Genomic DNA, 70,981 nt, shown 5'->3' with positions numbered 1-70,981 from the left:
AGCTTCTGAGCAGCTCTGTCCTTCCTGTTAGAATGATGTTCACCACTTTAAAAGTGAAAGGTTTGCTGTCACATGATAGAGTCAATGTGATAAAGAAAAAACATATCCTCTTCTTTGGAAGTAAGAGGCTGAAAAAGAGAAACAGTATTCATAAGATTATTCCAAATAAATTGCCATTACATGAGTATTGGAAATGGAAAACAATAGATATGCCTAGTGAACATGGTGAAATTATCTTTACATTAACACATGTCTTTTAGGAAAGCTATGTGGTCCTAATATGGGCAGCAGGGTAGCCTAGTGGTTAGAGAGTTGGACTAGTAACCGGAAGGTTGCAAGTTCAAACCCCGAGCTGACAAGGTACAAATCTGTCGTTCTGCCCCTGAACAGGCAGTTAACCCACTGTTCCTAGGCCGTCATTGAAAATAAGAATTTGTTCTTAACTGACTTGCCTGGTTAAATAAAGGTCAAATAAAAAATAAAATATTGATACATATAATATAACATAGATACATAGAGAGTAGACATACAGCTCTCTGCCATGGTCTTGATGGGTCCTGAGCTGAAGAGAGCTTCATCTGAAATCCCATCCTGGCCGATGGGGGTTTCTGCAGCCCTCCTCCGCCTCCTGTTGAATTGCTATGTGGTGGGAGAGAAAGAAAGAGTACAGAAAAGTGAGTATCGTGCTGGTATAGTGACCATGCTATTCCTCAATTGTTTATTCAGTGAAACATCAGGTGTACAGTTATCTATACCTAACATATAGCAACAAACTGTATGCTGCAACCTGGACTCAAGGGTAGACGTAACATAGTATAATACAATTTGGCACACTCAAATTAGTATGATATGTTACGTTTGACATGTATGTATTATTTTGTGGAAGTTCATCATCCATTTCATATGATATGTTACAAATGACTATTTTCATGATATGTTAGAAATAGCACACTTTGGTTGCTAGACATTTGCATTATACTCCTACCTATCCACCCCGACCAACCAACCTCCTTTTATTTTTGCCTTAAATAACCTTCTGTCTCATGTAACATCAAAATAATTTCAGTGTACCGGTTTTTCATTTACTATGTTCCTTCTAGTCTATGAGACCAGGCTGCAAATTTAGACAGCTCAAATGTGACTTCTGGAGGCAACCCACTAGTAAAGGGTCATTTTCTAACTTTCTTTGTAACCTTTTCTCTTGATTTTGAATTTGTAAAGCTGCCAACAACCAAAGCTGTGACATGTTATGGATGGATGGAGCATAACGTTGTGTGGTCAGATCAATGGTACTGTACCTTGAAGGTCCTGCAAGTGGTGCGATCATAGAGGCGTGTGATTCAGTGCAAGTAGTAGGTGGAGACGGTCTGGTTCTGCTGCCTGCTCAATGAAGCAGAAGGCAGGGAAGTAGAAAATGGCCCTATGGCTGTCTCCATTCTCCAGCATGGTGGTCATCTGATCTATGGAGCACCTTTACAAAAAAGGTGAACCTCACAATTGCCCACACACAGGCAGGACAACACACCGATGGATACAGAAAGAGTATTAATGATTGATCTAAAAATCGTATTAATGTTATTTATAAGGCACCTTGGTGCCTAGACAAAGTGGCTACTCCTCCATTTTGCATTGAGCTCACTAGATAAAGAACAGGGATGGAGATAGTTCAATTCTTTAGTGAGAAGGTACACTGTGTCTGAATGCAAAGGAGGAAAGACATTTAATCAAGCCCAGTCTTAAAATGATTAACCATTTGATATGAATTTGGCTACTAACACTTTCTCCAAATTTGATTGAAGAGGGTTCTTTTGTCTAACAATACAAAGAGATTAATGAATGTTAAGATGGACACGTAGCATCGGTCCAGAAGCACATGGTATCTGTAGAGAAAGTGTGAGGTCATCAGAACAGACTCAAACATTTCAGATCACAAGTAGAACCCTCTATACACATTTAACAGTTTGGACCAGAACTGACAGTATTTATTACTAAGGCTAAGAGGGAACACAACGAGAAGGTTCTTACTAGGAAGTCAGGTTGGCAGCTAAAACCTGAACGTAGACATTAGTCCTCAGCTCAATACCCAGAGGAGGGATAACCAGGGGTGTGGTATAGTTTGCATCCTGGTGAAGGAAGAAAGGAAGATGGCACCATTATAAAAGCACACTTACATAAGATCAGACAGGTTTACATGTTGGAATGGGATTGCAGTTATTTTATAAGGTGGCAGCACGTTGGAAAGTTGGCACTTTGCCATGTCTGTCACGATCGTCGTTGGAAGCATACTCGGACCAAAGCGCAGCGTGATCTGGGTTCCACATACTTATTGATGTGAAACTTTGAACAAGACAAAATAAAGAACCGTGATGTACATGAAGTGCTCAAAGGCAACAACACAAAAACAAGATCCCACAAAACACAGTGGGGAGATGGCTGCCTAAATATGATAAACAGCTGCCTCTAATTGGGAACCATACCAGGCCAACATAGAAATCAACAACCTAGATAGGAACACCCCCCTAGTCACACCCTGACACCCTTGCTGTCTGATTTTCAAATGTAATCTTTTCACTTACATGTCCACCTGGGTGTTGTTGACGAAGTATGTTGACTATGTGGCTTTGAAGGTTGCTGTGTACAAGCAAACCAGACAATGAGATCTCTTATTCTCTTGAAGTTTATTTTAGACTGAAAGCCATCACCTGATCAACTCAGCTACTTTAGTCTAAATGGACTTTCAAGTTAGTGTTACTTTCTAGCTCATGATAAGGTACGTTTCAAAAGTTTTAAAAGATTCACAGGGGTCAAAACCTCTCAGAGAAACATACATCCTTTGCTCCCCCATTCCCCTCAGTCAAGGTTAGTGGTGCAGCGAGTGTTCTCTCTAACACAGGGCTGCCCAACCCTCTTCCTAGAGATCTACTGTCCTGTAGGTTTTCAGTCCAACCCTAATTTAGCACATCCGATTCAGCTAGTTAAGGTCTTGTTGAGCAGCTAATTAGTAGAATCAGGTGTGTTAAATTAGGGTTGGACTGAAAACCCACAGGACAGTAGATCTCCAGGAAGAGGGTTGGGCAGGCCTGCCCTAGCCCATAAGGGCTATATAAATATATATATATATATTTTTTTAACACAACACTCCTCCAGGGCAGAAGGAGAGCATACTGAAACATTCTCCTATTAATAATCAAGAAGACACTCCCGCAGGCATCCCCTTGGCGAATGGGAAAGCTGAATCTCAGGACAGGAGGATTCACTCTGGTGTCCAGAGTTCCCTTCCAGACTGTGTTATCCATGATGTGATTCAGTATCAACAGACTCTCATTGTATTCAGTGTAGATGGCAGGGCAGATTTGAGTAGCAAGGTCAATGGAGGAGGTCCCACAAACCACAGAGATGGCTGTGTATTATGATAGATGCAGGAAGACACTGAATGAGATTGAAGACATTCAAATGAATTCTGAGCCAATACATACAGATAAACCACTGTAGTTTAAGTGTCCCTGCTCTGAAGCAATCTAGCTGTTTTAGACATGATTCAAATAACAACTTAACAAGACTCTAACCCTAACCGTCTCAAATCCTTTTATCATAAACACTGTCTTATATAAAGCTAAGATGGTGAGGCTTAGCTACAGTAAACAAGAGGTGAAATGGAGAGTCAATGTAGTTACTATGCCTGGTAGTTACAAAACCCACATTCAGCAGGGGTGAGGGCCTGATCATGTCCCACAATATCAGAATGAGGAAGCTGGATAAAGCCATCTCACCAATCCAGTTTCACTGAAGATCTGCAGCAAAACACACAGATTTCAATGTCAAGTATAACATTTAAAAATCTAAACCAAGGTGTAAAATACAATTTCAAGACTAGCATAAAATACTATGGGATGACTCCGTATTCCTAGATGTGTGCAATCTGTAGTACAACCCTCTTCCTGGAGATTGTCTTTTCTAATAGCTTAGACCTTACCTCTTTAGTCTCTTATCTGAATAATGATTGTCTACTGTCGACACAGTAAAGTGTTTTCATCCATTTTTAAGGGAGGGAGCTTCAGCACTATAGTATATGGCCATTAAAATGAGATAAATTAATAAACGAGGGATCGTCTGAAGGCTCTGCTTTCATCTGTGTTCTTATTTTTTTGTTATGGTGGATGGGTAATTTACATCACATTACAATACTCTGATTAAAAACTTCATATTAAATGCCCTATGCTAATCAAGTGAATCCCTTTGTTAATATGATCATTTCAAATACATTACATTGAGCAAGTACTGATTAAGTTATCAAAAACATTTTGAACAAATTCAATTCTTCCTGACAGTGTTGGGGAAAGTACAGAAATATGATTCACCATGGAATGACGCCACTGTGATTCACTCACGCGTGTGACAGAAGGGATACTATCATGTGACACCAATGCAAATAAAACCTAATATGATGTAAATGTCACCAAGAAATATCACCAAAAAATTGGCCCTGTGTGACTTTGAAGAGTGAGTGCACATACATATTATTCATCATGTCTACATCTAGGGGCCCTTCTACTTTGGTCTGGAATCAGAAGTGGGACTGAATGGAACTGCATGAAGGAAAGTAGTAACCTGGTCTTGTCAGGTGAGCCACCTGAGAAGGGAAAACATTTATTCTGATGAATAATAAACAATAATAATAAATACAATTTCTATAGCACATTTCATTACAGATGAAAAGTAATTTTTACTATTCTAATTATGTTGGTAACCAGTTTATAATAGCATTAAGGCACCTCTGGGTTTGTGATATATGGCCAATATACCATGGCTAATGGCTGTTTGCAGGCACTCCGTGTTGCGTCGTACATAAGAACAACCCTTAGCCGTGGTATATTGGCCATATACCACACCTACTCAGGCCTTATTGTTTAAACGCAGCCTGGGTTTGGACCTGGCAGTGACCTGAACTTGGGTTGAATATTGAACGTCCAAGGAAAAAAAAGCATAATAGCTTATCAAAGATAGTAAATCCAGAGGGTGATGACTGCCCTCATTTCTCTCCTCTCAGTAATCGGCGGCCATTGTGGACAGAGAATATAATGTATAATAGCTGCTGAAATATGGGATTAGCGCAATAAAGGGCCCAGATTACAGGATTGTTGTGTAGGTTACATTTCGACAATTAGCATGGAGTTAGACATGTGATAGCAGGCCACTGCGACCATATATGCCTGTAATATGGAGGAAAATAGATCACAATCATAGAATTGAATTGCAATTGCTGGAATACAATCAAAAATAGCAATATGTATGCTGTATCTTTGTTTACAGACTGCCTGTGCACTTATTCAGAAAACTGGAAACATCTAAGGGGGTCAACCTCTACTTTCTACAATAGCTAGAAACCTTCTGTGATTTTATTTGACCATGGGTAAAAGACACAATCAGGTTCGATTCAATTCTAGCTTGAAGTTTAAAACATGGCACAACATCAGTGTTAAAAATAATTCTGATACACTATAAATAAGGCCAGTAAATAATATCATTAGGCAGACTGATATGTAAAAGATTTATTTGAAAAATAACCCCCCACATGCAACTCCTTTCAACATGATTATAACTTTAAACACATAATACGAAGTTAGGCAATTACAGTAAATCTTTTGCTTTCTTTTTTAAACTTTCCACATCAGTGAAGGTCAAATAGCAAATTCCCTTAAAAGGGGAAAAAACACATCATTCTCAAATAAAAAATGCACATAGGCTGAAGTCCTGACTTGAGCAAGAAATGTTATTTTTTTAATTAAGCATTGATGTCACAAATGTTCAAGTTATGTGGAAGTCAATATTTCAGCCATAATTAATACCAATAAGTACATATGGTATATAAATATTCATCCTGATCATATATATAAAATTGATGACTTCTTCAATTCTCCTCACGTGTTAGTACTATACTTAAGACAGGTAGTATGTTATAGAAATCAAATAGCTACAACAAGTAACATTTTGGTGTTGGTCTCTGCAGAGGATAGTAGCAGTCATCACCGTGTGTCAGGGTTATTTGTATGACCCTTCATTTCTTTAATGTAACTGATCCTGTGCCAAGCAATTAAAAACATTTAAAAAAATTAACTATTTAACTAGGCAAGTAAGTTAAGAACAAATTCTTATTTTCAATGACGGCCTAGGAACAGTGGGTTAACTGCCTGTTCAGGGGCAGAATGACAGATTTGTACATTGTCAGCTGGGGGATTTGAACTTGCAACCTTTCAGTTACTAGTCCAACTCTCTAACCACTAGCTACCCTGCCGCCCCAATTGATGACAAAAAGACACTAAGGTATTGAATAGATGGGAAATGAGCCTTACATACTGACCTGGGTCAGTTTTATTACACACTACCTGTAAAAAACAATACACTGGTCTATCAATAGATCAAAATAAAGAACAGGAAAACAATTCATTAAATTGTTATTGAACATATACTGTACCCTTCTACACAAAGGAGGAATGAACTATTTACAGTATCAATATGCGCTTGACTATGTGTATGTACATGTGAGTGTGTGACTGAGAGTTTGGCATGACAGTGACTGTTACAGCTGCCGGATAAGAGTAAGTAAGAAACGGAGTGTAAGTACACGTTCAGGAAAGATAGAGTACCTAAGTATACATTTCAGGAAATACAGGTCCCGCTCTACAATAACTGCTCCTATTATGTATTGATCTATTTACTTGGTAGTTACAGAGTGAAACTATTGCTCGTGGCTAAAACTCCTCTTACTCTAGAATCATTATTTTAGATCACAGTTATCTTTACTGGGAGCTTATATGCACCTGCCTATTCTAACTGCCGTGCAAATACATACTGTAGGTATTAGTTATAGTTAGATGGACAAGAGAGAGAGAGAAAAAAGTGAGGGGGAGAATGAGAGCGATAATGAGAATGAGAAAGAAAGAGAGAGAGAGAGCACACGCACACCAGAGGTTTATTTGAAGCTAGGGTTCCATGCTTCTGATGGTGTGGCTGTAGGGAGGGGGGGTCTGCGGAGGAGGCGGAGCGAGAGCAGGAAGAAGCCCAGACTGAACAAGCCCAGAATGACCACACCCGACAGCAGAGCACTGGTCACTGGGTTCAACGTTAGGGAGGGGCCACTCGATGAAGCTGGATTACCACACACAAACACACAAAGAGTAAGTATGGGCCGACACAAATACTCACTGATATAGGCTAAAATTACCACAGTTAGTGGTAAAACTTGTATGAGTCACTTCCGCTGTAAATCCATGGATGTCAAAATGTTCTTTTGAAGCTAGAGAATGTATCAATAATGTAAAAATAATGTATAAAGGTCATAGAGTTTATAGATTAGAAAAATATATCACCTCTCAAGGCATTGCACAATCAGTGACAAAGCGAGAGAGCTTACCAAGTTGTGAGTTATTTGTTGGAGTTTCATCTGAAAATAAACTAAATCAATCATTGTTGCTTTCATAGTTTCAACATTATTGAGGAAAACAACCATTTATTTTTATATAAAATGTACTGAATAACCACTGATTATACTGTCAAATCCCACCTCACCCTCCGTCAATATATTTCAAGACTATACAGTATATAATCGAAAGGGATTATCGTGTATAGGCTACATCACATCATACAGTTTTAATACTTACTCTACAACTATATCATGGATATCAAAATAATCGAATTAAAGTCAGACAGAACTATAGTCTAAGTTGAAGTGGTTATGGATGAAGAGGTGTACTGCGTACCAATCCTGGTGATGATGGGTCCAGCGGTGATGATGGCATCCCCAGACGACGGCCGAGACTCCAGGCTATCCTCTATGTCCCTCCTACGCCGACGCCCACAGATCTGGCAATATTAGATCAATATAAAATGACAGACACATACCCCTTTATAAGATACTGTATTCAATAGGGAATAGTAAATTGTGCTCAGGTATTACTGGACTATGTGAAGCTTCATATTGATCAGAAGACAAGATAAGTGGTACATGTTTTCTGATATTTGCAGAGCATTGTAGTTCACCCTATTGACTGTGCTGATGTTGAACACATCATTTGGTAAGGTGTCAAATGTTCTTACCGGCATGAGCAGGACACAGTCATCTACCCGACACAGCTTGGTGACACAGTGCAGAAACACAGTGGACATCTTCTGGTGTCTGTGTTTGACGAAACGGAACACTTCGAAGGCGAAACGACCCATTTGACTCTTCCCATTCTCAAAAACAGTGGTCTGTGGGTCTTTATAGCAGCTGTTTGGAAAGAGCATCGCACGCAAGCATGCACGCACACACAAACACACACACACAAAATGCACTGAAACTACTGAAACATCTAGACCTGTTTTAACTGCTCAATGAGAAAAATGTCCTATCAGTCATCATGAGAACCCATTGTAGGGCCTCTATGATAAGTGGTTGAGGGTGAATGGGTAATGGGACACTTTTGTCGTTTATCCAGGCATCATTTGAGAAAAAGTGTGATTACCCAAAGAAAAGGTCATAGCGCAGTTCATCATTGGGATTCCCTGAGGGAGTGGTGTAACAGTAGTCCATCAAGATATTCCATCTAGAGAGAGACAAAACAGTACGGGGCTGATACAGGATAGAGATCTAACCACACAACACAACAGGACAGATCAGACATTCTTAGCACCACCACTGGCGCCTTCACACAGTCATAGAGGACAGCTGAATGGCAATGAACTAAAGAGGATATAACTGAATTGGTATGGGGCATAGAGGATTGGTCTTAAATTATAGCGTATGTGTATGGCATACTGTGCATGACATAGTGCAGTTGTACTTGACTACTATAAGAATTCTATGCCATCCAGGTTATGTGAGAGAAAGTCCCAGCAGGTTGCAGCTATTCAATTAGTTTGGAAAACAGCACGTATCATGGCGGAATCATAGTTTTCTGTTCACATTATGTTGGAAATCTTTGTGCTTCTCAGATCATATCTCCATCTGTATTGTGAATAATAGAAACTAGAACAAAAAATATAACTTTTTAATATCTGATGATCTCCTTCTCTCACCGTTTGTCCAGGTTTGTGGCTTTCACTGCAGCAAACACTCGGGTTTTCAAAGCCAGTCCGGCCATTGGGATAGAGAGTTGTTGGTTGTAGGTTGAGTCCTGCACAACATGATTTTGTCCATGAATAAAAAAAGTTGCCTATTTTTATTATATGTCTATTTCTACCTAATAGAAATGTCTCGTCATTTGTTTGGTATTTTGACAGGAGCATGTTCTAGCTATTATTTGACATTGGATTCCTACTATGAGGGACCTGTTATGAAGTCTTTGTGTGAACTAAAAAAAAACACTGATGTTGTGTACTCACATTGTAAAGGATCATACTCAATGTGCTCACAAAGGTACCATTGCTGTCCTTCACTGATATTGCAGCAGATGATCTAGAAAAGGTTCAAATTATTTAGTACAGTTCAGACAGGTTAACATGCTTTTGCTTTTTGAATTGTTGTTTATTGAAGTCTGCACTGAATATGAAAATACTGAAATATCCCTACTTATGTACTCAATACTTCAGTTTTATTCAAAATAAGCTCTTCAGGTGTTTATGACAGGCACCTACGATGCCAGCTGTGAGTTGTTGACCAGGTATTCCAGGGGGTAGCTGCAGCTGAATTTGTACAGCAGGCCGGGCAGATAGCTGATGATGGATGGCGGATCTGGAGTGTCGATGTACCCTGAGATATTCCCAATCTGCACCAGTGACATGTTCCTGTAGGCATTAGCCCCATAGGATGTTGTGACCTGAGGACAGGGACATTGTCTCTAAATACACAATCTGGTACAACCCCTACCATAGACTCAAGCAAGACGTGCTCCCACATTATAAAACACATTACATTCTGCTGGTCATACACCTGTGTGAGTACAAAGCATAACTGTATATGTGTGTGTGCGTGAGTGTGTCCGTTTCTGTGTGTGTGTGTTCCTCACCACCAGGCTGTTGCCGCAGGCCTCCAGTGTGCTGAGGCTGATGCTGAACAGTACTACCGTGGGGAACGTGTTGTTATTGATGAAGCCCCGGCAGTGGGTATCGCCATGGCGACCGTTGAGCGCCAGATCTGCAACTGTGTAGCCTGAGAACAGCACTGGGCAGAAGTTAATCTTCAAGGTCATGGTCTGAACCCCACAGTACACACTGATGTCGCGCTCCGCTAAAGAGAGAGAGATATAAAGGATAAACAGTAATTCTAACGACAATTCTCAGACTTAAGAATAAGTGAAAATGATTTGAGAGGATAATTTACATAGAGATGAAATGACTGTCATGCTCACCGGGAAACCTACTGTGGTAGTTGGCATCACAGTTGTATCCATTAAACTGTGCCAAGACTGAAGTGGTCCTACCCATCAGCAGGAGGATCAAACATAAGCGCTCCATCTTACCACCTAGAGAGCGAGGTTCACACATTTCCATCCTTCAGAATGTCACAACTTATAACCCTCAAAATGTCTATTGTGTTGCAAGAATGTCTGAAACTGTACTGTACCTTTAAGTTATTTAAAAGCCCCCAAAGTCCTCCAACACCTCACATCTAGACCTCCTCATAACATAAACCCTCTTGCCCTGGTCATCTTACTGCCCCTCTTTTACTTTACTCTAATCCCCTAACTATTCTAAGAAGTCCCCTCTTTCCAAGACCACCCAACCGCTTTTTATCCTGTTCCCTTATTTTTCTTATCCTCTTGTTCTGGGCCTGAACCCATCTTACCTTGGTCTGTGTAGTGGCCAGCTCACCGGTGCTCCATGTGGTCTCGGCTGCAGCAAACAACCGAATGGACGGGCCAGCTCTCTCCACAAAATGTGTGTGTACCAACGTGCATACGTGAGTGAGTGCATATGTGCGTGCCCACGCAGAGATAGAGAGAAACGGGGACTCGCTATGGAAACACTTCAACAAAAAGTGCTTCCCAGCAGAACATGGGAAACTCCATCAGAGGTGAATGGCCTGGACAAATCTTTTCACGGTGCACGAAACCTGAGCGGGCTCGCAGGGTTCCCACTCATCTCCCCTTGGCCTGATCTCCGTCTGTCATCCCACACAAACGGCCTCCTCAGCAGGGGGCCCGGCCTGGGAATTAAGCTGTCATCAGGTGCTGAGGAGAGCAGGCCGCGGCCTACATTCACATGGACATAAAAGTCAACTCACGTCTGGTCTGCATGGTCTAATGCAGGGCTGTGTGTAGGTCATTGTGATGCACAGGGTATCACTTAGGGTAAAGTTAATTCAATTATTTTAATAGAAGAGTTCATGGTGTAGTTTGGACCTACTTAGACTTGGAAGTTTTATTTTGAATGTCTTTAACATTAAATTATATGACTTTTGATTACAAAAACTCTAAATTAAGCTCCATTGTTGTCATTGTTAGCACTGGTGCTCCCAACAAAATTTAGGAGCACACCAGTATTTAGGATCACCAGAAAATAGATGAATTTAAATTGATTTATATATGGCCTACACTAGGCCTATATGAATCCTTATTTTGAAGCTATACAGAAGCCTCTTTATTTTTTCCAGTGCCATCTTAAACCATACATGTCAAGTTACCAGGTTATTAGCCAGCAAGGTAACATGACTGGACAAGGTTGTTTTGCTGTCAAACAAATAGTTAGCGACCCGCAAGTAGATTAAAACGGTATGTAACGACCCTGGGTTTATAAGCGCAGAAATCGACCCTGCCGCACGAGCATGCTTTTGCTGCACAGTCGATAGCGCACCAGACCTCAGGCTAGAAGGTCGAGGGTTCGAGACCTGCTCCCTGCTGTTTCATTACAATACTCTTGGTACAGCGAAGCATCATCAGACGAGACTTGGCAGTGTGTTCGTAGTTCTCAGGTGTAAGTGAAGTGAATTTAACATTGCCTCTACCTCACTCTCCTAGATCCAACCAAGGTGCATGAATTGAGGAGCAAACAGAATAGATAAGATTTAAATATAAAACTATATATTGCCTCTGTCAATGAACCAATCACAATGGGAATACAAAACAAACATGATGTGATTTGTCTGATTTTTTAAATGCATTTACCAATCACATCATTTTTTTTGATTGGCCCCTGAACCTATTTGAAATATATAACAGCCTCCTTAATCATTTAATCTTTAAAACTAAAGCAATTAAGCAAAGATGGTCTATATACTGATGACCAACGTTTTACTTTATAACTTCCTGAAGCACTTTTATCAACTTCTACTGTCTTCTGAAAATTGCAGAATTTCCTCTTAACTCTCACGGGTGAGGTGAAACGATACAATGCCCTTTTCTTAATTTGATTTGCTCAACTCCTGCGTCCTCTCTCTTCTGTCCTCTCTCTCCTCCATTGAAAATATTCAGTGGTGCCACTCATATAATAATATAAAATGAAAGAGTGCACAGGACAGTAAATTATGCAATTGAACAACTTTGCTTGCTTCCAACCACACAAACGTATGCTGAGTTTACACAACCAGCTTAATTCTTATATTTTCCCACTAATTGGTCTTTTGACCAATCAGATCAGCTCTTTTGCCAATAATTGGGCAAACAATCAGAATTGGGCTTTCTGTGTAGACACAGTCATCATGTTGCCATTCAATTACTGTGTTATGTGGGTGAAATCAAAACTCCAGGTCGCAAAGCAAAATATTTAAGAGCATTTGCGACCAGAATGGTCCCAATTTAGAAGTTATTACAATATTATGTTTTTGATACATTTTTACACCACATCTCCCTAACAGCTTCATCGACTGTTATGTGTTATCATCAGACAGAATACTATTTGGGAACATACTGTGATTCTCAACCTGATCTGACAGGCTTCTTCAAAGCCCAATATTATACCCCAGATTAATGAAATAACTAATCAGGTCTAATATTGGGCTACTTCAAGGCATTCTCTCCAGATGAGCTGGGGCCTAGTGTGAGTGTAGGGTCATGTGCTCTCTGGTTCCTCACCCATTAACCTATCTCTCCTGAAACACCCCTAGAACAGAATGGAAATGGCAACTTTAGAGAATGTTTTTGTAACGTAACATGCTTTTGGCTATTTGTTACATAATTTTAGCTTTTTAATTTTTTGTTAGATAACATGCTTATGTAATGGCATACAATATAAAGAGCATAATATCTAAAGTTACTAGCAAGATAACATTGGTGTTTGCATTGATTCACTTATGAAGAGCAGTGTGTCATGTTGTAGGCTACTCATGAAATATGTCTGGTGTATTTCCGCCTTGGATCAATGTGTTCTTGTGTGTGTGAAATTACACATTTCAAAAGCCTTTTTAACCCACAAATACACTACAAGTTTAACATTTCCTGCATTGCGGGAAAGTTCTCCTGCAACAGGGTGACCAAATTAAGATAATATATCTGTATGTGTGTATTGTCCTTGTGTGTGTGTGTTTATCATGTGTTTGCTTGTTTGTCAATACCCCATAATATTTTATGCACCCCAATAGAGCATCAGTGTATTGATAGCATGCTTCCCTCAAGTGCCACGCTCTATGCTAGATTGACGCCAGGCCACTGCTGGTCACAAAACCTTCTGCACACAACAGACAAGGGGAATCTGCTATTCATTAGCATCTGTCCATATGATGACCCTGGGCTGTAATGAAATATGAAGCACACACAAGAACACAACTGCCATTGAGAACAAATCGGATTAGATGGCCATGAACACAATAAATGGACAGATGTAGGATCTCAATTTGAGCCAGTTTACTAAAGCAGGAAAATAATCCTGCAGCGACAGGAACTGTGAATTATTATGTGGATTTTAATTGTAGGGGTTGATAATTTTTTCTTTAAGGCTGTAACGATCGTCATAGGTGGAAGAAGGTGAGGACCAAGGTGCAGCGTGGTACGTGTTGACAATTGCAAATTTAATCAAAACTGAACACTAAACAAAATAACAACGAGGACTAACGAGAACTAAACAGTTCTGTCAGGTGATACACACAAAACAGAAAACAACTACCCACAACTCAAGGGCGAAACCAGGCTGCCTAAGTATGGTTCTCAATCAGAGACAACGATTGACAGCTGCCTCTGATTGGGAACCATACCAGGCCAAACACATAGAAATACAAACATAGAACAAACATAGAATACCCACCCACATCACACCCTGACCAAACTAAAAATAGAAACATACAAAGCAATCTACGGTCAGGGCGTGACAAAGGCAAATCAAGTCTAACATTTAAGTGGAAATTAAAGATTCTTAGCAACAAAAGAGTGATCACATGAAGATCCTACATCTGTATACGGATCCTACATCTGTAGATATAGGATCTTCATTTGATTACTTTTGTTGCAGAGAATTTTCCAGGAAATGAAACTTGTAGTATATTAAGATCCTACATCTATACATATCATGAAACCATTACCATCTAACACATGTCCTACATGGCCATGTGTTCCACTTGAGTCATGACTTTTAATAAGAAGCATATATTGTTAAAACCACCTTTTAAGGTCATACATTTTTATGCTGGAATGAAAAATTTGCCTCGTGAGATTATGTCATGCTCTTACACTGTACCATAGCTGACCCTATGTCCCTGAGGTTCATCCTCATAGCATAGCCACAACGTCATTCTACCATTGGACCGAGGTTATAGCGTGTTTAAAATAACTTTATATGAGCCTGTCCCATGAGTTTCTCCTGTTCAATATACACAAAGTAATTGATTTATTTAGTAGACACAGCAAGGGTTGCTTATAAGGAATCCCGCTATGCCCTCCGACGAACCATCAAACAGGCAAAGTGTCAATACAGGACTAAGATTGAATTGCACTACACCGGCTCCAACGCTCGTTGGATGTGGCAGGGCTTGCAAATTATTACAGATTACAAAGGGAAGCACATCCACGAGCTGCTCAGAGACACGAGCCTACCAGACGAGCTAAATTACATCTATGGTCGCTTCGAGGCAAGCAACACTGAACCATGCATGAGAGCGTCAGCTGTTCCGGACGACTGTGTGATCACGCTCTCCGTAGCTGATGTGAGTAAGACCTTTAAAACATTCACATGACAACATCTCCCTCAGCATGATCAAGACAAAGGAGATGATTGTGGACTACAGGAAAAGGAGCACCGAGCACGCCCCCATTCTCATCGACAGGGCTGTAGTGGAGGTTGAGAGCAGGTTGAGAGCTTCAAGTTCCTTGGTGTCCACATCACCAACAAACTATCATGGTCCAAACACACCACGCCAGTTGTGAAGAGGGCACGACAAAGCCTATTCCCCCTCAGGAGACTGAAAAGATTTGGCATGGATCCTTAGATCCTCAAAAGGTTCTATAGCTGCACCATCGAGAGCATCCAGACTGGTTGCATCACTGCCTGGTATGGCAACTGTTCGGCCTCCGACCGCAAGGCACTACAGAGGGTAGTGCGCACGGCCCAGTACATCACTGGGGCCAAGCTTCCTGCCATCCATGACCTCTATACCAGGTGGTGTCAGAGGAAGGCCCTAAAAATGTAAAATACTCCAGTCATAGACTGTTCTCTCTGCTACCGCACGGCAAGGGGTACCGGAGCACCAAGTCTAGGTCCAAAAGGCTTCTTAACAGCTTCTACCCCCAAGCCATAAGACTCCTGAACAGCTAATCAAATGGCTACCCAGACTATTTGCATTTCATTATTTGTTACTTCCATTTATTTGTTGGTATTTTTCTTAAAACTGCATTGTTGATGAAGGGCTTATAAGTAAGCATTTTACTGTAAGGTCTATCAGTCATCTGTCTTCATTGAAAATAGAGAAGAAAGGCAAGCAGGATAAGAGAAATGAATAATGGGCTACATATCTAGTGCATTGAGAATAGAGGACATAGTGAAGTCATGATGGATTCACCTGCAATAATCTGATGTAATTATAGTATAATAAGTTAAGAACATACATGGAAAGCAACATAAATACATACAGTAGGCTATTGGACTGTCAAGACAAAATGAAGAAATATTCTTTTTTCAACATTATCTCTTGCTCTGTGAGGTTCTGTACATTACAGAGTGTCTCAAGGCACTTAACACACAAAAATGACTTTTTCCTTCCAGTGTTATGACGTATAGGCCCACTCAGAGCCATAGCCATATTAGAATAACATATGTGGCTCTAGGTCTACTCTGTATTTTTTAGATTATTATCAAATGGTTCAAATAAATCTAACATGACGTTATCCAATAACTTTAACAGTAATTTAGTTATCGAAAGGGCTCTAAACTATTTCTATATGAGACATAAACCCAATTCTCATATTTTTCCACAAATTAGTATTTTGAACAATCAGATCGCACACAACGCAGCCTGTGTGAACGCACTCAACGCAGCCAGTGAACACAAACTCCTGCATCTATCACAGCAAAGTATGAGGGAGTCCGGGGGATGACTGGAGGAGCAATGGCGGAAGCGGAAGTATTGTGCGATTCTCTTGTCGCGAGTACAGTTGGTGAGAATGAGTGGAGTAAAAAGGGCTAAAGTTGGAAATGAACAGCAGTTTATGGTTGGAGAGTGATTCACAAGCAAGGATATTTTTTGGGGTGACCAGTTTGCAGTCTCGAAGATGGTGAAGGACGAATTAGTTAAAGTGGAATCGTTCAGAGTGACCAGGAGCGGAATGATGTTGATTTTGTGTGTTTCAAAAGTGCAAAAGGAGAAAGCTCTGCGGCTCAACAAGATGTTGACGTATAATGTGGAAAGCTATGATTTTCAGAGTAGGGCACCGGTTAACTGTGTCATCTCTGGTGTCTCGTTGGACATAGAGGCTGTGTGGACATTCCAGGAGTGGTAGATGCACTTCGCTTGAATTGTCTGATAAACGGAAAGAAGGAGCGAAGCCTATCGTTCTTACTGTCGTTTCATGAAGTAGTTCTACCAACTTATGTAAAACTTGGGTATGTGAGATATGCGGTGAGACCGTATGTACAGAAGCCGCTGCAGTGTTACAATTATAAAAAGTTTGGACACGCGGCAAGTGTTTGTCGAAGGAATAAATATGTAGTAGTTGAAGAGTAAGATAAAGTATGTTGTTGTAATTGTGATGGGAATCATGTTCCCAGAGTGCCTTGCATGGATGAAAGAGGTAGCAGCAGCTAGGATCAGGGCCATCCAGCAGGTCTTCTATGTGGAGGAAGTGAAAATAGCTGAAGGAGTGAGTAGAGAAGAGATGGTAGTGGATGTCCCACAGTTTGCAGTGAATGCCATGCAGGAGAAGGATCCCGACACACTAATTGTGAAGAAGGTGGACTTTGTTGCGTTTATAGCGCAAGTGATAAACTGCAATAGTCAAACTAATAAAAAATCAAAGAAGCTGGACATCATTGTGAAGGCGGCAAATAGATTTCTGGATCTCCAGGACTTTACAGCCGAAATGTTACAGGGAGTACTGAATAAAGAGGTTCCCCTCTCAGGTTCCTGAACCTATGTAGGGATCTGAATAGTACAGTTTTTGGTTTGGTTTGAAATTCAGGGTAGTAGCGTTGGTTTGTGTTTTTTATTTTCGGTATATGGTATGAATTTGTTCATCCAAAACAGATTTTGTTTTTGGGGTATTTTTTACTACCCCGTACAGTAGGTGGCGGCAATACACCTTATGAGTGTAGTCTGCCAGTTAACCTCAAAGAAGAAGAAGAAGAAGAAGAAGAAGAAGAACGCAGCCAGTGTAGCCTAGGCCTAATCAACACTAAAGCTTCAATAGCAGCCTGCAGGGAGTGGGACTTGGACAAATGTGTTGCAAGAAAAAAGAAAAAAAACTGTGGGCATATGCCCAGTTTACCTTGAGAAATTTGAAAATATTATGAAATTATTGCAGAATATTGATTTAGGCCTAATTGCTGTGGTCTGGTATATTAATTTCCCACCAAGACCACAATCAGTTGTGGACACCTGCACAGAATAAAATGTTATGGATTATGGATGTAAAATCTGATTCCAGGTCGGCATGCTTCGTATAACGTCATACATCCTAACCTTTCTGAGAGCAGAGCAGGCCCGCCATTTCCCTGAATGCTTCTAGTCCTTTAAACACAGCAGGAGTGTCAATACGAAGACAGGAGACACACAGGGATCCAGTGAGCGAGAGATCGGGATGAGAGATGGGCAGAGAATGAGTCAGCGAGAGAACCCACCAAATCTACCGCCGCATCTTTATTTATGAAATCTATTTGATCAAAGGCGTCAGTTGGATCAACATAAGACTGAAATAGTCAAGCGTTGTTTGAATTTCTTTGTATCATTTTTCTTCCGCCTCGTCGCCCTGTCTTTTTCTTTGTTTTCCCCCTTTCTTTATTTTATTTTTAAATAGGCGGTGGACAGGAGGTGTCAACCGTAGAGATTATATCATTCAATTAATTTGGAACTTTATAGACATATTGTGATTTTTCAAATTCTTTGTTGCATCAATAAACGAAGATGTCGGGGCAGAGCATTACTGACAGGATAACTGCAGCCCAGCACAGTGTAACTGGATCTGCTGTGTCGAAAACAGTATGCAAGGCCACCACACATGAAATAATGGGCCCGAAAAAGAAACATTTGGATTGTAAGTATCGAATTAATCAAGTGTTTCTGATATAATGTGTCATTCTTAAATCCAGTCAGAGTTCTGCATTTCTTGAATTATGGCGATGGTTACACAAGGCCCAAAGGCTGAATGGATAGGCTAATGTTATTGCTAGTTCCTGTCAAAATGTATCAAGGATAACGTTATATTATAGAAAAACGAGATCGCACAATGAGAATTCTCGTAACATTATTTAACTGGACGTTAACAACAGTACTTTTAATATCAGATATATTTTGTATAGTTTCAGGGTATTCCTACTCATCATTAACATTACTGTCAAATTAGCAAGCTTTCTAGCCGTCTGTATAGCGGTTTAATTCATTTCGTATAGCTTTAGGCTCCCTGGTCTAAACAGTTATCATGTAATTATCAGTCGGTGTATCTTATCTTACAATTGACCAGTTCTCCATGATACAGTACATAAACGTTTTGGCTATACAAAAATGCCCCCGAAAATATATGTTCCAGGGAGTAAATTCAGTAGGTCTATTTGATATATTTACCATAGGAAAGGGTATAAAAAACACCTTTGAACAGTTCAGAAGTAGAAACTACCTTGTTCATATTTCACAGGTGGCCTAGAGGAAGTATCAAGGATAATGCTTTCAGTCCAATATGCAAAGTGTATTCCATATTATTATCATTACTAGGTGTGTCTGTCGCTGCTGAGGGAAACACATGCACATTGCCTTCTGAAAGTATTTATACCTCTTGACTTATTCCACATTTTGCTGTGTGACAGCCTGAATTCAAAACTGATTAAATAAAAACAAATCTTACCCATCTACACACAACACCCCATTTTAGCAAATGTATTAAATGAAGTACAGAAATCTCATTTACATATGTATTCACATTTCACACCCCTAAGTCAATACATGTTAGAATTACATTTGGCAGCATTTACTGTGTTTACGTTTGCTGTGAGTCTTTCTTTGTCAGTCTCCAAGAGCTTTGCACACCTGCATTGACCAATATTTGCATGTTATTCTCCTTTTAAAATTCTTCAAGCTCTGTCAAGTTGGTTGTTGGTAATTGCCTGACAGACATTTTTCCAAGTCTTGCTATATATTTTCAAGCCATTTTAAGTCAACTGTTACAAGGCCACTCAGGAGCATTCAATGTTGTCTTGATAAGCAACTCAAGTGTATATTTGGCCTTGTTTTTTAGGTTATTGTCCTGCTGGAAGTTTAATATTTCTCTCCCAGTGTCTGTTGGAAAGGTTTTCCTATAGGATTCTGCCTGTGTTCTATTCCATGTACTTTTATCCTAAACTCCCCAGTCCTTGCCGATGACAAGCATACCCATAACATGGTGCAGCCACCACCGTGCTTGAAAATATTAAAGAGTGGTACTCAGTGATGTTTGGGGCAAATCCAACACACCACACAACTCTTTGTATTCAGGACATACCGTGAATTTCTTTGCCACAAGTTTTTGTAGAATAATAGTGAAGACATCAAAACTATGAAATAACACATATGGAATCATGTAGTAACCAAACCGAAGTGTTAAACAAAATAATTTGAGATTCTTCAAACTAGCCACCCTTTGCGTTGATGACAGCATTGCACACTCTTTGCATTCTCTCATGATGTAGTCACCTGGAATGCATTTCAATTAATAGGTGTGTCATGTTAAAAGTTGATTTGTGGAATTTCTTTCCTTAATGCATTTTAGCCAATGTGTTGTGACGAGATAGGGGTGGTATACAGAAGATAGCCCTATTTGGTAAAAGACCAAGTCCATATTATGGCAAGAACAGCTCAAATAAGCAAAGATAAACGACAGTCCATCATTACTTTAAGGCGTAAAATGTCAGCCTTCTGCTCCGGTGCCATCTTACATGAAGGTCAGTCAATCCAGAAAATTTCAAGAACGTTGAAAGTTTCTTCAAGTGCAGTCGCAAAAACCATCAGCTATGATGAAACTAGTTCTCATGAGGACCGGAGGTACCTCTGCTGCAGAGGATAAGTTCACTAGAGTAACCAGCCTCAGAAATTGCAGCCCAAATAAATATTTCATAAGTAACAGACACATCTCATCATCAACTGTTCAGAGGAGACTGCGTGAATCAGGCCTTTGTGGTAGTATTGCTGCAAAGAAACCTCTACTAAAGGATACCAATAAGGAGAAGAGACTTGCTTGGGCTAAGAAACACGAGCAATTGACATTAGACCGGTGGAAATCTGTCCTTTGGTCTGATGAGTCCAAATTTGAAATGTTTGGTTCCAACCGCCATGGCTTTGTGAGACACGGAGTAGGTGAACAGAGGATCTCTGCATGTGTGGTTCCCACTGTAAAGCATGGAAGAGATGGTGTGGGGGTGCTTTGCTGGTGACACTGTCTGTGATTTATTTAGAATTCAAGGAACACTTAACCGGCATGCCTACCACAACATTCTGCAGCGATACGCCATCCCATCTGGTTTGCGCTTAGTGGGACTATAATTTATTTTTCAACAGGACAATGACCCAACACCTCTCCAGGCTGTGTAAGGGCTATTTGACCAATAAGGAGAGTGATGGAGTGCTGCATCAGATGACCTGGCCTCCACAATCATCCTGCCTCAACCCAATTGAGATGGTTTGGGATGAGTTGGACCGCAGAGTGAAGGAAAAGCTGGCAACAAGTGCTCAGTATATGTGGGAACTGCTTCAATACTGTTGGAAAAGCATTCCAGGTTGAGAGAATGCCAAGAATGTGGAAAAGCTGTCATCAAGGCAAAAATAAAGATCAAATAGAGCTATCTTCTGTATACCACCCCTACTTTCTCACAACACAACTGACTGGCTCAAACGCATTAAGTAGGAAATAAATTCAACAGATCAACTTTTAGCAAGGCACATCCTGTTAATTGAAATGCATTCCAGGTGACTACCCCATGAAGCTGGTTGAGAGAATGCGAAGAGTGTGCAATGCTGTCATCAAGGCAAAGGGTGGCTACTTTTTAATTTTAATTTTACCTTTATTTAACCAGGCAAGTCAGTTAAGAACACATTCTTATTTTCAATGACGGCCTATGAACAGTGGGTTAACTGCCTGTTCAGGGGCAGAACGACAGATTTGTACCTTGTCAGCTCGGGGGTTTGAACTCGCAACCTTCCGGTTACTAGTCCAACGCTCTAACCATTAGGCTACTTTGAAAAATCTCCAATCTCAAATATTTTTTTCATTTATTTTTTATTTCACCTTTATTTAACCTGGTAGGCTAGTTGAGAACAAGTTCTCATTTACAACTGCGACCTGGCCAAGATAAAGCATAGCAGTGTGAACAGACAACAACACAGAGTTACACATGGAGTAAACAATAAACAAGTCAATAACACAGTAGAAAAAAGAAAGTCTATATACATTGTGTGCAAAAGGCATGAGAAGGTAGGCGAATAATTACAATTTTGCAGATTAACAATGGAGTGATAAATGATCAGATGGTCATGTGCAGGTAGAGATACTGGTGTGCAAAAAAGTAAATAAAAACAGTATGGGGATGAGGTAGGTAAATTGGGTGGGCTATTTACCGATGGACTATGTCCAGCTGCAGCGATCAGTTAGCTGCTCAGATAGCAGATGTTTAAAGTTGGTGAGGGAGATAAAAGTCTATTTGGATTTGTTGAACACTTTTTTTTTTTTGCAGTTACTACATAATTCCATATGTGTTATTTCATAGTTTTGATGTCTTCACTATTATTCTATAAAATAGTAAACATAAAGGAAAAACTCTTGAATGAGTAGGTGTCCAAACTTTTGACTGGTACTGCATATTTAACCCTGATCGCAACATCAGACCTTTTTTTAATCTGTGTGTCCATTCTCAGAAACGCTACTCGTCACAAAGCAGAGCACCTGCCACTGCAAAAGTAACAGTGAATGCAATAAATGTCCATTAATTAATTCCAACTATAATTTGTTTAATTATATGTGATTAAATCTCAAGGATTTTGCATCTCCTCTGCAAGCAGGTTATGGATAATAGGTTACCTTTCATATGTCATTGTTATCATGATTATAGGAGCATATTGCATGACACACAGGTACAATGCCATGGAGGTTGCTGGTTCAGACCCCAACTGAAGAATGTAGTAGGCTAGCTACATATTGTATTGCTTTTCCTAGGTTCCTTTTGCAGACATTGACCTCTGGAACAACTGGAAAACTGTGATCTGAAAGTGCCCACTTCTAATCACATTTGAATCTATGGACTATCTATGCTAAAGTTGTGAATTTCACATCTGTTAGTTGAGCTTAGGCCTACAGTACTCTCCTGAGGTACAGGAGCCATTATATGACAGGATGAGTGAAAGTAGGCTCAGAAGTCTTTTGGCTCACCCAAACCCGATCAGCCGTCCAATGTGAAATATAGTGCATTCGGAATGTATTCAAACCCCTTGAATTTTTTTCAGATTTTGTTACGTTACAGCCTTATTCTAAAATTGATTAAATAATTTTTTTCCCTCATCAATCTACACATAATAGCCCATAAAGACAAAGTGAGCTCAGGTGCATCCTGCTTCCATTGATCATCCTTGAGATGTTTCTAGAACTTGATTATTCTACCTATGTTAAATGCAATTTAATTGATTGGACACGATTTGGAAAGTCACACACCTGTCTATATAAGGTCCCACAGTTAACAGTGCATGTCAGATAAAAAACCAAGCCATGACGTCGAAGGAATTGTCCATAGAGCTCCCAAACAGACTTGTGTCGAGGCACAGATCTGGGGAAGTGTACCAAAACATTTCTGCAGCATTGCAGGTCCCCAAGGGCACAGTGGACTCCATCATTCTGAAATGGAAGAAGTTTGGAACCACTAAGACTCTTCCTAGAGCTGGCCGACCGGCCGAACTGAGCAATCGGGGGAGAGGGGCCTTGGACAGGGAGGTGACCAAGAACCCAATGGACACTAATAAAGCTCCAGAGTGCCTCTGTGGAGATGGGAGAACTTTTCAGATGGACAACCAATCAGGCCTTTACGGTAGAGTGGCCAGATGGAAGCCAAAAGGCACGTAAAGGACTCTCAGACCATGAAAAACAAGATTATCTGATTTGATGAAACCAAGATTGAACCATTTGGCCTGAATGCCAAGCGCCACGTCTGGAGGAAACCTGACACCATCCCTACGGTGAAGCATGGTGGTGGCAGCATCATGCTGTGGGTATGTTTTTCTGCGCCAGGGACTGGGAGACTAGTCCCGATCGCAGGAAAGCTGAACAGAGCAAAGTACAGAGAGATCCTCGATGAAAACCTGCTCCAGAGTGCTCAGGACCTCAGACTGGGGTGAAGGTTCACCTTGCGACAGGACAACGACCCTAAGCACACAGCCAAGATTGCCTTTGGGGCAAGTCTCTGAATGTCCTTGAGGGGCCCAGCCAGAGCCCGAACTTTAACCTGATTGAACATCTGTGGAAGGACCTGAAAATGGCTCCCCATCCAACCTGAGCTTGAGAAGATCTGCAGAGAAGAATGGGAAAACTCCCCAAATACATGTGTGCCAAGCTTGTAGTGTCTTACCTAAGAATACTCGAGTTTGTAATTGCCAAAGGTGCTTCAAGTACTGAGTAAAGGTTCTTCAATGCTTATGTAAATGTAATATTTCAGTTTTTTATTTTTAATACATTTGCAAACATTTCTAAAAACCTGTTTTTGCTTTGTCATTGTGGGGTACTGTGTGTAGATTGGTGAGGGGGAAAAAACTATAATACATTTTTGAATAAGGCTGTAGCGCAACAAAATTGGAAAAGGTCAAGTGGTCTGAATACTTTATGAATGCACTGTACCTTAGACTCACTTACAGCCTCTCATACACAGACAGAAGAGTTGGCCGCCTAGGCCTTATATAAAGAGCTGTTAAAATAACACTGTCATCGTTCCTGGCCCACTGTCCACACAGTAATATTTAGGAGTTCTCAGTGTGGCTGCTTTAACTGACAATATACCAGATATCGTTAGAGATTGCAACACAATTGCACATAAATTGTTAATTGTTGTGCTACAGTCTTCATGTACAGTGTTGCATACAGTATGATTTGTGTTAGACCTACTTTTAGAGCAGTGTTGCAACATATGACAACATCAAGGTGCAGTTAAAAAAGTGCTATCATCAATGCGAACTCCGGTGAATATTTAGCAGGCTGTCTAGTGTCTATAACATGACAGCACTGTCATCCCCCACCCCAGTCCCAGTCTTCCCTGGATAATCAACTAGCCATGCTAACTGCTGCTCTGGAAGGTTATGCTGTCCTACTTAGACCCCCCTCCTTTGAAAACATGAGAATATAGGCCAGAAAGCCAGGCCTGGTTATTATACTGTCAATCTGTTCATCACTCAGTCTAACTCTGAATAGGAATGGACACAGGTTTGACTGGCATCACCCAATCTCTACATCCGGGCTCTCCAACCCTGTTCCTGGAAAGCTACTGTCCTGTAGGTTTTCAATCCTACCCTAATCTAGCGCACCTGATTCTAATAATTAGTTTCCACTTCACAACAACAGCACTTACAGTTGACCGGGGCAGCAATTTGACGAACTGACTTGTTGGGAAGGTGGCATCCTATGACGGTGCCACGTTGAAAGTCACTGAGCACTTCAGTAAGGCCATTCTACTGCCAATGTCTTTTCTATGGAGATTTCATATCTTTGTGCTCAATTTTAAACATCTGTCAGCAACGGGTGTGGCTGAAATAGCCAAATCCACTCATTTGAAAGGGTGTCCACATACCTTTGTATCTATAGTGTATTTGACCAAAAATATATTGTTTGATTTAGAGATGGTGACTTATTCATCAGGCTTTCATCTATTGAACTTCAGTAGACCCTCTTGAGGAATTACCGTGCCAAAAAAAAGAGGCAGCCTGTAGTACCGTAGCATAGTAATTAAGTGTCTTGAGTGTAGTTAGGCAATTAGCCAGACCTTGAATTAAAGCTAATTGAATGAGATTGCAGCTGAGGGCAGAGTGCCCGAGTCCCTGTTTACACAGATTTTCAAAACATTGTCATTCATAGAATATTAACTAACTTTACCCCAAAATTCAACTCCCCCATAGGGGAAATGCCTTGTATCCACAGTTGTTTTAACCTCTACTGGCCAGTGGCCATAAGTCATTACTTGACATCAATTATCCATGGTCTTCCTAGACATCAAGCTATCGCTAACATTCTCTCTCTCTCTCTCCCTCTCTGTCTCTCTCATCTTTAGACCTGATCCATTGCACCAATGAGATGAATGTGAACATTCCCCAGCTGGCTGACTCACTGTTTGAGAGGACCACCAGCACGAGCTGGGTGGTGGTCTTCAAGTCGCTCATCGCCACACACCACCTTATGGTCTACGGTAATGAGGTGAGCTGGGCTTACAATCACCACTCAATGAAACATTGTCTATGGCTACATTCATCACTCATTCCATTATTTGCTGTAATATACAGTATATTATATCTATAACAGCAATGCTATAGTGTTGAAGTTTTCAGGTCACAGACAATAAGACAATCAATTGCTAACCAGGTGATTTTAATAAACATCTGGAAATTACTGGAAATTAATTAGTCCTATTCTATTTCTGTAGATCAATGAAAATGTAAGAACATGTATTGATACCGCTCTTTTTCTTTGATACAGCGTTTTGTGCAGTACTTGGCTTCAAGGAACACATTATTCAACCTCAGTAATTTTTTGGACAAAAGTGGTTTACAAGGTAAAGTATGAGGCCTTGGCTCTCAAATGCTTTTCTCAAACTCACCCTTAACTGTTACAGTGACAAATACTTATAAGAGGAAACAATATAACTTTTGAACGAATATAGCATGATTCTCAAGTAGGTTTTCATGACAAATGTAAGATTTATATCACTTCTCAGGTCTCTCTCTCCCAGGCTACGATATGTCCACATTTATCCGGAGGTACAGTCGATATCTGAATGAAAAGGCTGTGTCATACAGACAGGTTGCCTTTGACTTCACTAAAGTAAAGCGAGGGTAAGAAATTCCCAACATATAACAGAAGAAAGTGGTGTGTTTGTTTTTGACTGACCCCGGATGTATGTCAATGGAGTTCAAAGGCTCAAACAATTTCTTCCAATAAACACTTTTCACTTGCAGAGCCGCTAGCTGGTGTAAAAAAAAAATACTTAAAATATTTGACAGCTCAAATATTTAGTTAAGAAGGTTCCTGTCAATTTTAACAACAGAATGTCATAATTTTTTCAACATTTTCAAAGCTTTTTATATCCCATCAAGTAATCACAGTATTTTTGTAACTCTGGGAACGATTTATTAACATGCAGTACAAATTGACTGGCTGAGGCTATTCTCACTGATTCCCTCCCTCTCTGTCCTTTGTGCTTCTAATATCTATCTAACACTACACATACACACATCTCAACAGGGTGGATGGGGTGATGAGGACCATGAATACAGAGAAGCTACTGAAGACCATCCCTATCATACAAAGCCAGATGGACGCCCTCCTCGACTTCAATGTGAGTCTGAGGTCAACCTCCTCAGAACCGTGCTGCTCATGTACTGTAATATGAGAGGGTTCCTGGGGCTAACATATTGTCAGGCATACTGATTACTGAATGGACAGTGCTGAAACCAGAGATGAATACAGGCTATTTTCCCCCTCACTGACCTGCTCTTTTATTGTTTGTCAGCGATGCCAAAGTCATTATGTGTTAAAAGGGCAACTTATGGCTTATGTGAAACTGAATGATGTGTCTTCTTCAGGTTAATGCCAATGAGCTAACAAACGGAGTGATCAATGCAGGGTTCATGCTCCTCTTCAAAGATTCCATTAGGCTTTTCGCTGCATATAACGAAGGCATCATCAACCTGCTGGGTAAAACATCTACTCCAACTTGATTTACTCCACTATTTTCTGATCAATACTCTTTTAAAATGTTTAGTCTGGAGAAGTGCTTTGTAGGTCCTTGTACTGTAGATCTTTTGATATGTACAGAACTAAATTGCACTAATGGAGACTAAATTCTCTACAGAGTTTATCCCTAGTGTGTGTACAGATTTTCAGCGCTAATACCCACTGTTATTTTTAATTGTAATTTTTTTCCACAGAGAAGTACTTTGACATGAAGAAAACCCAGTGTAAAGAGGGCCTGGATATCTACAAGAAGTTCCTGACGCGAATGACCCGAATCTCAGAGTTCCTTAAAGTGGCAGAGGTGATTTCTTCTTTACCTGCTTTGAGTTTGATGCTATTCATTCATTCAATACCATTCATTAAAGGGATAAACCTCTGATATATTTACATTTTTGTGAGAAAATTATGGTGGCAGAAATTGGATAGTGGTAGAAAAAACGTTTTAATTTAGAAGCACCACTATAACTTTGCACATAATCATTTGACAGCAGGTGGGGATTGATCGAGGAGACATTCCAGACCTTTCCCAGGTAAGACTTTACACTCCAAACTGAATGATGGATTTACTTCTGCTGGTATAACCTATTAGACACATTCTCTGCACAAAACACCTACACACCGAACTTACTCTATCCGTTTGTCTACTGAAAAGACAGATTCCTACTGTATCCATCTCTCTCTCTCTGGCTCTCACTTTCTCTCCCTTATTTCTTGCTATCACTTTCTATTTTCTTCTCTCATTCTGTATTCTCTTTGTGTGTCTCTCTATCTCAGTATTAACTCCTCTTATTTAATCAGCTCTGTTGTCCCTCCCCACTATTTACTCCACCCTGCACACGTCTCCCAGAGATAAGGCACTGCTCAGTGCATGAAGTCCTCGAGCGCATGTTGCCAATTGAGGCATATTTCTCACTTTTTCTTCTTCTTCCCCTCTTGATTAGGCTCTATCTACAGTAAATAAAGGTGTTAAGCTGTTAAGAGTCCAAACTGACTGTATCTTACAGCACTTCCGATTTCACACAATGTACAGGAAATGTAATAGATGGCCCCCCACACCTGTTGTGCTACAGTCAGTCTTTGCAGTGACACTGGTTATATTACAGTATTTCCATGGGAAATCCCTCCTCGACCAAGGATCATTTTTTTCCTTGAAAGTACAATTACACTAATTGTGTGTTATGTCCCCTATTGTATGTTTTATGAGGCACCTGCAACAGTGTTATACCCTTCAAATACATTATAGTTACAGTTCAATATAGATATTGATCTCTGACCATCACCACCTTTATATTCTGTATTTCCCCTTATCTTTCCACCTTTAGTTCACAGTTTGTGTAAGTATTCTCATCTCACTCTTCTTCTGTGTCTGTGACTTGCTTTGGTGTTGTCTTTGCATGCCTCTACTCTAACTTTGTATCTCATTGATATTGTGTTTTATAGGAGTGAAACCTATTGTATACACAGTTCTCTTTGTCACATAGCCCATCCAACATACTGCCCAGGTGTGCTTAGACATTGCCAATTCAACACCACATACTGTAGGATGTTGAAAGTGCCGTGTCATCTACACACATTTCAAAATCACTCATCCAATGTGGCTTTCAGCTGAAGTCTCGAGTTAATATTTGTCCCATATTGAGGAGCTAAACACTTCCCAGTAAACTAAGTGCTAGCTAGAATCCATTAACTAAGGTATAGTGGTATATGGGACAGTATAGTTAGGGACCTGAGTTTTTCATGACCAGTTAAACGTTTTCAGAAAATGTTGTCAGGAAAAAGCTAGTGTATGCACAGTACAGTAACCAGGTTGCCCATCACCGCCTTAGATGGTTGTGTTTGTACAGTACTGTCTAACTGCATGTTTCTAACCCTGGCCTATACTAACTGCTGTTCTCCATTACAACAGGCTCCCAGTAGCCTCCTGGAAGCTCTGGAGCAGCACCTGGCCTCTCTAGAGGGGAAGAAAGTCAAAGACTCCACTGCTGCCAGCAGGTATGTACAGGATGGGCTACGCCCCAAATGGCACCCTATTCTCTACATAGTGCACTACATTTGAACAGAGCCCTATGGGCCCTGGTCAAAAGTAGTGCATAGGAAACAGGGTGCCATTTGGGACGTATCCTACATCTCACACTGGAGTGTCTTTGGCACTGAGTCCACTACTCCCCCTGCAGGTAGCCTAGAAGTGGCTGCCGGTATAATAACTGATTTGCTTTGTGCACCAAGCTCTTAAGCCAATATTGGTTAAAATATTATTGATGGTAATGGTTATTGATGTTTTCAGCCAGGGTTGCTGTAGTATTCTGCCGAGGGGTGTTTACTGTTGTGTGTTGTTTCAGGGCTAGTACTCTATCCAACGCAGTGTCCTCGCTGGCCAGTACAGGGATGTCTTTTACTAAAGTAGACGAGCGGGAGAAGCAGGCTGCTCTGGAGGAGGAACAGGCCCGTCTCAAAGCACTGAAGGTACAGCCGTCATGATGCGTGGATCACAACATGAATTTGACAAGAATGGACATGGTTTTGTGTTGCCTGTCCCATCTACATGTGAAGGACACTGATATGTTGCAGTATGCAGACAATGATCTGAACAATTCAAAGCCTTGTTTGGTCGATCCAGTATGGCCTACATACAGTATAATTTTAAAAGTTTGGACACACCTACTCATTCAAGGGTTTTTCTTTATTTTCACTATTTTCTACATTGTAGAATAATAGTGAAGACATCAAAACTATGGAATAACACATGGAATCATGTGGTAACCAAAAAAGGGTTAAACAAATCAAAATATATTTTAGATTTAAGATTCTTCAAAGTAGCCACCCTTTGCCTTAATGACAGCTTTGCACACTCTTGGCATTATTTTAACCAGCTTCATGAGGAAGTCACCTGGAATGCATTTCAATTAACAGGTGTGCCTTGTGGAATTTCTTTCCTTAATGCATTTTAGCCAATCAGTTCTGTTGTGACAAGGTAGGGGTGGTATACAGAAGATAGCCCTATTTGGTAAAAGACCAAGTCCAAATTATGGTAAGAACAGCTCAAATTAGCAAAGAGAAACAACAATCCATCATTTACTTTAGAAGGTCAGACAATCCGGAACATTTCAAGAACTTTGAAAGTTTTTTCAAGTGCAGTCACAAAAACCATCAAGCTTTGTGATGAAACTGGCTCTCATGAGGACCACCACAGGAAAGGAAGACCCAGAGTTACTTCTGCTGCAGAGGATAAGTTCATTAGATAACCAGCTTCAGAAATTGCAGCCCAAATAAATGCTTCACAGAGTTCAAGTAACAGACACATCTCAACATCAACTCTTCGGAGGAGACTGTGTGAACCAGGCTTTCATGGTTGAATTGCTGCAAAGAAACCATTACTAAAGGACACCAATAATAAGAAGAGTCTTGCTTGTGCCAAAAAACACGAGTAATGGACATTAGACAGGTGGAAATCTGTCCTTTGGTCTAATGAGTCCAAATTTGAGATTTTTGGTTCCAACCGCCATGTCTTTGTGAGATGTAGAGTAGGTGAACGGATGATATCTGCATGTGTGGTTCCCACCGTGAAGCATGGAGGAGGGGGTGTGATGGTGTGGGGGGTGCTCTGCTGGTGACACGGTCTGTGATGTATTTAGAATTCAAGGCACAGTTAACCAGCATGGCTACCACAGGATTCTGCAGCGATACGCCATCACATCTAGTTTGCGCTTAGTGGGACTATCATTTCTTTTTCAACAGGAAAATGACCCAACACACCTCCAGGCTGTGTAAGGGCTATTTGACCAAGAAGGAGAGTGATTGAGTGCTGCATCAGATGACCTGGCTTCCATAATCGCCCGACCTCAACCCAATTGAGATGGTTTGGGATGAGTTGGACTGCAGAGTGAAGGAAAAGCAGCCAACAAGTGCACAGTATATGTGGGAACTCCTTCAAGAAAAGCATTCCTCATGATGCTGGTTGAGAGAATGCCAAGAGTGTGCAAAGCTATCATCAAGGCAAAGGGTGGCTAGTTTGAAGAATCTAAAATATATTCTCATTTGTTTAACACTTTGTTGGTTACTACATGTGTTATTTTATAGTTTTGATGCCTTCACTATTATTCTATAATGTAGAAAATAGTAAAAATAAAAACCCTTGAATGAGTAGGTGTGTCCCAACTTTTGACTGGTACTGTACATAACTACAACCATCACCTCCAGTCTACGCTCTACATTCTACATCTGTAGAGTGTCTGTATTTGACTTGGACTCTTTCCACCCAGGAACAGAGGCTGAAGGAGCTCTCTAAGAGGCCTTCCTTCGCCACCACAGACACGTCTCCGGTCTCCACCACCGGGGGCACTATCAGCACAGCCCCGGCCATCGACCTCTTCTCCACACCCAGCTGCTCCAATGGGTAAACTTTCACTTATGAGCTGTGAAGCTTACCCACTCATGTGGTTGACCACAGAGGTTAGCGTGGATTATTTAGAAGTTGCTGATAACCACTGATATTTCTTTGTCCTCCTAGTGGTTAAGTTTAGGATTTAGAGTGCTCTTATTCTAGATCTGTGGTTAGAGGGAACCTATACCTCAATACGTCTGTGTGTATCTGGTAATTCTAATGTTCAGCTACATTCCCAGTGTTGATTCAGGTATTGCATCACTGCTGTCTTCTCTCCTCAGTGCTCTGAAGATGGAGAGTGACCTGTTTGACATTCAGCAGACCTTTAACCCTTCAGTGCAGGCCAGTTCTACAGGGCTTCCTGTGGCCACGGCATGGGCAGGTAGGAGAAACAGCCACCACCTCAGGACCCCTCTATTGTCTGCTGTCTTCTACCATGACCTGTTCTGCATGCTCTCCCTCTCTTCCTGTTGCGTCTGACTCTGATATCCTCCTGTTCTTCTCTTCTCTATCTATTCTCTTTCTTTCTCTCCTCTGCCTGCTTAGATCCTTTCACCTCTGCTGAAGCTGGAGATGACTCCATGCCAAATCTTAACCCTTTCCTCTCAAAAGTCGTTGTCGATGCCGCCGCTCACTTGCCTGTCGTGTCATCTGACGGTGTTAGCTATTCCTCTAGGACGTCTGGTCATGAAATGTTTGGTGGTAAAGATTCTCTTTATTCCTCCTGAAATACCCTTCATGTGTCTCTCTGTGGGACTGTTTAAAGAAAGTCTCCCATAAGCCGTACTGTTGTTACTTCTGTCTTGTATGTAAATCATCTCATAGCTGTCTAAAGTTAAATGTTTGTTGTGTACCTTAAAATGCAAGGCCTCCACTTGCCATGTTTCCATTATAGGACTGTGCTAAGGATAGAACCACAAGCTAACACTGTGACGGTGGAGTTACTGGTTATGTTCGTTTGATAGGCTCCCAGTCTAATATGACGCTTCATCCATTGAGGTCTCAAATGTATTTTACAGTCTAGTAAACCCATGTCTAAGTTAATTCTGACCAAGTTGGTTATGTTCAAATTATGGTTTTCCTGCTGCTGATATATATTGTTTCATAATGTATTCAAATAGGCTATTGCTTCTAGATTCTGATTTTTCAAACCAATAATTGTATTATTTTCTGTTGTAGTATCCTCTTAATAAGTTGAAATCTGTTTCACTTACCAATATTATTTTTGATTCTCTAGATCGTTATAATCCCTTTACTGACACAAACTCGTCCGTTTCAACCAATTACAAACGCACAGTGCGGATAGAACACTCCATCTCAGGTACTACGATGGCTCACCATCCCAGCCTATGTTTCCTGAGCCCATAGGCAAACATACGCCCCTCAACCCATGTAATGTGTTTAGTGGCCCAATAATAACTCTATGGTTAGGGTAGTCTGACGATTTTGAGGAATTTAGTATATTTGTATACCTTGTACTCTGCTGTTCCTGTTTTGACTTTGTTAGAATTAGTTTTACTTGTTACCTGTTAGTGTCCCTATACAACTGCTAACTATTTTCTGTTAACTGTCTCCTTTCTATCTGTACTGTCAATTTGCCTGCCTTTCTTGCCGTGCCTTGAAATGCCTTCCTTTGCTCTCTTATTCTTCTTGCTCCTCCTTGTCAGACTCCTTCTGTAGTGGTCCAGTGTCCATGGCCCAGCACCTTCCACACCAGGCTCCCTACCCCACTGAGCCCTCTACTGTAGCATGTCTATTCAGAGGTAGAGTACTAGAGAACCTGTAGCTGTACTGTAGCAGGTCTATTCAGAGGTAGAGTACTAGAGAACCTGTAGCTATACTGTAGCAGGTCTATTCAGAGGTAGAGTACTAGAGAACCTGTAGCTGTACTGTAGCAGGTCTATTCAGCGGTAGAGTACTGGAGAACCTGTAGCTGTACTGTAACAGGTCTGACTTTAACACCAATGGATAATGCTTATCCATCACTGCACCTGCCGTGTTCTGAGCAGCCTTCCCTTTGACCTCTTTACAGGGTACTCCACAGCATCACAGGCCCCCCCCTCGGGAGCACTCCAGGTGGATTTCGAGTCAGTCTTTGGAGCCAAAGCTGCTGGCGTTAACAACATTGACTCTGATGGTGAGGTGTTGAATATTTTACTGTTTGATGCACACAGTGTTTCACATCCAACCAATGTACACCTCTCTGTCCTCCTTAGACATCCTGAAACCCACCATGGTCGGCTCCAATCAGGCCCTGTGCTCCATCAATCAGCTGTCAGACAAACTGGTCGGAGATGACCTGGACTCCTCCCTGGCCAACCTGGTGGGCAGTAAGTGTCACAAAGTCACGCTAGGATATTTAATTCAGATTAAAATAGATCAACTCTCATCTTTGCCTGAGTGAATCATGGTGTCTATTGATATTTTGACTCATATGTTAGATCGCAATATGTCACACAGCTATAGCAGTAGAATGAACTGTTTCTGGATGTGTACATCTCACATTTATATTACTATCTCTTGTAGATCTCGGGATTGGAAATGGCACAACAAAAAAGTAAGTGAGCTGTTCATGCTGTTCAGTCTCTTCAACATGCTGTGGTCAGTGCTAGATGAAGAACTGTTCTGTATAGCCAGCAGCAGTTAGGAGCCAGTGCTAATATTAGCTGTCTTAATCTACAGTGACATCCACTGGAGCCAGCCTGGGGAGAAGAGGCTGACTGGCGGAAGCAACTGGCAGCCCAAGGCAGCCCCAAACACCACCTGGAACCCCGTCTCCATGGTAATACACACTACACTGGCCTCTTACAGTACTGGTGCTCTTACCTGCCTGTCATGAGTGTTTTAGCTACTGTATCACTCTAGTGTTGGTTTTAGACCAATGTTAAGAAGTTGTTGTCTTGACTTGACATTGGTCTGCTGGATTATCTGTGAGAGAAGATTGGTGTGTTTTTTAAATACTTTTATTTATTTGTATTTTTATACCCAATTTTGTGGTATGCAATTGTTTTTAGTAGCTACTATCTTGTCTCATCGCTACAACTACAACGAAGGTTGAAAGTCATGCATCCTCCGATACACATCCCAACCAAGCCGCACTGCTTCTTAACACAGCGGGCATCCAACCGCACCAATGTGTCGGAGGAAACACCTGGCAACCTTGGCTAGCGCGCACGGGGAGTCGCTGGTGCGCGATGAGACAAGAATATCCCCAACGGCCAAGCCCTCCCTAACCCGGACGACGCTAGACCAATTTTGCATCGCCCCACGGACCTCCCGGTCGCGGCCGGTTACGACAGAGCCTGGGCGCGAACCCAGAGTTTCTGATGGCACAGCTGGCACTGCAGTACAGCGCCCTTAACCACTGCGCCACCCGGGAGGCTCTCATTGGTGTGTTTGTGTCTCCACAGACCCCCCCAGTCATGGCCTACCCTGCCACAACACCAACAGGCATGGTGGGGGGATATGGCATGGTCAGTATCTGTCAGATAGATGTCTGGATGCACTGAGGGACATAGCCATACAGTAGTTAGCACTGAGGAACATAGCCATGCAGTAGTTAGCACTGAGGAACATAGCCATGCAGTAGATAGCACTGAGGGACATAGCCATGCAGCAGTTAGCACTGAGGGACATAGCCATGCAGTAGTTAGTACCGAGGAACATAGCCATGCAGTAGTTAGCATTGAAGGACATAGCCATGCAGTAGTTAGCATGGAAGGACATAGCCATGCCGTAGCTAGCACTGAGGGACATAGCCATGCCGTAGCTAGCACTGAGGGACATAGCCATGCAGTAGCTAGCACTGAGGGACATAGCCATGCAGTAGCTAGCACTGAGGGACATAGCCATGCAGTAGCTAGCACTGAGGGACATAGCCATGCAGTAGCTAGTACTGAAGGACTTAGCTATGCAGTAGTTAGCACTCTTCCCCACACATGCAACATGCAGACACAGTCATGTCATTAAAACAACTCCTCAAATCACAACTCTTTAAGATTGACTCTGATCTACCCCCCCACACACACACATACTTTTAATTGATGCATTTTACGTACTATACTGTATTTTATGTAGGCCTACTTTTAATCTAAGATGCCCTTGAGTATCTTGAAACGTGTCCGCTAAATAAAATGTATGATTATTATTATTTACAGAGGGAATAGCCATACAGCATAGCTAGCAAAATGAGAACATTATAGCCATGCAGTATAGTCAGCACTGAGAGCTAATAGCCATGCAGTATAGCTAGCACTGATAGCTAATAGCCATGCATTATAGCTAGCACTGAGAGCTAATAGCCATGCAGTATAGCTAGCACTGAGAGCTAATAGCCATGCAGTATAGCTAGCACTGAGAGCTAATAGCCATGCAGTATAGCTAGCACTGAGAGCTAATAGCCATGCAGTATAGCTAGCACTGAGAGCTAATAGCCATGCAGTATAGTCAGCACTGAGAGCTAATAGCCATGCAGTATAGTCAGCACTGAGAGCTAATAGCCATGCATTATAGCTAGCACTGAGAGCTAATAGCCATGCAGTATAGCTAGCACTGAGAGCTAATAGCCATGCAGTATAGCTAGCACTGAGAGCTAATAGCCATGCAGTATAGTCAGCACTGAGAGCTAATAGCCATGCAGTATAGCTAGCACTGAGAGCTAATAGCCATGCAGTATAGCTAGCACTGAGAGCTAATAGCCATGCAGTATAGCTAGCACTGAGAGCTAATAGCCATGCAGTATAGCTAGCACTGAGAGCTAATAGCCATGCAGTATAGCTAGCACTGAGAACTAATAGCCATGCCGTAGTAATTGGAGTAACAGTAATAAGTGCTATAGATCCTTCTGTGCTATGCAATCTACTGTAACATGTCTATTATGCCTGATGTTTCTCTATGATATTGTCTTTAGCCACCCCAACAGCTTGGCTCTATGGGTATGATGAACCAACCCAACATGATGTACAACCAGCCCGTCATGAGGCCGCCCAACCCCTTCGGCTCTGTTTCCAGTGCCCAGGTGTGTGTTTGTACAATAATCAGACGTGTGTGATGGTAAATGTCTATTGTAGGGTTGTGTGAGTTCAGTGTTCAGGTGTATTCAGTGCTGTGTGGTGTATAGTTACAGTATCCGTTCTGTGTGTGTGTATACTACCCCCTGTGAAAACAACTATGTTCCAGTTTACTCTTACCTCCTCAGGAGGAGAGGGACATCTGTCTGTCATCAGTTTCCTCAAGAGTCCCCAATTATTTTCCCATCTTGGTTAAACTTCTCTTTCACCCTTCATTCCTCTCTTTCATTCAATCTGATCGCTCGCCCTCTCTCACACACACTGTCTTCCTCTCTCTGACCTCTGCTCCTCCTGTGTGTTTTTCCCTCTCCCTGAAATAGCCCTCTGCAGCCTCTAGTCCTTCCAGCCAGAGTCCTCTCAGAGCCCCCGGACAGGACCCATTTGCACAGCTCTCTCTCAAGGATTTCTTGTAGAGCGTCTCTTAGGTACAGCATGCTATGTGCTTGCGGATGTACATGCATGCGCAGCGTGGCTTCACACTAATGCTTCTCTTTTTTTCTATTCTCTTACTGTTATCATCTTTTCCTTCATTTGCAAACACACTGCTTCTTCCATCTGATCAACCACTGCTGTTTATTTCCTCTCGCTATATCGCTTGCGCTTTATATGGGCTTGATTAGTTGGTTTGTGTCTTGCTCGCTTAAACAATTGGCAGATGCATTTCAGGATGTTTTTAAACTTTCAATTATACTAACCAGTATGTCTTTGCTGATATAGGTTGCCATTGCTGAAATCTTGATTCATCAGCTGTATCTTATGTGACAGTTGCTTTTGCTCTGGGGACATTCTGATGCCTTTTCATTGCATTTATTCAGTTGACTATTTCAGCACCACCATGAGCGGGCTGGTAAAACTATTTTCTAATAAATCCTTGTATGTTGATTTCCATCCACAGATGCAGTTCATGTAATATGACGTGTCTCAGAAAATGAAGCACTTAGCAGCAAAGCTTTGTCTTCATTGCCAGTCTTACTCTTCAGAGAAACGTTCACCCTCTCCCCACCCCAAATACAGACATGTCAAGAACACAACGAACAGTGCAATGACTGGAGGAAAACCATGGAAACCATGTCCAACTGACGATGGGAAGAAAATAATTCACCACTCGTTATTCTGTCATTTGTCCAAGACGTCAAGTGATGCTGCTGTTTTTAAAAAGTACCTATAGGGGTTCCTCATCCATTGTATCCTCTGCTATGGGTGCTGAGAAACTTTGATATTATGTATTTGGAAATACTACTGTGGTTGGGTGTAACAGCTTGGTGTTCTAATCTAGTGTGGGGGGAGGGGGAGGGGGACAAGAAGAAAAAGAGGAGAGGAATCCTTCCATCTCTTGATTCGATCATCAGTGATCCATTTCCTAGTTATTTAACTGTCACTGAGTAGTGATGCTAATGACGTTTACACCTGTTTTAGTTTGTCTTTTTTACTGTGTTTACAGTAGACATTCCTTGTGTGTTGTTTATTTATTTATGATATGGTTTTAAAACTGAGGAAGAAAATCTATAGTGTAATCTATAGTACCTGTGGGAGTGCCTCAGCATTTAACATGGATGTTGGATGGTTTCATTGGAGATGTAGAGAAAATAAAATAGATATTATATAAAATACACCTATAAACGGAATGATAGAGCACTAAATATTCTTCAAGTTTTGTGATAAGAACAGTTTTACTAGGTCAAATCTCATGATCTCCCCTGTGCAAGTGGAGTAGGGGGTTCCAGTATGAGTCAGTAATCTATATAGTCAATTCTGTGCCTAGGGTTTTTTGCAATGGAACAACCTTTCTGTCTAGTTGAAAAACACTTAATCCACGATTCTGAAGCATCACACTGGGGTGGAATCCATTTTGCTTTAAGCTTGGCATGCCATTGACTCACTGACCGTTTAATGGCTGCCTTTACTCTGAATGTGAAAGAATTGCTTTCATGTTGAACATATCTTTCCATGCTACCCGCACCACCTCAGCTCTGACTCCCTGGAAGCCAGACGAGAGTGTGTCTGGGTGTTGTAGACACTAAACAAGGGTTCCAGTTTTGATGTAAATTAGTTGTATAAAGATCCAGTGGAACAGGGTGAGAGAGGGGCACTGTTGATCGGTGCTCTGTGTATATAAAACTGACTGTTCAACGGAGAGGGAAGTGAAAGATGTAAGAAATATGAAAGCAATTCAATCAAATCTGACTCTACCTACATTTGATTCAGGATATTTTCTGCGTTTGTCTTGCGTGGATTATATTTTTGTTTATGTAATTAAAACGTGTAGCAGACATTGACAGGTTTTTTTTTTTTTTTTTAAATAAAGAGCAGCTTCCACAAAGTGATGTTCTTAAACATTTTTATTACAATTTGTTGGTGAATATTGCAACAGTGATGGCATCTTTGGCACTACGGTTAGTATATACACATAAGTATGTGGACACCCCTTCAAATGAGTTGTTTTGGCTATTTCAGCCACACCCGTTGCTGACAGGTGTATAAAACTGAGCACCAAGCCATGCAATCTCCGTAGACAAACATTGGCAGTAGAATGGCCTTACTGAAGAGCTCAGTGACTTTCAACATGGCTCCTTTCCGTCAAATATCTGCCCCAGTCAACTGTAAGTGCTGTTATTGTGAGGTGGAAACATCAAGGGCCACACAAGCTCACAGAATGGGATTGCCGAGTGCAGAAGCGTGCAGCGTGTAAAAATCATCTGTCCTTGGATGCAACACACACCCTAGTTCCAAACTGCCTTTGGAAGCAACGTCAGCAAAATAACTTTGTTGGAAGCCTCATGAAATGGGTTTCCATGGCCGAGCAGCCGCACACAAGCCTAAGATCACTATGTGCAATACCAAGCGTCGTTTGGAGTAGTATAAAACTCGCCGCCATTGGACTCTGGATCAGTGGATATGTGTTCTCTAGAGTGATGAATCACGCTTCCCCATCTGGCAGTAATACTGATGAATCTGGGATGGAGGATGCCAGGAGAACGCTACTTGCCCGAATGCATAGTGCCTACTGTAAAATTTGGTGAAAATAATGGTCTGGGGCTGTTTTTCATGGTTCGGGCTAGGCCCCTTAGTTCCAGTGAAGGGAAATCTTAACGCTACAGCATACCATGACATTCTAGATGATTCTGTGCTTCCAACTTTGTGGCAACAGTTTGGGGAAGGCCCTTTCCTGTTTCAGCAAGATAATTACCCCGTGCACAAGACAAGGCCCATACAGAAATGCTTTGTCGAGATCGGTGTGGACGAACTTGACGGCCTGCACAGAGCCCTGACTTCAACCCCATCAAACACTTTTGGGATGAATTGGAACACCGACTGTGAGCTAGGTCTAATCGCCCAAAATCAGTGCCCGACCTCACTAATGCCCTTGTGGCTGAATGGAAGCAAGTCCCCACAACAATGTTCCAACATCTAGGGGAAAGCCTTCCCAGGAGAGTGAAGGCTGTTTATAGCAGCAAAGTGGGACCAACTCCATATTAATGCCCATGATTTTGGAATGAGATGGTTGACAAGCATGTGTCCACATACTCTTGGTCATATAGTATATGTGGATTCTCTTAGCTTCTGGATGACTTTTTGCATTCTGTATTTTAATATTTTATGTCCTCAGCCTCCACTAAAATTATTTGCAGCTTTCCTTGTATACTTTATCTGAACAAGACTGCCACCCAGTGTCCAATTTCTATAAAACAGACCTATTGTGGTTATTCTAGTTTACTGTATACCTGTATACTGCATTTGGATGAAAGGTAATTTACTCCAACAGAATGTATGCAATCACTTGGAGTCTATTTACAGTGTTGTACTTATCAATATTCACATTTGCATTTGTCCAGGTCAGTGTGTTGAAACACCTGTGCTCCATCAAGCCTCAGGCTTACACTCCTCCTTGACAAACAGACTCACTGCCATAATCTCAACAATCATCTTTACTTTGTGGGTTGGATCTTGAGGTTAAGAATTTCACAACTGGCAGGGAATATGACACGGATAATAAATTAGCACCTTGTTCGTGTTCCTTTTACACAATTGTACATATTTCCATTGGCCCAGTATAATACGATTACATTAGCATATGTTTAAGATTCCCGTATGAAAATACAACAACACTATTTTTATTGGACAACTTTATTTTCAATGGTGTTTGCTCTTCATACACTTGTTAACGTTTCTACAGTATAGGCTGCTATCAACATTGACTGCTGGCATTGAACAGTGAACACTAGTCATTATGGGCACTTAACCCATTTGAGGGAAGCACACACCTCCCTGAGTCTGACCCACCTACCTCCAGTGGATGTCCGAATTTCTCTACAGACAGAGGTAGTTTCCAAAACAAGGTAAAACTTTTTATTTAAATGTTTTTGTTTGGCCTGTATTTGTCTCTCCAAAAAGTTACAAAGTAAGATATCAATCTATTGTTCTTCAGATTTTAACGTCTGATGAGGAAGAACATGAAGGCGCTGTGAAGCCTTACCCACAATGACATTTGGGAAACAATAAAACTGAAGTTATTGACATAACACAGACATTTTAATCGCTGTCTATCCCAACTCTCCTGAAGGCAACACTTGTGAATGAAAATGATTACGAGCTGCCTCATATCCTAAGGTTAGTCAGAAATGATCATACAAGGAATTTAGACTTCAGAGACCTGTGTATTAATTCTTACTCTTTGTGGGCTACTTTTAGGATTGTGTTTTTCAAGCCAGCATCATGTGCCGGTGCCAATTAAAATATATAAATAAAATGTTATTTTTCTTTCCGAGGCTGATCTTATTGTTTTCCTACATACAACAAATGTAAACTTATTTTAAAGAGGACTACGGTACTGCAGCTTTAGGGCTTCTCTTCCTGAGAAGAAGACATGAGTCTATGCAATTTAATTATCCAATTACACTAACTTAGTTATGAGACGGATTAAGCAGGCAAAAACATAACATTGCACAAAACATTTCCATTTTATAGGTTATCGACTGTTCTCTGCTACTATTGTAGGCTACTATTAAAAACGTCTCTTTGATTTACTGACAGTTCACCCCCACAATATGAAATTATGAAATGTTTTACATTCAACTATAATGTGAATAGCTAACATCAATGTCGAAATCCATGAGATAGGACAGAACCCAGGTAGCACACATATGAGGCTTCCATATTCATGTATCTTTTTATCTGACAAATGTTTAGCTGTAAGCTTTTTAGCTGTTTGCCCAATATTTATAAGTAATTTTCACTCAGAAGTCTTCACAAGGTTGCTGGGTTTGTATTAAGGCAGTGGACACTACAATATGTTAACTGTTGATAATGGAGGACAAATTATTCATAATTTATATCAGAGTTGACCCTAATCTTATAGAGATTTTTATTGATTGATTTAAGTAAAGTAGGCAACCCATCTAAACTAAGGTAAGTCAGCAGAATTTCATTGAGAAGGAAAAAATAAATGTTTGAATGAGGGTTTTCAACATGGAATTCTGTGGCTGCGTTTACACAGGCAGCCCAATTCTGATAATGTTTTCAATAATTTGACTTTTGACTAATCAGATCAGCTCTGAAAAAGATCTGATGTGAAAAGATCTGATGTGCTTGGTCAGAAGACCAATTAATGGAAAAAATATCAGAATTGGGCTGCCTGTGTGAACACAGCCTATTCGTCAGATGGTTTACAAAGGAATATATCCTAATCTATTTGGGGCTTCATTACACCTAGCATAGGTATGGCAAATTATATTCATGCTGATTTCAGCTGACTGTCAACTCAACATAGTCTTTTTTTTCTCAATGACTGTAAATCACGATTACTACCTTATTTCACTCACTGTACGCAATTTATTTAACAAGGCGTTGATCACCCCGGTGTTCAAAAACATCTAAAGCACAGTAATTAAACTCTCCACCCACTGACTGCATCATCAGAGTATTTTGTAGTTGAGATAAAATAATACAGAGTACAGTTAGTCCATGTGACCTCAGAGACAAATCACATCAATTTAAATTAATTAGGTTTTATCTAGCATGATTTACTGAATTAGAATAATTGATCCAACATGATTTTATGCTCCCAAGTGGCACAGTGGTCTAAGGCACTGCATCTCAGTGCTAGAGGCGTCACTACAGACACCCTGGTTCGAATCCAGGCTGTATCACAACTGGCCGTGATTGGGAGTCCCGTAGGGTGGTGCACAATTGGCCCAGCGTCGTCCAGTTTTGGCCAGTGTAGGCCTATTTAAATAAAGGTTAAATAAAAAAAAATGATTTACTGAACTAGTGTTTGATCCAGCAGAGAGAACCTGAGTCACCATGATAGACCTGAGCCATCTGACAGAGGAGGAACAGTCGATGATCATGACTGTGCTGAAGAGAGATGAAGCGCTGAAGAAAGCAGAGGAGGAGAGGATCAAGTGAGTTTGTGATAGCCCTATTCTCACAGCTCTGAACCACAACTGTGTCATTAGTGTATTTCCTAGTTTCCACATATTTTGATAAAACATTAGTGTTGCCTCACTTAGCCTCTCCACCCTCTAGCTGAAATTATAGTTATGTAATCAAATACATGCTTTGTGTATTGCATGTAAATATGCTATATTGTTTTAGATAATGTAATGTATTCAATATTGTTGTGCCTATTCGTTCCCTTTCATTCTATGAGGAGAGTGGTTTCTCTGTCAAACTCCCCCCACCTGTGTGGGAGAGGTAAAAAGGCTGGTGAAGTGATGTTCGTCTGTCTGTAATATAATAACAACTCAGCCAGATATGGACACAGCCTCCACCACAGAGAGGCCTCAATGTGAGATAAGCAATTAGATTAACCCTCCGATTCAACTTTACAGAACCACGTGGGAGAGAAAAATGCAGGCTCAATGGTCTGAAATAGATACCCACAGAGGTAGAACACAGATATACACCTCACTGCGTTTAACCATGGAATCCTGAGGCACATCCACTACATAAACAACATCATGTTGATGTATACTCAGACAGTCTTAGAATTTCTTGTCATGTCATTACACATTCAGACGTGCCAACTAAGGACAACTGGGTCTTAAATTAGCTTCAGTCTTAAGCCTTCTTGTCAAAGCAGTTCCACAGTGAGACAAAAGTTGAGAAACAAAAGCCTATTCATTCTGTAATGGAGTTGGCTAGACAAGTCTATTTCTAACAGTAGAAGACTGGAGACTGACTCTGTATGGTCGACTTGTCTGTGTTCAGCCATGGCCTTAGTGTAAAAGGATTAACGGCAATCGTATGTATTAATGTGCTACCCCTCTTTCACATGACCAGGGTTGTTTACCTTCTCTTTTACACCCTCCCCTCCCTTCTTAATCCGCCACACACTCCCTCCTCCCTTTCTGTGGACTACTTTGTCAATCACTTTGAAAAGAAGGTTGACGACATCAGCTCCTCATTCATTCAGCGTATTGAGTCCACTGGTCTCACTCCCACAGAACTACCCTACACCTTGACCTCTTTCTCCCCTCTCTCTCAAGATGAAATCCTGCAAGTATTGAGGTCCGGCTGCCCTGCCACCTGCCTCCTCGACCCCATCTCTGGAGAACTTCCCTCATCACCTCACCCTTGACCACTGGCTGCATCCACTCTGACGTCAAAATGTCCCAAGTCTTTCCCCCTCCTCAAGAAACCAACACTCGACGACTCTGATGTCAAAAACTACAACTGGTATCACTTCTTTCTTTTCTTTCCTAAACACTTGACCGTGCTGTCTCTGACCAACTCTCTCGCTATCTCTCTCAGAACGATCTTCTTTACTCTAACCAGTCAGGCTTCAAGACGGGTCACTTAACCAGACTAGTACTCTCTGTGTCACGTAGGCTGTCCGCTCTGCGAAATCTGACTCTCTCTCCTCTGTTCTCATCCCCCTAGATCTATCCGCTGCCTTCGACAACATAAACAATCAGATCCTCCTCTCAAGGATGGGCATCTCAGGCTCTGCACACTTTTGTATTTCATCCTACCTGGCAGCCACTCCTACCAGGTGACGTGGAGAGGATCTTTGTCTACACCACGTATCTCTCACTACTAGTTTCCCCCAGGGCTCAGTTCTAGGCCCTCTTCTCTATCTACACCAAGTCACTCGGCTCCATCATATCCTCAGAAGATCTCTCCTATCTTTACTATGCGGATGACACTCAACTACTTTTTTCCTCTCCCCATTCTGACACCCAGGTGGCTACATTCATCTCTGCGAGCCTGGCAGATATCTCAGCTTGGATGTCAGCCCACCACCTCGAGCTCTTCCTCCCCCCGCTCAAAGACCTCTCTATCACAGTTGACAGCTCCACAGTGTCCCCCTCCCAGAGTGCAAAGAACCTTGGTGTGACCCTGGACAACACCTTGTTGTTTTCTGCAAACATCAAAGCAGTGCCTCACTCCTGCAGGTTTTTTATTTTATTTAACTAGGCAAGTTAGTTAAGAACAAATTCTTATTTACAATGACGACCTAGGAGCAGTGGGTTAACTGCCTTGTTCAGGGGCAGAACGACAAATTTGTACCTTGTCAGCTCGGGGATTCGAGCTAGCAACCTTTCGGTTACTGGCCCAACGCTCTAACCATTAGGCTACCTGCCACCCCAAAGAAGAGATACTGGTTGTAGTTTTTGACATCAGAGGAGTCGAGTTGGTAGAAGGTTCATGCTCTACAACATCCGTAGAGTATGACCTTACCTCCCACAGGAAGTGGCGCAGGTCCTAATCCTGGCACTTGTATAATTTCCCGTCTGGACTACTGTAACTCGAGGTTGACTGGGCTCCCCGCTTGTGCCATCAAACCCCTGCAATTTATCCAGAATGCTCCACCCCTACAGGATGGCAGCTCTCACTCATCCCAGTCAAACTCTTCTCTGTCCTGGCACCCCAATGGTGGGACCAGCTTCCTCCTGAAGCTAGGACAGCAGAGTCCCTGCCCATGTTCCGAAAACATCTGAAACCCTACCTCTTCAAAGAGTATCTTAAATAATCCCCCAGAATAAACATCTTGCTTACTCACCAACAACTAATTCAAACAGAAATCATTGTTGAGCTTTTCCTCATTTAATATTGATTGAATCAAATAAGTGTTTTCTCCTCAAAAAGAATGTGAACTATTTAGCACAAGCGCTGCATTGTGTTCCATTGGGTTAGATTGTTAACTCATGTGGTGGTAAATGTACCTTTCCCGTCAACGTTTAGCCTATAGTGTGTCTCTCAACCAGAATAAATCAACGGCATTACCTAAAGGTAATTATTCAGAATCACATCCTTGACTGAACTGTGTTCCAACTCTTGTGCTTATGTAATGTGTTTAATGGGTAACTGGACCGTACCCTGTATACTGTGATGTACCTGGGTGTGTTTTTCCCATCAGGCAGCTGCAGAAAACCAGTGCCCCAGTGGACAGCAGGCTCAAGTACCTCACAGGGGAGTGGTTTTACGAGGCCAAGTCTCTGAGACACCAGGAAAAGATCCATGGCTCCGAAGTAATCCTGGCCTCCATGAAGCAGAGGAAAGCAGGTTCTTTAGGTGGGTCAAAAAACACTGTTCAAACACTAATTGAGCGCTGCATACAGTAAGTCATTTTCACGCAAGATAAGCAAGCGATGGGAAACGATGCTTCGTGGGTGACTGTTGTTGATGTGTGCAGAGGGTCCCTGGTTCGCGCCTGGGTATGGGCGAGGGGACGGTCTAAAGTTATACTGTTACATGTACAAATGTAGAAGAGTAGGGAGGTAGGCAATAAATAGGCTATAGAGGCGGAAATAATTACAATTGAGCATTAATACTGGAGTGATATATGTGCAGATGATGATGTGAAAGTAGAGATACTGGGGTGCAAGAGGGTAAGTAATAATATGGGGATGAGGTGTACTATTTACAGACTAGCTGTGTACAGGTACAGTGATTGGTAAGCTGCTCTGACAGCTGATGCTTGAAGTTAGAGAGGGAGATATTTATATACTTTAGATTGCCTCGCCTGGTTTACCAACTACTTCTCTGATAGAGTTGTGTGTTCAATCGGAGGGCCTGCTGTCTGGACCTCTGACAGCCTCTATGGGTGTACCACAAGGTTCAATTCTCGGGCCGACTCTCTTTTTTGTATACATCAATGATGTTGCTCTTGCTGCTGGTGATTCTCTGATCCACCTCTACGCATACGACACCATTCTGTATACTTCTGGCCCCTCCTTGGACACTGTGTTAACTAACCTCCAGACGAGCTTCAATGCCATACAACTCTCCTTCCGTGGCCTCCAACTGCTCTTAAACGCAAGTAAAACTAAATGCATGCTTTTCAATTGCTCGCCTGTCCAGCATCACTACTCTGGACGGCTCTGACTTAGAATACGTGGACAACTACAAATACCTGGGTGTCTGGTTAGACTGTAAATTCTCCTTCCAGAGTCACATTAAGCATCTCCAATCCAAAATTAAATCTAGAATCAGCATACTATATCACAACAAAGCATCCTTCACTCATGCTGCCAAATATACCATTGTAAAACTGACCATCCTACCGATCCTCGACTTCGGTGAGGTCATCTATAAAATAGCCTCCAACACTCTACTCAACAAACTGGATGCAGTCTATCATAGTGCCATCCGTTTTGTCACCAAAGCCCCATACACTACCCACCATTGCGACCTGTACTCTCTCGTTGGTTGGCCCTCGCTTCATACTCGTCGCCAAACCCACTGGCTACAGGTTATCTACAAGTCTCTGCTAGGTAAAGCCCCGCCTTATCTCAGCTCACTGGTCACCATAGCAGCACCCACTCGTAGCACGTGCTCCAGCAGGTATATCTCACTGGTCACCCCCAAAGCCAATTCCTCCTTTGGTTGTCTTTCCTTCCAGTTCTCTGCTGCCCATGACTGGAACGAATTGCAAAAATCTCTGAAGCTGGAGACTCACATGTCCCTCACTAGCTTTAAGCACCAGCTGTCAGAGCAGTTTACAGATCACTGCAGCTGTATTTAGCCTATCTGTAAACAGCCCATCTATCTATCTACCTCATCCCCATACTGGTATTTATTTATTTATTTTGCTCCTTTGCACCCCAGTATCTCTACCTGCACATTCATCTTCTGCCGATCTACAATTCCAGTGTTTAATTGCTATATTGGAATTACTTCGCCACCATGGCCTATTTATTTCCTTAACCTACCTCATTTGCACTCACTGTATATATACTTTTTGTTTTCTTTAGTTCTACTGTATTATTGACTGTATGTTTTGTTTATTCCATGTGTAACTGTGTTGTTGTATGTGTCAAATTGCTACGCTTTATCTTGGCCAGGTGGCAGTTGCAAATGAGAACTTGTTCTCAACTAGCCTACCTGGTTAAATAAAGTTGAAATAAAAATAAATATGTTGTATTAATATGTCAAGTTTATGCTATCGGGTTTGTACAGTATGTTCAGATCATCTGCAGACATGGGTTATTGAGTTTATAGAGAGTATACTGTAAGCACTTACTGTATTCCCTGTCTGTCTGTCTGTATCTGTATGTCTGTCTGTCCTGCAGATGGGTTTCTTTCCAGACCCAGAGCAGTCAGCGGTAAAGTCTCAGACATCACCCCCCCTCCAAAACCTGCCAGGCTCCTGGAGGCACCAACACAGCCCCAGAAGAACAGGTGATCCACTGCTCCACTGCACTCCTCCTCCCACCCCTCCATCCTCCTTCCTAACCCATCCCTCTCTCTGCTGTACCCCATTACTCTACCCAGTCTGATAACCATGCCTTGAGGATAGGTCAGTATAGCAGTTCAGCATGAGTGATCAATCATAGCGCTTGCCTGCACAGAGTGAGTCCTGTGGTGTGTGTGTGTGTGTGTGTGTGTGTGTGTGTGTGTGTGTGTGTGTGTGTGTGTGTGTGTGTGTGTGTGTGTGTGTGTGTGTGTGTGTGTGTGTGTGTGTGTGTGTGTGTGTGTGTGTGTGTGTGTGTGTGTGTGTGTGTGTGTGTGTGTGTGTGTGTGTGTGTGTGTGTGTGTGTGTGTGTGCGCGCACGCACGCAGGGATGCACGTCTGTGTGTCTTAGGTGTGACTCAATCTCAATTTGAGTCAACATAGGTGGTGCTCACGCTTACATGGAATCTATCTGCTCTATTATATTTACAGGATGTGGTCTCACGAGGCTAGGAGTCAGTCAGTATGGGAATGCTACAAAAAGTTATTATTTTGAGAAGCAAGTAATTCAACTAGAGAGGCCTGTAATTTTACGTGTGGCTGTTAGAGGTACAGGTATTATTCTCTGCCCAGTCACTTGTATTATAACTTACATAACTTCCTAAAGTAAATACAAAGTGAAGCTTTCTATAAGTCTTGTAGTGAAGCTTGGTGTGTTTGGCATGCTGTGCATGAGGTCATATGGGCTGTGTTGACCTCCCTGACTCCCAGGGGCAGCAGCCAGATCTCTAGGTGAGTCGACTCTTCCACAGACCTGCCTCCCTTTGATGTCACAATGAATCACATGTGAGCAGGCATCAGTTATGCAGGAGGCTTGTTCACTGAACAGCCGGTCACAGAGGTGCTCAGGAATTGAATGAGGAAGTGCAGATACTAAGCCCTTTCCTTACAAGGCCACAGTGTAACAGTGGTCTCCAATGTCCATCTGATTTGACATCCAGTAGAGTGTATCTGGGCTCCCGAGTGGCACAGCGGTCTAAGGCACTGCATCACAGTGCTAGAGCCGTCACTACAGACCCTGGTTTGATACCGGGCTGTATCACAACCAGCCGTAATCGGGAGTCCCATAGGGCGGCGCACAATTGGCCCAGCGCTGTCCGGGATAGGAGAGGGTTTGGCTGGGGTAGGCCGTCATTGTAAATAAGAATTTGTTCTTAACTGACTTGCCTACTTAAATAAAAGTTCATTAAAAACTTTTTACATTTTTTTTTATCCTGGTGCTCTGAGGGCTACTCATCTATAGTATAAACCCAAATTCCTATTCTATTCTGATAGTGATCATTCTGTCTCCTTTGCAGCAAAAGCCTCAATGTTTCAGATGCAGAGAAAGAGAGGCTGAATTCAGTTGTGCAGTCCCCGGGAAGGGTAGGTGAGATTTCATTTGCAGAGAATATGTGTGAAGCATGAACAGAATAAACAAAGTATTTTCATGCTGTTCTGATTTTTTTCTGTTTTTCCAATCATCATATCACAGTTTGACTTTTAGAGTATTGTGAAATATAGTGAAATATATATTTTCTTCTCTTCTCATTCCAGCCAAGGCACAATCCTTTCAATCGAGCATCCCTTATTCTAGAGGTAGAGAAGACAGAAAAACAGTCCAATGGAAATCAAGAGACTGAGAAAGCATCTGAAGCAGGTTAGAGTGCAGTGCATATACCTTTTTACACAATCAAGCATTATGGTACATTGAAGAATAGGAGGTTGAGTCAAATTGAATAACATGATCTTTCAGGATATTGTGAGAACAATTTTTGGCTGGTTCACAATAGTGCTTTACAGATGTAGGATCTTAATTTGATCATAATTTTTTTGCTGAGAATGTTCCTGCACTGCAGATGAGCTTTGTAATTTTGCATAAATTCACAAAAAACACATGGCTATATTAACAGTATTGCAGTTTTCATTTAGCCTACTTTTGGCTAGCTAATAGCATAATCATGACCAAGCAACATTATGGACTAAACGTTCAAATCCTGTTGCTGCTGGATTATTTTTGATGTGGCAATATAGGTCAAATTAAGATCATACATCTGGAGTAAGGTGATACTGATGCCAACCAGGCCTGTGACATGGAAATAATTTATCACAGTATCACATCTCCTCATGTTCCACCATTGTGTTCTCACACACACAGAGCCCTTATCTCCCCTGATCATTCTAGGCTCTGCCACCTCCGAGGGGTCCTCTCTAGGATTCAGGCCCGTGCCCAAGAAAATAACCATCCTCTCCCGGCACTCGCAGAGCTCTCTCACGGGCAGTGATGTCTCCATTCCTGGGCTGCAGGGTCATCCAGCTGGGTCAAAGGTCATCGCCCCTGCCTCTCAGGGAAGTCTTCAACATGGCTCCAGCTGTGGCACAAACCAGTCTAGCCAGGGGGCTTTGGACGTTCAGTCACAGAAAATGTATCCAACTCCCATCTCTGAGTTACAGAACAATGCAACTCCAGGATCTCCCTCCAGTCAACAACTGAACACTTTGAGTCACCACTCCCACAAGCCACTGAAGCCTTTAACCCTAGTCTCCGCCAATACTGATTTTGAGAGAGCGAAAGAGGCCCATGAAAGAGAGAGGAGAGCAGAGCCCTCAGATAACTCACTTGTCAGACACCTAGTGAGAACCCCCTCTCATCTTAGGGAAACTGAGAGTTCCAAAGTTCCATTGAGGCCCTTGAGTGAGCCAAAGCCTCTCAGACTGTTGAACCTTAGACCAGCCACACATTCTGATAATGACAGACACACAGATACATCCTACACAGGTCATCAGAAGAGTGAAGGTAGCGATGGTCTCATCCAGAGAGAGCTTGTCAGTGAGGGTCCTCCTCAGGGCAGAGAGAGGTCTGATGGTCCATTTTCAAAACCTCTGTCCATACCACTCTCTCCGAGCTCAGAACTAACAGCCCCTACTCACCACCAGCCTTCACAGCATGCAGCCTTTCAACTCATTGAGATGCAGGACAAGGAGGTGATAAGAACCCGCAATGTGGACACTGCAATCAGACAGGAGGACCCTAGTCTGCCTCCAACCACTGTGGGTAAGTCAAAAGACAGAAAGTGAAAATTCATGGAGCCCACACTACAATTTAAAACCAGTGTGAAAATGAATTCAAATTCATTAAAGTTCTTGGCCCAAGGGTATTGTTATACATGAACGTGATCAATCAATGGAGGGTATTTTTAGGCCACTGTTGAAATGTCTAATCTTTAGTTCTTCAGCTTATTTTTTCATGCATCATAACACTTCTATGAACTTTTTTTTCTTCAGATCAATGGAAACATCATGATCTCCATAACTCTGGGGATAAGCCTGATAAGCATGTTCATAAAAAAACAGTAAACCACAAACCTGCCTCTAAATCAGCCCCTCGTAGTCCCCAGCCCACAGCGGAGCAGGGCGACTCCATTTCTAAAGTCTTAGAGTGGTTCAGTCGCAGCACAGACAGCAACGACTGGCTGAAGACTGAGAGCGATCAACCAGACATGGAGGAAGACGTGATTAACTCTGTGAAAACAGATACAGATGACCGGCCTACCTTTGAGAGCAGGTCTCAGCAGACGGAGAGGAAAGCTCCTGAGGTGAAGAGAAAGCTCCTACATGTTGACCCCAGCCTGGATATGCAAAGTATTGGAGGAGGAGTGTCAGTGTGTTTAACACCAGAGGTAAAGGATGGATCTCAGTCGGAATCCTCTATGGATCAACCTACGGACCAGTCACCTTTGAATACATTAAGATCATACCAGCTCAAGTCTGAGGGGCTGAGAGCAGCATATTGGAAGGAGTTCAAGCAAGTGATGTTAGATAAAGAAGAGGATGTGATAGATAGGCAAGAGGATGTGAAGACGGTCAGTGGCCCTCCAGCCAAGGCTGTTGGACCACAGGTCGCAACACAACAAGTCAAACAGAAAGAGGTCCAAGATGAGAACCAACCACCCAAAATCACCCACCTGAAGTCCTTCTGGGAGAAGGGAAACACTGGGCCCAAGATACTCATCAGTAGATCAATCATTGACAAAAGACAGAAACCAATGGAGAAAGAGAAAGAGAGAGCACTAGCAGAGAAGTCTCATAGAACTGTTTCTGTCCCAGAGTCAAACGGTGTGGAGGTGTCTTTGAGGAAGAATCTCAGGGATGAAAAAGGAGATGAATGGTTAAACCTAGATACTCAACAAAGCACTGCTAGTCGAGATATGAGAAGTGTTCAGCCGAGTGTTAGCCCTTACAAACAGGAGGTATACAGACCCCAAAACAGTGTTGTTATTGCTCCCTCTATAGAGATACGTACACTGCCAACCTGGGATGATAGCTACACTCATGGGGCTCAAAGTGAGGAGGACAATTTGACTTTAACAGAAGAAGATCTCAGAAGATCCCCAATGACAGTAGACAGAAGAAGCTCACAGGCAGAAATACTCTACCTAAGTAGACTCCATCCTCAGCCTGACACGCTGTCCCAGTCCAGACTCAGCCCAGAACATCAGAGATTCTCCCCATCAACACTCAGTCCTCAGCCTGAATTGCTCATCCAGCCCACAGTCAATCCCCAGCCTGTGAAGCTCTCACCTGCCATACCAAAACCCCAACCTGAAATGCCATCCAGGGCCAGGTCCAAGCCCAGTCCCAGCCCACTGCCTGAACTACTCTCCCAGCCTACAAACAGCCTAGACTCTGAGAAGTTTAGACACAAGTTTGGAAAAGAAAGTGAACAGTTTTCCCCCAAAACTCAGCAAAGCAATGTCAATGTACAGTCAAGTGTGTCCACTAAAAAACAAGACTACACCATTAAAGATCAAGGAAATAGCCCACACACCCTGAAACAGGTTCCCCCTCAACAGGACAGCAAAGCAGACCATATAAAGCAGCTCAAGTCCTTCTGGGAGCAGGAGAAGAACAGGCCTATATTTTACACGGGTAAATCAAAAGAAGCAGGGGACGCCAGTGTGACTCAAATTCCATCATCGGCCATAGAAAAGCTGAATAAAAGGTACACCAAGTCTGAGTTTGACCTGAGGTCAATCTGCAACGAATCTGACGGCGACCATGAAGGGGATTCCAACCTTTCCTCTGACAGAAAAATACAGAATTTCACAGTCTTCACGATGGATCAGAGACTGGAGAAGTCGTCCCCAAGCCTCGGTGCAAAACGCTCACAGTTTAAGAATCTCTGCAACTTCTGGGGTGAGGCCACTTCGAATAACAGAGTGCCGATCTCTTCTGACGAACTCAAAAGCTCCAAAAATAAGGAGCCAATGGATGCCCAGAACTCAATATTGGAGTTAAAGCAATGTGTTGACACTGATTTCTACAGCAAATCTGCCCCCAGCCAGCCACAAAAGGTCAGTGCTACACTACCTTTGGATGAGAGCCAGCTCAAGAAAACATCTTCACCTTCTTCACCATCTTCTCCATCTCCCCTGCCATCTTTAGTCAGGGGGAACAAAGACAGAGAGCACCAGTCAAGGTCTAAATCGATTGGACTGGGTTCAGGAGCTATGATTGACACTAAAGAGCACCAGTCAAAGTCTAGATCAGTTGAGGTGGGATCAGGAGCTATGATTGACACTAAACCCAACTTCCCACCTCAAATCACCATAGAGTCAGAGCAGCAAAGAGCCCCTGGTGTCCCCCAGGTAACAAGGGGCTCAGAACGGGACTTCACCAAAGATAAAAAGGCCCCGAAGCCCCAAAGCACCTCAGGAAAGGAATCTCGGTCTCATAAAGCTAGAAAAGACAGTTTTGGAAACTCAAGTGGAAGTGGACGTGCAAGTTCACTTCAGCGCGCCACCAGTATGTACACATTAGACATCAATGAGGAACAGGCCCAAACTTCTATGTTGTACCCTAAAAAGACACTGGATATTAGTCATGTCCAGCCCAAGAGGACACAGGGTAGACGACAGAGTGGTGACAAGCACACTCCTCCTGGTCCAAGGAGGTCCTCAAAATCATTGGACGAGTCTGAATCTCTGACCCCTCGCACTCAGGTCTTTGTTCCCAAAGACTACCCCTATTACCTGGAGTTTTCAGAGACCAGCGTCCACACTGCTCTGGCCCCGGCAGCAGGCCCGCCTGGGGCTGAACTTGACCTGAGTGGTGGGCTTGTCAGATCCAGCACCCTAGTGGACTCAGAGGAGCGCTACAGTAGGAGGAGCAGCAAGATAACCCAGCGGCCCCTGGCCCTCTGGTCAAACCAGGGCAGCACTGACACTGGACGGGAGTCATCATTAAGTGCATCTGAAATAGCATCGAGTAGCGCGTCTGAAACTTGGTCCAACTCCAGGACCAGTTCAAACCGTGAGTTTTGATGATCAATACGGTAGCGCCCTGTTGTTTTAGTACAAGTGTTATGTGACCTATGATATATCATGAAAACATATAATAGTTATTTGTTTATCTGGGTTTCCTGTGGGTTTCCTGTGAAGTTATCTTTTTCTAGATCAGGCAGCATCCAGGATGCAGTGTCCTGTTTCATTGTAAATAGAGTGTGTGCAGGGAATCAGCTGCCTGTGTTTCATTTGTGGGTTGGACGATACTCTTTTGTAACTTCATTGACATCACATAGTGCTCTGATAGAACCAGCAACTAGGTAGCCAAGTTTTGCTTTGTTTGAGTTAGGCATTCCTCTCCAGGATACATTCCGGAGTTTACTTTTATGAGTAATGATATAATATAGCCAGTAAAAAAAATATTTTCTACAACTTCAAACATATTTCTCTCTTCCAACTTAACTCTAGAGACACTTTGGCTATCTGTAAACAACAGACTACATACACTGAGTGTACAAAACATTATGAACACTTGGTCTTTCCATGACATAGACTAACTAGGTGAATCCAGTTGAAATCTATGATCCCTTATTGATGTTACTTGTTAAATCCACTTCAATCAGTGTAGATGAAGGTGACGAGGCAGGATAAAGAAGGATGTTTAAGCCTTGAGACAATTTTGACATGAATTGTGTTTGTGTGACATTCGGAGGGTGAATGGCACTTTTGTAGAGTCCATGCCCCAACAAATTGAGGCTGTTCGGATGGTAAAAGGGGGGAGGGGGCAGGAGGGGTTGCAACTCAATATTTGGAAGGTACTCTTAATGTTTTATATACTTCTTGTAAATGATCAGTGTTAAGAGGCCACATGTAATGTTTTTTTTAACATGTCTATGTGTGGTCTTTGTTGAAGGCATCTAATGTACTGTATGAGCAAATCTTTCTGTAATGTCTGATGTTTTAGGTGAAAATAATGATGAGGATCAAGACCCGATACAGAAGGCATTGAAAAGAGCTCAGGCCCGCTCACAAAATCTGGCCAAAAGTCTTGAGGATATCACAGCACCCATGCCACCACGTGAGAAATGTCCCTTGTCTCCTCAACCACTATACCAGCATTATAGTGGTGCTGTCAGGTTGGCCCAGATACCAGAATTAATGCATGTTGGGATGAAAACGTAATGTTGTCTATGTTTTACAGAATTCCCAACAGGACAAGAAAGAAGACTGGCTCCCCTTGATGTCCTCAGGCGAAGCAGTGATGGTTAAGAATTGTTTTGTACTTTTCTTGGAAATGTAATTAGCCTTTGGGTCGATATTGGGTTAGACAGTTTATACCAAATATAATATAGAATACAGGCTTTTTATTCTGTGTTGTAGAATGCTAGCATTGCTGGGTAATTCAATAGCTACAGTAAGTCATCTGTAATAAGGTTATGAGAGTATTATGGAACCTTTAGCCTCTCATCCTTCTCTCTGTTCTGTCCTCCCTCAGCATCCACCATCCCCTCTCCCTCCTCATCCCTCTACTCTGACCCTGAACATTTGAAGAAGATGAGCAAGTCTGTTCCCTCATTCCTGCAGAACGAGGTAAAGCCACAACATCTTTATTCCATGCGAGCTCTTTAGGTCAAAGAACACTGTATGTCTGTATGTGCACTGGGCATTCTAGCGATGCTGTCTGTATTCTAGAGTGATTGCAGAGAAACTGACTCCGCCTCTGAAGACAGTTACCATGGAGGCAGGCAGAAGACGGGCAGATCTATGACTAACCTCAGCAGCTCCTCTGGCATGGCATCTGTGTCCTCTGTATGTTCACTTCACACATGCTCTGCTAACACGCAACCACTGTTCACATTCAAAGCACACACATGTTCTGCCTAACCAAACTTAGCTGGCATTTTCTATTGGCAACTATCATGATTATACAATATTAACAGTCTGATTAAATCTCTTAATTGTCCCATTAACCACACATTTGATCGTTTTTCACATCATGACTTTAATGAGAACTGCCTGAAAGGCTAAGGTTTAATGTAAACTGTTTAGAAGGTTTTAACTGTGTGTGTGTGTGTGTGTGTGTGTGTGTGTGTGTGTGTGTGTGTGTGTGTGTGTGTGTGTGTGTGTGTGTGTGTGTGTGTGTGTGTGTGTGTGTGTGTGTGTGTGTGTGTGTGTGTGTGTGTGTGTGTGTGTGTGTGTGTGTGTGTGTGCGTGCGTGTGTGTGTTAGCTGAGTGGCAGTGTGATGACCATGTACAGTGGGGACTATGGAGGTGTGGAGGTGCAGGGGAACATCCAGTTCTCCATCAACTACGTTCAGAAGCTCAGGGAGTTCCACATCTTCGTGGCTCAATGCCGAGACCTGGCCGCTGTCAACCCTAAGAGGGGGCGCTCTGACCCGTGAGTACAGTGCCAACTATTATACGAGGCCCCTTCCCCTGTTTTCAAGACCCTGTCTTTCAAAGATCATTCGTAAAAATCAAAATAATTTCACAGATCTTCATTGTAAAGGGTTTAAACACTGTTTCCCATGGTTGTTCAATGAACCATAAACAATTAATGAACATGCACCTGTGGAACGGTCGTTAAGACACTAACAGCTTACAGACGGTAGGCAATTAAGGTCACAGTTATGAAAACTTAGGACACTAAGAGGCCTTTCAACTGACTCTGAAAAATACCAAAAGAAAGATGCCCAGGGTCCCTGCCCATCTGCGTGAACATGCCTTAGACATGCTGCAAGGAGGCATGAGGACTACAGATGTGAACAGGGCAATAAATTGCAATGTCCGTAATGTGAGACGCCTAAGACAGAGCAACAGGGAGACAGGATGGACAGCTGATCGTCCTCGCAGTGACAGACCACGTGAAACAACACCTGCACAGGATTGGTACATCTGAACATCATACCTGTGGGACAGGTACAGGATGGCAACAACAACTGCCCGAGTTACACCAGGAACGCACAAACCCTCCATCAGTGCTCAGACTGTCCGTAATAGGCTGAGAGAGGCTGGACTGAGGGCTTGTAGGCCTGTTGTAAAGTAGGTCCTCACCAGACATCACCGGCAACAACGTCGCCTATGGGCACAAACCCACCGTCGCTGGACCAGACAGGACTGGCAAAAAAGTGCTCTTCACTGACGAGTCACGGTTTTGTCTCACCGAGGGTGATGGTCGGATTTGCGTTTATCGTCGAAGGAATGAGCGTTACACAGAGGCCTGTACTCTGGAGCGGGATCAATTTGGAGGTGGAGGGTCACAGCATCATCGGACTGAGCTTGTTGTCATTGCAGGCAATCTCAATGCTGTGCGTTACGGGGAAGACATCCTCCTCCCTCATGTGGTACCCTTCCTGCAGGCTCATCCTGACATTACCCTCCAGCATGACAGTGCCACCAGCCATACTGCTGATTCTGTGGTGATTTCCTGCAAGACAGGAATATGTTCTGCCATTGCCAGCGAAGAGCCCGGATCTCAATCCCATTGAGCATGTCTGGGACCTGGGGATCGGAGGGTGAGGACTAGGGCCATTCCCCCCAAAAATGTCTGGGTTCTTGCAGGTGCCTTGGTGGAAGAGTGGGGTAACATCTCATAGCAAGAACTGGCAAATCTGGTGCAGTCCATTAGGAGGAGATGCACTGCAGTACTTAATACAGCTGGTGGCCACACCAAATACTGACTGTTACTTTTTATTTTGACCCTCCCTTTGTTCAGGGACACATTATTCAATTTCTGTTAGTCACATGTCTGTGGAACTTGTTCAGTTTATGTCTCAGTTGTTGAATCTTGTTATGCTCATACAAATATTTACACATGTTAAGTTTGCTGAAAATAAGCTCAGTTGGCAGTGAGAGGGCGTTTATTTTTTTGCTGAGTTTATATAGCCTTGCTTTCTTATTTACTCCTCCATGATTGATTGGACACTGCTGAAATACATGGTGCTTTGTGTGTATGAGTCTTGTGTTTCTTGTTGTAGGTATGTTAAAAGTTACCTGGTACCTGACAAAGCCAATATAGGGAAGAGGAAAACGTCTGTGAAGAAGAAGACTCTCAACCCCATTTTCAACGAGCTCCTCAGAGTACGAGAGTTTCTAAAAACGATATATAATTTAAGTTGAATAGAGAAATGTATCATTACATGTACATCAGGTCTGACATAAAGTGCTTTTAACAAAAAGTATTTCCTGTTCCTGTATCAGTATCGGCTTCGTATGGAGCACCTCCGAACTCAGACCCTCATTCTCTCTGTCTGGCACCACGACACCTTTGGCAGGAACAGTTTTCTGGGTGAGGTGGATGTGGACCTGTCCAAATGGGACTTTGACCACACCCAGATGAACTACTTAGCTCTGAAATCCAGGGTGAGACAACATCACACCTGCTTTGTCTGTGTAATGGTCTCAGTACTGTGCCAAAACATTCTTCCAAGACTGAAATCCATCTCTATGCTTTTGCTATTTATTTAAATGGCTGTGCCTGTTAGCATTGTGTGACATGACATGCTGTGCATGTTAGCATTGTTGGCCGTCATTGTAAATAATAATTTGTTCTTAACTGACTTGCCTAATTAAATAAAGGTAAAATAAAATAGAATTGTGTGACATGACATGCTATACACAGTGGGTTGTGGAGGTGTGAGTGTAGTTTGGAGTGTGTCCAGTAAGGTGGCGGTGCTATTTAGTAAATTAGGGTGTTCTCACTGTACTCTCTGTGCTGGCGGCCTGGTCTCCTCAGCCCACCTCCAGTCTGCAGCCTTCAGATTACAGAGGGGAGATGAAACTGGCCATACGCTTCCTGCCTCAAGTCTCCCACAGTAAGAGTCTGCACGCCTCACATGTCTTAACCGTCTATAAGCAATTAATTAAATAGAAAAGGTATATTTTATGAAGAAAATGTGTTGCTTTCGGTAACTAGTTACCATACAGTCAAATATCAATTTTGTGCAACAGAAAGAAACAGAAAGTACACAAATTCACTGAATCATGCTTGATTATAACCACTAGGCCCAGGAAAGGATCCCCCCTCTAACAAAGGTGAGGTTCATATTTGGGTGAAAGACTGCAAGAACCTTCCCCTCATCAGAGGGGCCACCATCAACCCATATGTCAAGTGGTACGTACAACTCATGCCATAAATAATATCAACATTTGCTCAACAATTGCTCAATATGATCAAGGACAACTACAGCATCTGGGGAGAACAGAAAATGTGGAGGCCTATCATAAGACATATCCCCTTAGCCTCAATTTCCAGCCTTTCACATTTACTTTGCTGGTGATAGTTGTAGGTATATGTAATATTTCTGAAACAATTGCCTGACTTGTGAGACTGCCTGACTCCTCTGTAGCTTTGTGCTGCCGGACACGAGCAGAAAGAGTCGACAGAAAACTCGGGTGCTGAGGAGGACGGTGGAGCCGGTGTTTAACCACACCATGGTGTACGATGGCTTCAGACAGGAGGACCTGAAGGAGGCCTGCGTGGAGCTGACTGTGTGGGACCGTGACAAGCTGGCCAGTAACCTCCTAGGGGGTCTAAGACTGGGGCCTGGCACAGGTACTAATGGACTATTCTATTCTATTATATGATTTTATTTTATATTCTAGATTTCTCCACAGAAACACAGGTTCTGTACATTAATTTTATTAAATTGACTTCATTTGTAACGGTTCTCTTGTGGTGAAGGAGAGTCGGACCAAAATGCGGCATGTAGATTGCGATCCATGTTTAATAAACAAACGTAAAAACACGAATCAATACAAACACTACAAAACAAAGAACGTAACGAAAACCGAAACAGTCCTATCTGGTGCAAACACAGAGACAGGAACAATCACCCAGAAACACACAGTGAAACCCAGGCTACCTAAATATGGTTCCCAATCAGAGACAATGACTAACACCTGCCTCTGATTGAGAACCATATCAGGCCAGACATAGAAATAGACAAACTAGACATGAAACATAGAATGCCCACTCAGCTCACACCCTGACCAACCAAAACATAGAAATATACAAAGTAAACTATGGTCAGGGTGTGACATCATTGGCTAAGCCTAGGTTCTCTCCATCTCTCCCTACAGGCAGAAGTTATGGGGCGTTGGTGAATTGGATGGACACGAATTCTGACGAGGTAGCTCTATGGGAACGAATGATGACCTCTCCAAATGAATGGGTGGAGGATGTACTGCCACTAAGAATGCTAACAGCAAAGACTGTGCTGAAATGAGAACGACTGAGAAAAAGTCTTCAACCTGCCACAGTTCAAATAACGTTGTTGCGTTTTATGTTATATACTGTACATGTGATGTGTAATCTAGAATAATCAGCCATTTTATATTGAAATATATAGGAATGAAGAAGCTTTTGTAAAAATCTGCTGAACAAGTTGATCAAATGTTATATTAATGATAATCATACAACCCAAATATGATTATTATCAGTCAAAAAACACTTATTTTCTGTTTAATTAATCACAACAATCACAACAAGTTTACTCACTCCATTATTTATATTTGATATGACAATTTTCCATGACATGAATGTTCATCCTAACATTAACCACAATTAAAGAATGTGCAATGATGAGTATTCAGAGTTTTGATTAGTGTCCAGAAGAAGTGAAGAGTTTTAGTAGATCCGTGGTCTGTGTGATGTTGATGAACAGTCTACTCTGTACCCATCTCTTCAAACATCACTGCCTGTATAATGGCCCTCACATGTGACTTTGTACTTGGTGTGCCAGATCACTTTGGGCAGCAAGCACTGAGCACTCTGGATAACCAGCCCCACCTGGTGGACAGACATACCAACAGCAGGAACTATTATTTTACCATACATGGTCAGGAAGTGGTGGGTTTGGGAACCTGTGACTGTTGGTAACATTCTGGAATGGGATCTTTTTGGTAGACATAAAAAAGCCATATTTTTTGTTTCATTACCTATATATTATATATATATAAAATGTATGTTAATTATGATCTCATTCCCCGGTGATGACAGAAGTGGTCAGTGAGACGGCTGGTTGCTCATGAACTCCATGACACTGGAGAAGCAGAGGGAGGTACAGAGCTGGGCCAGCGTGTCACTGCAGTGCAGCTGACGGTCCGTCTTCACCATCTCAAAGGACCTCAGCCTCATGTCTGGCTCCCAGAGTGTACAAGGAACAGGTGCACCTGAGCCAGGGCAGTGGAGAGAAAGATCAACAGCGTACCAAATGGCATCCTATTCCCTATATGGTGCATTATCAGGGCCCAGGTCAAAGGTAGTGCACTATAAACAGAATAGGGTGCCATTTGGGATGCATCCCATGATTCAGGGGTAAATATAAGTACTGTATGAAACTGTTAGTGGCATAGCCGTAGAGCTATATGCATGTCCTTATCTAGAGGTTTCCCACAGTGCAATACTGTACAGTACAACACAGTACAATCTTCGTGTATATTAGTGTATGCCACCCCAGCTACATTTTGAATTGCTTTACATGTTTGCCACCTACGGGATAATGTTTTGATGACCTTGCCTTTTTTTGTGCCCAAAAAGTCAATCAGCTTCTTTTTCTCTTGTGGGTTTGAAGGTTCATTGGTCTCTTCCACATCTTTATCAATTTCTTGGCAGACCACAGCAAGCAGGAGTCCAGCCAAGACAAACCCTGGCAGTCAACCAGGTACACACAAACAAAGAGAATCCAAACATGGCTGTACATATAAAACCAAAAGTGTGTTTTAGACTAAAGATGGATGTGAGAAGTTAGACTGCTAGTACCTCAATCTGTTACCAAAACAGAACTTACTATAGCTATGTGTCTATTTTTTTTTGTTTTTTTGTGACTTTCCACATGTTCCTTGACTGAACTTATATTGTATTTAGGCTACTGAAACCAAAAGATAGGTGCCAGGTGAAATTGCTTAAATAAGACAAATAGTTGAAATAATGACCTGTGTAGGTCCTGACAAAGCTTGTCAACATGTTGCTCTTTTCTCTTACTGCACAAATTATAAACGCCACAATTTCAAAGATTTGACTGAGTTACAGTTCATATAAGGAAATCAGTCAAGTGAAATAAATTCATTAGGCCCTAATCTATGGATTTCACATGACTGGGCTGGGGTGCAGCCATGGGTGGGCCTTGGATGGCATAGGCCCACACACTTGGCAGCCAGGCCCAGCCAATCAGAATGAGTTTTTCCCTACAAAAGGGCTTCATTACAGACAGAAATATTACTCAACACCCCCCTCCCGACAATAACGAAGGTGAGGAAGCTGGATGTGGAGGTCCTGGGCTGGTGTTACACATGGTCTGCGGTTGTGAGGCCAGTTGGACGTACTGCCAAATTCTCTAAAATGATATTGGAAGCAGCTTATGGTAGAGAAATTAACATTAAATTCTCTGGCAAACAGCTCTAGTGGACATTCCTGCCAATCGCATGCTGCCTCAAAACCTGAGACATATGTGGCATTGTGTTGTGTGACAAAACTGCACATTTTAGAGTGGCTTTTTATTGTCCCGAGCTCAAGGTGCACCTGTGTAATGATCATGCTGTTTAATCAGCATCTTGATATACCACACCTGTTAGGTAGATGGGTTATTTTAGCAAAGGAGAAATGCTTATTAACAGGGATTTAAACAAATTTGTACAAAACATTTGAGAGAATTAAGCTTTTTGTGCGTATGGAACATTTCTGGGATTTTTTTATTTCAGCTCATGAAACATGGGACCAACACTTTACATGTTGGGTTTATTTTTTTGTTGTGTACTTTAATACACATCTGTCAAGCAAGTGCAATCAACATTTGCTCTGGCCTTTAGCTATCACACAGAATTTACTCTGACTATTAGTCAGCTATCATACAAAAGATTCATACAAAAAATCTGTACATGCCGTATTTATGAACTATACATTTAGGTGTGTAGAAGATGATTACCTCTAGTACCCTGCTGTCACTTTCTTACAATTATAAAACACTATGTTTCTGTATCATTATGCATGAAATGTTGCTTGATACTTTCTCACTAACGCATATAACGTTGTAATCCATGAACTGAGAACTAACCATCCTTTACTTATGAACTGAGAACTAACCATCCTTTACTTATGAACTGAGAACTAACCATCCTTTACTCATGAACTGAGAACTAATCATCCTTTACTCATGAACTGAGAACTAATCATCCTTTACTTATGAACTGAGAACTAACCATCCTTTACTTATGAACTGAGAACTAACCATCCTTTACTCATGAACTGAGAACTAACCATCCTTTACTCATGAACTGAGAACTAACCATCCTTTACTCATGAACTGAGAACTAACCATCCTTTACTCGTGAACTGAGAACTAACCATCCTTTACTTATGAACTGAGAACTAACCATCCTTTACTCATGAACTGAGAACTAACTATCCTTTACTTATGCACTGAGAACTAACCATCCTTTACTCATGAACTGAGAATTAACCATCCTTTACTCATGAACTGAGAACTAACCATCCTTTGCTCATTTTACCTGCCACTGTATTGTGTCTTCATAACAGCTGTCTATGTGCTCTGGGGATGTAAAGTACCCCACTGAGTGTTTCCCTGGTCCTAGACCAAATCTCATTGGATGATGGATAACATTCTACTCCTCAGGAAAAGACCAATGAACAGGGCCATGGAGAGACAAATGACAACCAGCACCGCAGTACTGACAGCCACACGGCCCATTGGGCTTCTCTGGGACTGGAATGAGACTGTTGGAGGGGCAGAAAGTAGGGATATATCAACATACTGTAACCAATTGGAGCATTTATTTTATTTTATTGAAAGGCATAGGCTTTGATGACTGTGATTATCAAGGGCAGCTTGGAAGAATTTCTTACATTATGAAGCTGTTGGAAGACCTATAGGAGATGGAAACAGAGTAAGATGTTCAAGAATGAAGTGACTTACATTACAATACATTTAATTACTCATTCTGTATAAGCAATGAAATGACTAATCAATTTCACTCTCAGCAAGTGTCATTAATTCATGTCTGATATATCATTAATGTCTGCTAACATATCACACCACTGGTACAGTATGGCCGCACCGTCGTCCACTTTGGTCTTGATGAGTCCGGAGGAGACTGTGGCCTGGTCGTTGGCCAACCCTCCCTGGGCTTCTCTCTTTTTCCTGGAGGAACCTGAACAGTTCTGGGATCAAACAGGCAGAGTTCAGACAGGAAGTAAAACATTTATCTGTTCAGTTGGATACGCTTAGAATATCATAGGGTTGTCTCATAAATTAGTGTTCTTCAGAACAGAGGGCAATATAGTCTGGGAAACCCAGACTCTAGGCAACAGGTGTTAAGCTGGAATCTTTGAATGTTGTTGTAGACAAACCGGATATCGAGAGAGAAAGCAAGGGCAAAATTATGAATGTGATTGTGACCACCACTGTGTACAATTGTAAAATGTTTTGTTTTGTTTCTCTGAGTGAAGGCAGTGACATGTGTGTTATTTTCTAATTGTTGATATTTACGGGCAGTAAGGACGAGCAGGAGGACACCTCACAGAGTCGGGTGACACAGTGCAGGTAGAAAGTGGAGATGGTCATGTTCTTGTGTTCAATGAAACGGAAGGCCTCAAAGGAGAAGTGTGCATTCTGAGACGCTCCGTTCAACTCGACCCTGGTTTTTCTATCACGTGTACACCTTTGATGAGATAAGAGATATGAGTCATACACATACACAAATTAGGCGTGACCAGAAACCAAAAATGCTTCGGTTTCAGTTAGAGTTATTATAAATCTATAGATATTAAACTGGGTGAATAATACTGACTCACCCAACAAAGAGGTCATAGTAGGTGCTGTTGTTGGGAACGGGACTTGTTGTTGCATAGCATCGGTCAAGCAGAACGTGGAACCTTTAGAGAGGAACAGAGGGACAGATTCTAGAATGCAGTATAGCTACAGCACTTTTTTTCTTAAATATATTTGTTTTTTATTTGTGAGAAATTGTATGTTTTGTAGTACGGTTCTTTACAAAAGGCTCAACATCTGTAGTCCTACCTCTCTGTTAGACTGGTGGCTTTCACGGCCACAAAGATTCTGGTCTTCAGATTTATTCCATTCTCTGGGACAATGAGTTGCTGAGTGTAGTCAGTGTCCTGTTTCACAGCAAAACACCAGTCTATTATAAGCACAACACAATTGCTTCATATCCTATAGAAGTGCACTGTGTACTTCTGGCAGTAATGTGCTGAAGGTAGACACTTACACTGTAGAGCCACATGCTCAGTGTACTGACAAAGCTGCCTTCATTGTCCCTCACTGCAAGACTCACACCCGATCTGTGGACAATCAAGGGGAGGGAATGTTACAGTGACGCATACTGTACATGGTTTACACTCAATAATGAACAGGCTGTTTGAGTCATTAGACAAAATCATGCAGAATTATACTGGGAGTTACAGTAGAGTAGGTGATGAATTTAAGTACTCACACTGTGACTTTACTGTTGTTGACCAGATACTGCAGAGGGTAGCGACAGGAGAACATGTAGATGATCTGCCGGCGGTAGGTGACAATAGATGCACTGGGGTCCAGCGAGTTGATGGTGCCAGATATATTAACAAACTGGACATTTGAGAAGTCAGAAAATAACCCAGTACCAACTTCATTGGTTATCTAGAGTCAAGACAAAGAGATTCAAAACACCCAGCTTAGAACAATAAGTGGCAACTCGAAGAATCAAATACACATTTTCTCTAACCATAATTAACCAAGCAGGTAAATACATTCCTGTAATTGATTTACCCTGAATGTGTTGGAGCAGACAGCCACAGCATCAGCAGTTATTGACAGATTGAATTTCAGGATTGGAGGGTCAATGTTCCAGTCAGGTATTCCATGGCACCCGGAGAGGATGAACTGTGCGTTGAGGGCCATCAGGGTTTCGTTGTATCCACCAAAGTAGACTGGGCATAACAAGATACTCAACTCCATAACCTCAGTACCACAGGTCACTGTGATGTCCGAGTTCACTGGGAAAGACCAGAGATATGAACCATTAGATAAGACAATGGAATAGCGCATAATGTGGTACAACAGTAATACTATAATAGTAATTACCTGACATTTTGGTGACGTTGATGTGTGTGAAAATGTTGTTTTATCATCACCCTAACCTCTGTTGAAATAAGAGGGGATGGAAGTACTTGTACCAGCTGAGCAGTGTATTCACTAACCTGGTGGTCTGAATGTTGAGTGCATGTTGCAAAAAGTGCTGGGTGTCTGGGCCTCACTCCGCAGAATCAGGCAAAGCTGGCACACAAGCAGGGGCAGCCACATTGTTCTCAGTCTGCAAGTACAAGACACTCCACAATGAGGACCAAGGCATTCACCAACCTCTTCTGAGGCCATTATCTGAAAAAACATCACACATCGATATGACTTTGTCCATAAACTCACAATCCCCTTTTGAAAAGGCCAATTACAAAATCACAAATAAACAGGAAATTATAGATTATACGGAATAATCTTGCATAGATTAAAGACAAGCACACTTCTTACATTTGTGCACTAATTAAAGCACACATTTGTATGCATCTATTATTAAGAAAATAAGCAAATATGTATTCTAGTTGATGACATTCCAGTGAAATGGCAAAAAAAATATGTTGTCAAAGACTCACCTGTAGGTGTTCATCTTACTTTGTCTTTATCTCTGTCTCCAGCTCCCTATATTTATACTGGCCTCCTGAGGAGCAGAGGGGCGTGAGAGTGAATATCCCATACAAAAGATATAGTAACATGAGATATGGATGTTCAGAAACATCTCAGTACTGCATGTTGTTGTATTTTCAACATTGCTATATACTTCAATTATCAAGTATTTTTATACATTTTTCATATTTTACCAATGATCTCTGTCAGTAGACATACCTACAATGTTGCTTTAGAATGCAAGACTAAAGGTGATTTATCAACATGGGGTGAAATGAAGAACACAGATGCACTTTAAAGTAAGACAATTTCATTAAATATCCTCTGACAGTAATTGTATGATTTTGTGTTGATTATAGCCAATGTACTTCAACAGCGTTGTGCATCTGAGATAGACTGCCACAGGATGAGCTCAGTGCTCGAGGAACAACTTGATGACATAATTCAAGTAATTTTCTACCTGTTTCAATTGAGTTACAATCAAGTCCACACCAAGCACATACTGTCCATGGGATAGGGAGACGTGAAGGTAGGTGGGATGGAAGGTGTTATTATAAAGGTGTGAATAGCCATTAATGGTGTTATGTAAGGACTACATAATGAATCGTCTCAGACATAATGTAATAAGCACATTCAATTCAAGTATATATTAAGTACATTCAACACTCTACAATGATTACTATAATTATGCTCTTGATCCCTGGGATCAGCAGACGGAGGGTGTACAAAGTGATGTCGTCAGATATTCTGTTGCCATTGTTTTTGTATGGTGATAAACGTGTCATTATTTGATACAGCATGGCTTTCATAATGTATCAGGTTTGGCGGTTAGGCGCCTCAGCCAGGCATCTAAATTGGATGTAGAAAATCTTTCAATTTTCTCCCTGTTCAGGAATAAAAGACACACCTATTGAAGAGAGAGCCAGGGTATTTTGTGTGGCACCCCAACATGAAAGGGAGTTTCCTGGATCCCCCAGAGACAGCACTACAATAGCCTGTATTAGTACAGCCCAATAAAAACGCATGCTAAATTACTCTAGTGGTATCCAACGATAAATGCCAGTTTTGATCTCACCTTTGCTGTCTAAACATCTATTTTTCTCCAAGGCACACCATTGGTGTTGTTTACTGTAGGCCTAGAGATGCTTTTACCATTACATAAGAACCATAAACAACAACACATATATAGGATTGCCACCATCATGTATCTTTCATTATTTTTCTGCAGATATGCTTAGCACTATTTCTTCTTTCTCTAACAACCTGTTCCAGTCCAGACACAAAGGCCAATAGGCAGCAATTGTTAAGTGAGGCAACCTCTTTAGCTAAATCCCAACCTTATTTCACAGAGTGAGTCTCTCTCTCTCTCTGTGTCTGTGTGTCTCGCTCCCTCATCTGACTCACAGGGTTATGTCAGGGTTTCTGCTGGGCTGTCCTTTATCAAGGAATGTATCTCTCCCACAGTACAACAAAGCCTAGGCTACTGTACTGTGAGCTGTAGCTCCCCTGTGCCAGTAAGCTATACTTCACACCTCCCATGGGAGCAGGGACGTATACATTTGATACAAGCAGATGGCAGGAGAGGAGACAAAGCAAGAACGTGTTCTCTGCTCTCATCTCGTGTACTCTAGTTCACCTGTTCAATTTCATCCAAGCACAAACAACTGCTGTAGGCTTTCCCGATTAGTCGTAGTGGGAGGACCACACAACATGTCATCGCGTTACTTCAATATCAATACATAGTGTAAAAGCAGGTGAGCTGGTTAGACTATTTTTGGCAATTTTTTGTGTTTTGTGGTGGAAATCTGAGCTGGTCGAGCATAACTTCCAATACATAAGTTAGTCCTAAATGTTTATAAAACTAAAAGCATTGTATTTGGGAAAAATCATTCACTAAACCTCAAATAAATATTGTAATGAATAATGTAGAAATTGAGCAAGTTGAGGAGACTAAACTGTTTGAAGTAACCCTGGATTGTAAACTGTCAATGTGAAAACATATTGATGCAACAGTAGGTAAGATGGGGAGAGGTATGTCTGCTTTCTTAACAGCACCACCAACAAGGCAGGTCTTACAGGCCCTAGCTTTGACACACCTGGAATACTACCCAGTCGTGTGGCCAGGTGCCACAAATAGGGACTTAGGAACATGAGAATTGGTCCATAACAGGGCAGCACGGCTGGCCCTTAAATGTACATGGAGAGCTAACATTAATAATATGCATGTCAATCTTTCCTGGCTCAAAGTAGAGGAGAGATTGATATGCTGAATGCACTGACCTGTCTGTTTAAACTACTAGCACACAACTCAGACACCCATCCATACCCCACAAGACATGCCACCAGAGGTCTCTTCACAGTCCCCAAGTCCAGAAGAGTCTATGGGAGGTGCACAGTACTACATAGAGCCATGACTACATGGAACTCTATTCCACATCAAGTAACTGCAAACAGTAAAGTTAAATTTAAAAAACAGATAAACATACACCTTATGGAACAGCGGGAACTGTGAAGAGTCATACACACAGGCACTGACACATGCATACACACACATGATAATATACACACGTACACATGGATTTTATGTTGTAAATATGTAGTAGTAGAGTAGTGGCCTGAGGGCACACACTTAATGTGTTGTGAAATCTGTAGTGAAATGTAATATAACGTTTTTAATTGTATATAACTGCCTTAATTTGGCTGGACCCCAGGAAGAGTAGCTGCTGCCTTGGAAGCAGCTAATGGAGATCCATAATAAATACAAATACGTCAAACCTATTACCCATAGATAGACAGGCTAGAAATGTTCTAATGGCCCAGAGCAGTCAAAAACGTGATTTTCCTGTGTTATATCTAGCTACTCTTCCTGGGGTCCAGCCAAATTAAGGCAGTTATATACAATTAAAAACGTAATATTACATTTCACTACAGATTAGAGTAGTGGCCCTCAGGCCCTACATATCTAATACATTTATATACAGTGGGGCAAAAAAGTATTTAGTCAGCCACCAATTGTGCAAGTTCTCCCACTTAAAAAGATGAGAGAGGCCTGTAATTTTCATCATAGGTACACTTCAACTATGACAGACAAAATGAGAGAAAAAAATCCAGAAAATCACATTGTAGGATTTTTTATGAATTTATTTGCAAATTATGGTGGAAAATAAGTATTTGGTCAATAACAAAAGTTTATCTCAATAGTTTGTTATATATCCTTTGTTGGCAATGACATAGGTCAAACATTTTCTGTAAGTCTTCACAAGGTTTTCACACACTGTTGCTGGTATTTTGGCCCATTCCTCCATGCAGATCTCCTCTAGAGCAGTGATGTTTTGGGGCTGTTGCTGGGCAACACGGACTTTCAACTCCCTCCAAAGATTTTCTATGGGGTTGAGATCTGGAGACTGGCTA

General features: G+C 41.9%; 4 protein-coding genes across 41 annotated transcripts; 2 read left to right on the top strand and 2 right to left on the bottom strand.

Moving 5' to 3' along the window:
* Window positions 1-7,713: 7,713 nt before the first annotated feature.
* LOC109905750 (zona pellucida-like domain-containing protein 1) lies at window positions 7,714-10,431 on the bottom strand. Its single transcript, XM_031791431.1, has 8 exons — window positions 10,338-10,431; window positions 9,984-10,204; window positions 9,613-9,794; window positions 9,361-9,433; window positions 9,055-9,152; window positions 8,502-8,582; window positions 8,095-8,266; window positions 7,714-7,860 (listed from the first exon to the last, which is right to left on the bottom strand). The coding sequence occupies exons 1-8, from the start codon at window positions 10,429-10,431 to the stop codon at window positions 7,717-7,719; spliced, it is 1,065 nt and encodes a 354-aa protein (XP_031647291.1). The 3' UTR covers window positions 7,714-7,716.
* Window positions 10,432-17,691: 7,260 nt separating this feature from the next.
* Window positions 17,692-39,212, top strand: picalmb (phosphatidylinositol binding clathrin assembly protein b). 33 transcript variants are annotated; one of them, XM_031790909.1, is made up of 24 exons: window positions 17,705-18,584; window positions 25,810-25,952; window positions 26,232-26,307; window positions 26,485-26,587; window positions 26,997-27,090; window positions 27,338-27,449; window positions 27,683-27,789; window positions 27,977-28,018; window positions 28,811-28,822; window positions 29,395-29,480; window positions 29,828-29,951; window positions 31,748-31,881; window positions 32,151-32,251; window positions 32,416-32,571; window positions 33,107-33,190; window positions 33,537-33,632; window positions 33,902-34,006; window positions 34,086-34,199; window positions 34,396-34,426; window positions 34,552-34,651; window positions 35,280-35,342; window positions 36,779-36,886; window positions 37,259-37,363; window positions 37,834-39,212. In XM_031790909.1, exons 1-23 carry the CDS (start codon window positions 18,455-18,457, stop codon window positions 37,349-37,351), a joined length of 2,214 nt encoding a protein of 737 aa, XP_031646769.1. In that variant the 5' UTR covers window positions 17,705-18,454; the 3' UTR covers window positions 37,352-37,363; window positions 37,834-39,212. The 33 variants fall into 33 exon arrangements, 31 of the variants coding, with proteins under 31 accessions (XP_031646782.1, XP_031646769.1, XP_031646766.1 ...); XM_031790906.1 differs by having other exon boundaries at window positions 26,470-26,587; XM_031790907.1 differs by having other exon boundaries at window positions 17,706-18,584; window positions 26,470-26,587; window positions 31,754-31,881.
* Window positions 39,213-41,017: 1,805 nt separating this feature from the next.
* On the top strand, window positions 41,018-61,464 carry sytl2b (synaptotagmin-like 2b). 6 transcript variants are annotated; one of them, XM_031790905.1, is made up of 20 exons: window positions 41,349-41,546; window positions 43,219-43,339; window positions 44,426-44,931; window positions 45,123-46,454; window positions 48,455-48,563; window positions 49,914-49,980; window positions 50,152-50,254; window positions 50,780-51,649; window positions 51,880-54,906; window positions 55,843-55,956; window positions 56,080-56,142; window positions 56,374-56,468; window positions 56,571-56,687; window positions 57,107-57,276; window positions 58,856-58,958; window positions 59,079-59,240; window positions 59,614-59,692; window positions 59,883-59,991; window positions 60,227-60,432; window positions 60,960-61,464. In XM_031790905.1, exons 4-20 carry the CDS (start codon window positions 46,427-46,429, stop codon window positions 61,103-61,105), a joined length of 5,568 nt encoding a protein of 1,855 aa, XP_031646765.1. In that variant the 5' UTR covers window positions 41,349-41,546; window positions 43,219-43,339; window positions 44,426-44,931; window positions 45,123-46,426; the 3' UTR covers window positions 61,106-61,464. The 6 variants fall into 6 exon arrangements, with proteins under 6 accessions (XP_031646763.1, XP_031646761.1, XP_031646764.1 ...); XM_031790903.1 differs by lacking the exons at window positions 41,349-41,546; window positions 44,426-44,931 and adding an exon at window positions 41,018-41,275 and having other exon boundaries at window positions 43,222-43,339; window positions 46,300-46,454; XM_031790901.1 differs by lacking the exons at window positions 41,349-41,546; window positions 44,426-44,931 and adding an exon at window positions 41,018-41,275 and having other exon boundaries at window positions 46,300-46,454.
* Window positions 61,465-61,884: 420 nt separating this feature from the next.
* LOC109904860 (zona pellucida-like domain-containing protein 1) lies at window positions 61,885-67,195 on the bottom strand. The gene is made up of 11 exons (XM_031791430.1): window positions 67,093-67,195; window positions 66,662-66,888; window positions 66,348-66,532; window positions 66,123-66,195; window positions 65,915-66,012; window positions 65,689-65,769; window positions 65,384-65,555; window positions 64,931-65,055; window positions 64,741-64,761; window positions 64,559-64,611; window positions 61,885-62,051 (listed from the first exon to the last, which is right to left on the bottom strand). The coding sequence occupies exons 1-11, from the start codon at window positions 67,193-67,195 to the stop codon at window positions 61,885-61,887; spliced, it is 1,305 nt and encodes a 434-aa protein (XP_031647290.1).
* Between the last annotated feature and the right edge of the window lie 3,786 nt (window positions 67,196-70,981).

This window comes from Oncorhynchus kisutch, linkage group LG15 (assembly GCF_002021735.2).
Source record: "Oncorhynchus kisutch isolate 150728-3 linkage group LG15, Okis_V2, whole genome shotgun sequence".
In the NCBI taxonomy this organism is placed as follows: Eukaryota; Metazoa; Chordata; class Actinopteri; order Salmoniformes; family Salmonidae; genus Oncorhynchus; species Oncorhynchus kisutch.
This window is presented reverse-complemented; position numbering and strand designations above follow the sequence as displayed.

Excerpts from the sequence above, each read along its gene's own strand:
- LOC109905750 (XM_031791431.1), bottom strand. The coding sequence starts at position 10,431 with ATGGAGCGCTTATGTTTGATCCTCCTGCTGATGGGTAGGACCACTTCA. Across the intron at positions 9,795-9,983 it reads CCTGCGGCAACAGCCTGGTG|GTCACAACATCCTATGGGGC; the intron begins GTGAGGAACACA and ends CCCTGTCCTCAG. Across the intron at positions 9,434-9,612 it reads AACAACTCACAGCTGGCATC|ATCATCTGCTGCAATATCAG; the intron begins GTAGGTGCCTGT and ends AACCTTTTCTAG.
- picalmb (XM_031790906.1), top strand. The coding sequence starts at position 18,455 with ATGTCGGGGCAGAGCATTACTGACAGGATAACTGCAGCCCAGCACAGT. Across the intron at positions 27,450-27,682 it reads AGGCATCATCAACCTGCTGG|AGAAGTACTTTGACATGAAG; the intron begins GTAAAACATCTA and ends TTTTTTCCACAG. Across the intron at positions 29,481-29,827 it reads GACTCCACTGCTGCCAGCAG|GGCTAGTACTCTATCCAACG; the intron begins GTATGTACAGGA and ends GTGTTGTTTCAG.
- sytl2b (XM_031790903.1), top strand. The coding sequence starts at position 43,239 with ATGATAGACCTGAGCCATCTGACAGAGGAGGAACAGTCGATGATCATG. Across the intron at positions 46,455-48,454 it reads GAGGAAAGCAGGTTCTTTAG|ATGGGTTTCTTTCCAGACCC; the intron begins GTGGGTCAAAAA and ends TCTGTCCTGCAG. Across the intron at positions 59,992-60,226 it reads ATCAACCCATATGTCAAGTG|CTTTGTGCTGCCGGACACGA; the intron begins GTACGTACAACT and ends ACTCCTCTGTAG.
- LOC109904860 (XM_031791430.1), bottom strand. The coding sequence starts at position 67,195 with ATGTGGCTGCCCCTGCTTGTGTGCCAGCTTTGCCTGATTCTGCGGAGT. Across the intron at positions 66,533-66,661 it reads TCTGCTCCAACACATTCAGG|ATAACCAATGAAGTTGGTAC; the intron begins GTAAATCAATTA and ends TCTTGACTCTAG. Across the intron at positions 64,762-64,930 it reads GCGGCCATACTGTACCAGTG|GTCTTCCAACAGCTTCATAA; the intron begins GTGTGATATGTT and ends CATCTCCTATAG.